The 72,089-nt window shown below is 34.4% G+C and overlaps 7 protein-coding genes across 7 annotated transcripts; 5 read left to right on the top strand and 2 right to left on the bottom strand.

Annotated features, from left to right (window-relative positions):
• Positions 1 to 8,266: 8,266 nt before the first annotated feature.
• Positions 8,267 to 8,728, top strand: LOC149422391 (cuticle protein CP14.6-like). The gene is made up of 2 exons (XM_089633572.1): positions 8,267 to 8,275; positions 8,408 to 8,728. The coding sequence occupies exons 1-2, from the start codon at positions 8,267 to 8,269 to the stop codon at positions 8,726 to 8,728; spliced, it is 330 nt and encodes a 109-aa protein (XP_089489698.1).
• Positions 8,729 to 23,241: 14,513 nt separating this feature from the next.
• Positions 23,242 to 23,544, top strand: LOC149422390 (endocuticle structural glycoprotein ABD-5-like). Its single transcript, XM_089633774.1, has one exon. It carries the CDS (start codon positions 23,242 to 23,244, stop codon positions 23,542 to 23,544), a length of 303 nt encoding a protein of 100 aa, XP_089489900.1.
• Positions 23,545 to 34,853: 11,309 nt separating this feature from the next.
• On the top strand, positions 34,854 to 35,736 carry LOC149422389 (cuticle protein CP14.6-like). Its single transcript, XM_089633773.1, has 2 exons — positions 34,854 to 35,283; positions 35,416 to 35,736. Exons 1-2 carry the CDS (start codon positions 35,275 to 35,277, stop codon positions 35,734 to 35,736), a joined length of 330 nt encoding a protein of 109 aa, XP_089489899.1. The 5' UTR covers positions 34,854 to 35,274.
• An 8,712-nt stretch (positions 35,737 to 44,448) lies between these two features.
• Positions 44,449 to 48,209, bottom strand: LOC149422387 (larval cuticle protein 65Ag1-like). The gene is made up of 2 exons (XM_089633772.1): positions 48,138 to 48,209; positions 44,449 to 44,769 (listed from the first exon to the last, which is right to left on the bottom strand). The coding sequence occupies exon 2, from the start codon at positions 44,749 to 44,751 to the stop codon at positions 44,449 to 44,451; it is 303 nt and encodes a 100-aa protein (XP_089489898.1). The 5' UTR covers positions 44,752 to 44,769; positions 48,138 to 48,209.
• Positions 45,430 to 45,869, top strand: LOC149422388 (cuticle protein CP14.6-like). Its single transcript, XM_089633570.1, has 2 exons — positions 45,430 to 45,438; positions 45,549 to 45,869. The coding sequence occupies exons 1-2, from the start codon at positions 45,430 to 45,432 to the stop codon at positions 45,867 to 45,869; spliced, it is 330 nt and encodes a 109-aa protein (XP_089489696.1).
• On the top strand, positions 47,570 to 49,372 carry LOC149422386 (glucose-fructose oxidoreductase domain-containing protein 1). The gene has a single exon (XM_089633771.1). It carries the CDS (start codon positions 47,643 to 47,645, stop codon positions 48,858 to 48,860), a length of 1,218 nt encoding a protein of 405 aa, XP_089489897.1. The 5' UTR covers positions 47,570 to 47,642; the 3' UTR covers positions 48,861 to 49,372.
• A 13,489-nt stretch (positions 49,373 to 62,861) lies between these two features.
• LOC149422385 (10 kDa heat shock protein, mitochondrial-like) lies at positions 62,862 to 63,457 on the bottom strand. The gene has a single exon (XM_089633768.1). The coding sequence runs from the start codon at positions 63,302 to 63,304 to the stop codon at positions 62,999 to 63,001; it is 306 nt and encodes a 101-aa protein (XP_089489894.1). The 5' UTR covers positions 63,305 to 63,457; the 3' UTR covers positions 62,862 to 62,998.
• Positions 63,458 to 72,089: the final 8,632 nt, after the last annotated feature.

Genomic DNA, 72,089 nt, shown 5'->3' with positions numbered 1-72,089 from the left:
AATACAACGTATTTATACTATACTGTAAAAGATAACGGTAAAGATTATCTAGAGATGGGAATGCATAACAGATATCTGGGACGGTAAAAACGAACACACTGATGTAAAGTTTCTGCACTCCAAATATTAACATTGTCTCAATCGCCGAAGCATTAGAACTTCTAAGAATGCTATGAAGGAGTAAGCAATAGGTCCCAGGGAAAAAAAGCTATGAACTCGAGAACTTGATTTTGCATTTTATGTCCCATAGACGGGACCAATAGGTCCCATACGCTGTGATGGACTGGTAATTTGAATTGGACTGACACAGTGGAAATTATTGTGAAGTATGGTGTATGAATATGAGGACTGGAGATAAAAAATTAGAAAATGTGGCTGAGGATGTGGAGGTGGTGATACTGACTGTATGGAGCCGTGACTATGATGAAGCGTGAGACAATAGAACAAAAAAGGGATAGGTTTAGACAAAAATCTCAATATACACAAACACATTGACTGAACGGGATTTTTTTTTCAGGCAGTGAGCTTCAAAGAGTTATTATAGCGAATGGACTTTCAAAAAATACTATTCTTCTGCGATATTTACTTACGATTTGCATTTTGAGGTAATTGCTGTCCTGTTGCTGTTACAAACTGAACTATGCCATTGTTTTAAAAATACAATGTATTTATATGAATTCACGATAAATTACCAAATAATTAATTAGCGAAAATGATGTTACTAATTATTGCTCAGTTGCAACTAGAGTTTTTCCCCGGGGCTAAAGGCACACATAACAAATACTTGTACATCATTAGTGGACAGGAGAACCTGTTGATAATGCTAGACTACTTTACTTCCCGGTTTGGAGAGATTTGTATAGTTTGGATGGATAAGAGTAATTTTGTAACCAAACAATGTTACCTGAGTATAATAATTAAAAAGACATGAAAGAGACATAAATTTAGTAGTATACACCTACCTAGCACATAACAATAAGTTTAAGACGAAGCTTAATGCTAAATCACTATTTTGTCTTTATAACTTTGATTAATCTTTATAACGAATTGGTGTACATTATGAATACAAAAAATATACTTTAGATAAATTGAGGGTTACACTATCGCTTGAGTAGAATACAAATAATAAAATAAATTACAAAAAAAAATGTAAATGTAAACTACAAAAAAAAACATTTTTCAATATAAATGAATGAACGCCTAAAGGAAACAATTGAAAATACAGCTGATATTATTTGTAGCAGTTTCACTTAATTAACTTTTTTGATTTCTTATAAAATTATTTACAAAATAAATCAAATCAGTTTTTGGCTTGAAATTGAACTTTTCTAGACTCAGTTTGTCAAGCGATTTTAATTTCTATTACCTACAATATAAGGTATACCAAGAATTTACACATTTTTGGCTTGTAGCTTCCTCTTAAACATATTAATGATTGAATTGTTGAAGAAAATAATTAATAAAAATATTAAGAATGGTAGAAAGTAGAAAATTCGAGCAATCAATCCAATAAATTGTAAAAAATAACCAAATATTTACAACAATTTTTTTATTTAAATTTATTTACTTTTTAATTCAACTCGACCATTTGACATTTGTCTCTCTGTAAATATGTTTGTAACGTTCCGTTTCAAGATGGTGGCCATGTTGCGTACTACTTTTTTTATCCCGCCATAGTTCGTAAGATCGTGGTTCCTACTACGAGCTTTCAAATCGGAATAATCAATATCATGGTACCTACCGACCTGAAAAAGATTTGTTAATTGAGATGGTGACATTTCTTTGGACGACTTGTATAATTCATTTGTGGTTAAAATTAAATAGGTAGCATTTAAGTGCTTACTTACAATATTACTTATTTTACTCGGTTACTCTATAATAGACAGAGATGTGCAAAATGGGTACCCAAAACCATTTGAAATGCAAAATGGAAATGGGTCAAAACTTTTCCATTTGAAAATGCAAAATGGTTTTTAGAAAAGCATTTCAAATGCAAAATGCAAAATACCTATTTTCAAAATGCATTGAAAATTCAAAATGGTTTCTCAGGTCAAACAATCAAAATAATTATAGAGTTTTTAAACAATTTGGTCATTTAATAATGGACATCAATGTAGAACAAACATATTACATGATGGTAAATCCAAAAACACTACGACTACAGATTATGAAACCAAAAAATTTGCGCGGGACTAATGTTGCCAACGTAAAAACATAGAAACTGCTATCTAACATTTAATATTACAGCGTCATGGCCCCATGTTCAGTATTTGAATCAGTATTTTTTGTAATGGTATCACTCAATTGCCAGGGCTCCTACCAGGGAGCAACTTGACAAATGTAAATTATCTCTCATATCGAGGTTGAGGACCGACTGATATTTGGGGCTTATGAAAAAAAGATGAGTGGAGATAGTGGGAAGAATGTTGCAAAAAAGTATTTAAAATGGAAAATGCATTGAGAAAAGCATTTAAAATTCGAAATGCAAAATAGTTTTTAAAAAAGCATTTAAAATGGATTTATTTGAAATAAAGCACATCTCTGATAATAGAAAATAATAATATGTTATATAAACCATTCGTAGAAATCCTGTAAACGCAAACCAATTATAAGATGACAAATCTATAAAAATAATCCCTTGGCTTAACAGTTCCTTGACGGTATCCGGTTTCAGACAGATTACTGCTATTTATTTAGTTTCTTCTTACTCCGGTTGACACCTCGCCGATTGGCGCTAATCGTTCTGTGACAAATGACTCAAGTGCTTTATAATTTGCACATGTAGGGACAGTTACAAGATTTCATTGGTAAAATACTGATTATAGATGTTTTCAAACCATATTTTTGTAAATACGAAGAAAGATTTATAAAAATAAAGGAAAGGTTGGTCAGTAAAAAACCAAAACAAATTCTCATTACATTTAGAAAATTCCATCTAAGTGATGTGATTACTTTAATTTTGATTCAATATTTATGTGGTCCTTTGTATGTGAGTGACAAATCGATTAGATGTGGGTCGTAAAAGTCAACGTTTTTAAACTGATAAACGTATTAGACAAATATATAAATATGTTGGTAGCTAGAGATATTTGACGAACTGTTCATCCACCTCTCAAAGATCTGTGAGATTAATCAGAATGTGGGTAACAAATTACGCTGATGATAGCTAACGTCCGATAGGAGAAGACACCAAAAGAAGCCAAAAAATTAACCTAAACTAACAATCCTCATAGAAAACATCACAGAGAGTGCGTTTTGGATATTGAAATGCTGTGTGTGTAACTCAACCCTCAACTAAGTCATAGTCATCAGAGAGATCGAGTCTAAGCACAGATTGTTTCGGAGAATTTGAACAATCCTTCAAATTTAAAAGTTAATTTTTAAGTTCTGTGAAAGATTTTTTCAAGTTTTGTTATTATTTCAGTTCAGTTCTGTTGTGATATAATAACAGAACTTGAAAAGGACTTTCACAGAACCCTAAAATCAACGTTGTAAGAGTTCTAATCGCACAGAGGGTAGATACTAGAGACGCAACGAATAATTATTTGGCTGAATACCGTATACCGAATATTCGGCAGCGCTGTCGGCCGAAATGCCGAATATTAATATAATTTGTCATATTTCTGAAATACCTGGAAAAGGAAGAGACTAAGGACGGGTTGTTTCGGAGAATCTGAACAATTCATCAAATTTCAACGTTCATTTTCAAGTTCTGTGAAAGACTTTTTCAAGTTCTGTTTTTATTTCAGTTTTGTCAAACAACTAGCCTACAATGATATAAAAACAGAACTTGAATAAGTCTTTCACAGAACCCGAAAATGAACGTTGAAATTTGATGAATTGTTCAAATTTTCCGAAACAACCCGTCCTTAAAGTTAAGGACACCTGACTCATTGAGATCTTCCCTAAAAGCGGTTTGACTTGGATGAGAATAACAAATACTTCGTTCCCACTTTTCTTAACAAAGAGAAATACACAAACATGTTTAAGATGCTCTGAAAATTAGTTGTGATGAGCCTAGGAAATACTAATTCCGATAATGATTTTTCGCCACCTAGTAAGAAAAGAAACACTAACGAGAATGATTATTACAACGTTTTATGAAGTACACGTTTCTGAAACTGTTTAGATGATGTTGCTACTGCCAATATGCAAACTGAGGTGACAGAGAAAAGTGCAATTACCGTAAGGTAATCATAATTATTATCGTAAGGTAATCCTTACAACTGGTGGTCTACAAACGCAACACAATACCCGTCGGTTAAAATTTATCTGTCGTCAATTTATAGTAGTGTCTATGATAGACAATTTTCAGAAGCTGGTATAGTCTACGAAGAAAAATGCAATCTTCTGCTAGCAGCAAAAGCAGAAAAAACTGGTTTTTATTCACAACAATTTGCCTCTGATTGATTTCAAATTAAATAACGTAATACTACTCTCCTTAAATATATAATTTTTGATTGATATGCGTACATTATTTATTATTAGGTATTCGGTATCGAATATTCAATGCCGAATATTCAAAAGTAGCCGAATAAGCTGAATACTGAATAGTGGCCGAATATTCGTTGCATCTCTAGTACATAATCCCGTTACAGAACAAAAAAGTGAAAAAAATTCACTATAAAAATAGGGTCTGAAAAATTGCGTTTGCATGAAAATAACGTATTTATTTGAAACAAATATAATCAGCGATCAACTTTTTGTGGGTATTTGATGCCACTCTTCAACGATGTTATTGGCCATCGATTCAAAAGACAGGGAAGAAAAATGTGCTTGTTAAAAAATTCGAATAGACTTAAAAGTGAAATGGTGCGTTGAAAGACGCGGACGCAATAATACCACATAAAGCTTGATAGAGAAGAGTTATTTTCAATGTGACTATTTTATAATCTCGTTAACTAATAGTGAAATGACTCCTAGAAAAAATAATCTTATCTTTAACGCACATTACCAAGACTCACAGCATTGTCCAATCATCAAAAACATTAGTATATTTGAAGTGCATTCGAGTTGACATCAGCCTGAAAGTCATCGAAGTAATTACTCAATTGAACGAGCAGTCTGCACCGGAGATTTAACATAAAAAGCCGTCGAGCTTTTGGCACGAGGAGCTGACCCGAGTCTCTGCTTTGAACTGTAGAGACACGATCCACCTGGACCCTTATTCATCCGGGGCAGAGGCGAATCGGAAAAGATTTCTAAATCTTTTCTATTTATTTATTTCATATATGAAGTATTAAAGTACGACCTTTAAGAATTTCGCCAGAATGGAGGCAAATTTTTATAATATATTATTAAAAAAATTTGATAGAAAGCTACCAGTTTGTGGTTAAGGCGATGCCATACGTAGTAATGCAAAATCATGTATTTTTGGTTTGAAAATTTGGTCGCCTAGAAATGTTTCAGATGCTTTAATTAAATACTGTGAGTAGAATACATCTTGCCCTTTGAAATAATCGAGTATTTTTTAGATAAGTCGTTCTATAAGCCCAGAAAAAAATAATGTATAAGGCCTATGAAAACTGCTTTAAAGTTCAAAATCTCCTACTTACGAACCCGTTTTCGGTTATGATTTTATTGTATAATGTGGCAAATTAAGTTATTTATAAAATGATCAAAAACAATTAAATATTTATGCCTTAACATCCACAAAATAAAATAAAAGGCACTTTTTGGCCATGTTTCTTTCTTGCATAAATCAAAACAGGCGGATGGTGTTAAGCGGGAATTTAAACCTTATCGCCATCTACGTAAGGGTTGTTATGGATAGCGGCTCAATTTAAAATACTACACGACGTAGTGCATCGCCTTAACATATTAACGAAATAAAACAATAACAACGTTGTATAAAACAACGAATTTATTCATGTCTGACTCTATTTGTATGTATAAGCACAATATACGAGGCGTATCCAGAAAGTAAGTGTACTGAATTTTTGTAGGTTACAAATTTTTTTATTGAAACAAAAAAATTACATCTTTACCGTAGTAAATATGTAAGCTATTTTTCGACATAGTCGCCATTCCTCTCAATGCAGGTGGTGAAGCGGGGGATCAACTTTTTGATGCCTTCCTCGAAGTAGTTTCCCGCCAACCCCATCGTCCACTTTTCCACCTCCTCCTTTACCTTCTCGTCGGTTGAAAACCTTTTTCCACCCATGTACAGCTTCAGAGAGGTAAAGAGATAATAATCTGAAGGTGCTAGGTTAGGGGAATGCGCGGGGTGGTTCAGGATATCCCATTTAAACGAAGCAAGCAGTTCCTTCGTGGCGTTGGCCGTGTGTGGTCTGGCATTGTCGTGCAGCATGCTGACTCCCTTTGTCAGCATGCCTCTCCTCTTGTTTTGAATCGCCTTCCGCAATTTTTTTAGGGTCTCACAGTATCTTGCAGAGTTGATGGTCTCCCTTTGAGGCAGATATTCAATCAAAATTATGCCTTGACAGTCCCAAAACACGGATGCCACGATTTTCTTGGCTGAAATTGTGGTTTTGAACTTTTTGGCGGAGGGTGAAGAGGTGAGAACCGTTTTTAAACTCGCGATACCACTTGTGCACACTCGTACAATTCATAGTTTTATCACAATATGCAGTTTTAACCTCATTATAAACCTCAAACGGAGGTTTTTCCTTCTTAACGAGATAGCGGATGACGCCGCGTATTTCGCACTTGGCGGGAGATTGGATTGACATTTTTCACGAAACGTGTTGTCGCGTCGACACTTCTCAACGTACCGACCTTGAACAGGTCTCGTTTCGGAGGAGAAGAGTCAGGCTACACGTAAGTGTAGCTAACATATCGAAAATAAAATTCATTCGGTCGTGAAAGCCTCAGTACACTTACTTTCTGGATACGCCTCGTATATATATATAAAATGATATATTTTGTCTTACTCTGTGCATTTTTTTGAGCAGTTCAATTTTGTACCGTGACGATGTTTTGTTGATCTAAACGGGTATGTTGTGATAAATTAAGTAAATTCTTGGTTATACAGGGTATTAAGTTAGGACGTACTTGACTTACTTTAATTAGTAATTCCTGACATTATTTGGAGTAAAAATGTAAACGAAATTTACGTCTCCGGTGACTTTTGAGATGTTTTTTTTTCAACTAAAACATAAAATTTGTGTTATATCGTTCATCAGTTTTGAAAAATTTTAGGGACAAACTTATTGTCAATATTTTCGTAATTAATAAGATTATTGGCTAGGAAAAGTTTTGAAATTTTTTAAAACATTGGCTGTTTTTATTTCGCTGCCAGTTTGACTCTGTCCCCTGTTTAATCTATTCGGGTACCGTCTCGTGATGCTCATTCTGCCGAAAACACTTATTATACGTACTATTTACGTATATGGGTACCGTTATTCTTATTCACGTTGAATAAATATTTATATTTTACTCTAGGGTACTTAGAACCATCATACGATTAGTAATTATAAATCATAGATCTTTATGATTTCAAATATTGTGTTCTTACATAAAAAGGGTATTTATGATTAGTTTGAAGACAATGTTTTTACCGTTTTTTGACTATTGGGTAGCGTTCACAAAACAAATTCATGCGGTTTATTTTGAACTTGTTTATAGAGAACGTTTCGAATGTATTTATGTTAAGTTTGAAGACAGTGTTTTTACCTATTTTTGGCGCCGTCATTTCTTTTGCCGTTCTTATGTGCGACCGCGACGGTTAAAAAAAATAATGCTTTTGAGACTGGTGATTAGTGACGTCACGGGTCACGCCTATCATTTGATGTGTTTTCGGGAGATCCGAAAAATGGAAACTTTAAAGAAGAACTATTAAAACTAACTCTAACAATAATATAAATATACTGTTATTTAAGTAGGAAGGTGATAAATGAAAAGATATGAAAGAAATGAAGTTCCAAATTCTTTCTTCAGATAACTTCATCTGAAACCACTCAGATGATTTCACTAGTCGACCTAGGTCTTAGGAGAATCAATTGCATTTCTGGTGCAGAATATTTGCTGGGACTACCGACAACTATATTTTATTCCACGAATTTCAGTAATTTAAAAAAACGTGTTTCAATGAACCAGGAAGAAGTTTCTAATTTTCACGAAAATATTAATTGCCAAGCTATTAATTATGCAAAAAATATCATTCCCTTAGGCACGAGTTCAGTGATTGCTATTAAATACGCACTCATACATATTTCCCGAAGATGTTTTCATATAAATACATCCAATTTGTTTGAAAATGGCATAGTTCAGTTTTAGCGACGAACAGTATCATTATTCTCTGAAAATGCAGCTCGTAAGTTAATCTTATTTTTATGTGTACACATTTGCCAATAGCATTACACCTAATTATTATGCTTACAATTGGTATCTCGAATTTATTCCTGATGTGCTCAAATAAATATATTTTTTAAAACTAATCTTCCAGATCTTCATCGTCGCTTTGATGGTTGTGGGAGCCCTGGCAGCCCCAGAAGCCCCCCGTGTGGTGATCCCAGTTCTAGAGAGGACCGAGACACACAACGACAATGGGGAATTCTCCCTGCTCTACCGCAGCGGCGATGGAACTGTACTCTCCGAGTCTGGAGTCCTGAAGCCGACCCTCGACGGCAAGGATAAAGTTCTGGTCAAGGAGGGCCAGTACTCCTTCATTTCTGATGATGGAAAGGTCTACCTCACCAAGTACGTAGCCGACGAGAAAGGATTCAGGGCCCAGGGAGAACATTTGCCCAAATCTGTTGTTGCTTAAATCATACTGACCAAAGACATCGAAAATAAATAAATTTAAAACAAAGCAAATTTTTTTTTTCTTCTGTGTTAAAATGATATTTATTTACTTCTTTAAACATAGCTCACAAAAAGTGCAAAATTTTGTCAAGTAGTATCAAAATTCTGCTTAAAGGGATGGGAAAAGGAGATGGGGCTTGTTTTTCGCAATCTCATGTAGACAGTTACCTTCCTCTTATTTTGAAGGTTGAGTGTGCAAAATTTCATCAATCTCGGAATAAAATTTACGATTCGTTTAAAAAACAAATGTATACGGTAATCTTCAGGAGCACAGATTCGTCAAGAAGTATCAGAATTCTATTGGGATGCACGGAGAAAAATGAGTACTGCTGATTTATTTAAAATCCGGTTAAAAACGGGATCGTAGGCCGTTTCCTATTATACTTTTATTAAATTCCTATTTTATTGGAAAACCTGGCATTTGTCCTGATAATATACGAATATTAGAATTTTAAAGAACACGTGTTCTGACACCGCGATAACACATGTTTTATTGAAAGTTAATTAGGAAACCGATCAATTCATAAGATAAAGGTCTGTTTTTTATTTAAATTTATTTTATTTTAAAAAATATTTGAGGCTGAAGAATTTTTATTTATTTTTTTATTTAGTAAAAGATTATACATTTCTTAAATAATGTAAATAAATACATTATTTAAGAAATGTTTTGACTGCCCAACTAGGAGGATTCCCGTTTAAGGATAATCAAATTAGGATGAGTATAACATTTTGATAAGTTGTTTGATAAGTATCGTATTAAAATAATAATGAAATAATAGGTATATGTACTTTTAACTGGTGCCTTAGCCTACTAAGGACAGTCAAATTAGGATGAGTATTAACATTTTGATAAGTTGTTTGATAAGTAAAGTATTAAAATAATAATGAAATAATAGGTATATGTACTTTCAACTGGTGCCTTAGCCTACTAACATATTTTTTATAAATATGAATAACAAAGAGAAAAAATAGAATAAAATAAAATATACAATTAAACATAAGATTAACTGCTGCTTGGGTAGCATTCTAATTTAAAATTACTAGGTAGGTACATATATACACATAATGATAAAGATTAGAACATAAAGGTATCTCTTACATGTTTTTTTTTGTTGGAGTTTTTGTTGTTGTTGTTGTTTTTGGTTTGTGTTTGATTTCATTTTTTGTGTAGTAAAAGTTCACTCTCCTTTCTACCTAATTGATGAAACCAATTAGTGGTCAATTTATGAAGAATAGCTGTGTTTTCCTTTTTCCAAGCATCAGGCATGAAATTGTATAGTTTTGGACCTAAGAATGAGAAGTGTCTTTGAGCGAGAGATGTTTTAGTTGTGAGTGGTACAATTGGATTTCTCTGTGAGTGGCGGGTGTCGTGAGAGTGGTTAATAGATGGGTAGAGGTGGCGTTGTTGATGGGTGTTTAAAATTATTTTTCTCATGTATAGTTGTCTAACATCCACAACTCGGAACTCTTCAAATAGTGCATCGCTATGATATCTAAATGGTTTTTTGAGGATTACCCTTAGTAGTGATTTTTGAGTTTTTGCTAATTTGTCCAAAACAGTTTTTGCACACCCACCCCAACCTAAGGATGCATAGTCTAGAAGTGACCCACACATAGCATCATAGATGAGTTTCAATTCTTTTTTACGTAAGATATTTCTGATTGTCATAAACATGTACGTAAGCTTTCTAACCTTTGTGGCAACTCGATCTATGTGTCCATCCTATCTAAGATATTTGTCTAATATAACACCAAGGTATTTTATACTGTCTACGCATTCCAATTTATAGCAATTACAGGTAGTGGAGTCAATGCATTTATGTATAAAAATATTAAATGCTTCCTTGGGTTGGCCCGCTTCTGTCGCACTAAATCGTGTAAATTTAATTTAAAATTAAACAGTAACTTTGTAAACATCACTTATGGGTAAATACTTAATGCCGACCGGGTTGTTTTTTCCGAATTGAGTGTCAACAGATTATAGTCCAACCAAAGTTTTAGCTGTTTTATTCCACTTTCTGCTTTGCAGTGTAACATCGTTCCATGTTTTTCCTTCAAATATTAAGACAGTATCATTTGCAAATGTTATAATATGATTAAAAAAATTGCTGTTACACAGATCATTGATATAAATACTGAACAAAATAGGTCCTAAGGTACTCCCTTGGGGTACACCAAATTCTGCAAGGGCCGGATCGCTAACAGTATCATTAATTTTAACTTTTTGGTATCTGTTAGTTAAGTAACTATCCATCCATTTGTATAGCAGTCCCTCAATACCTATAGCCTTTAGTTTTTTTAGAAGTATTTTATGCGAGATGGTATCAAAAGCTTTGGCAAGATCTAAAAAGAGAGCGATGGATTTATTACCCCGGTCAATATTATTGGAAATAGTATCCGCCAGCTTAGCAATAGCATTTTCTGTTCCTAGACCTGGTCGAAAGCCGAACTGGTTATTAGATAAGATTTTATGTCTTTCAAGATAGAGGGTGAGACGATTTTTTACGATTTTCTCGATAATTTTTGAGAATGAGTTGAATAGAGATATTGGCCGATAATTATGTATATCCGATTTGTTTCCATTTTTATGAATCAATATAACAACTGATTATTTTAAGTGGTTTGGGAATGTGCCTGTCTTGAAACTAAGATTACAAATGTACTCGGTACTCGTTATAAGTGGTTTCAATACTTTCAGCAGATTTGAGGAAATTTTGTATGGCCCACAGGCATTCGATGACTTCAGCTCATCTATCATTTTCATGACTTCATTAATCGTTGTTTGAATCTCGTCTGTTTTAAGATTAAGATCAGTTGTAGGTATGTTGGCTAGTTCAGATTCAGTTTTCTTACATTTTTCACGGATTTTATTTGCGAGAGAGGCTCCTGCTGAAGTGAAATAGTGATTAGCAAAATTAGCCATCAATTTGGGGTTAGTAGTACATGTGTTTTTAATATCCAATAATTGTATGAAAGACGATTTGCTGTTTTTTGTTTTGGTAATTTTAAGAAATATTTCCCAGAAACGTTTTGGAGTTATGGTGTTTTCGTATATATGTTTTTGATAGAAAATTTCTTTGGTGGAAATAATTAGTTTTTTTTTACATAAGTTTCTATATTTCTTATATTGTTCTTGAACTAGAATATTATCTGGTTGTCTTTTAGCATTTTTATGTATTTGATTACGTCTGTGGATGGATTTGACTAGGCAGGGGTGATCCATGGCATGAGTTTAAATTGTTTGTTCGGTATAACTTTGTTAATAGTGTGATTAGATATGAAGTATTGTAATTTAGTGATAAATTGCTGCATTGCTTGCTCAGTGTCCGTCTGGTTTATTACGTTTGGCCACTTTTCTTCAATTTCTTTCTTTTTTCAGCTCCTCAATTAGTGCGCGATAATTTATTTTAGAAATATATTTACTTTTAGGAGGAGAGGAAGGTTTATTTCTTAGGCCGAGCTCTGTGGTATAATAATCTGAAATTGTTGTGTGTATAACAAATGAGTCTGTAAAATCAATGTTTTTAACGTTGATGTGATCCAAGCACGATTTACTTGCGCATTGTACTCGAATGGGTGTGTTAATTATCGGAGTAAAAGCGTTTTCAGTGAGAAAACATAAATAACCATCGGATTGGCGATGATTGTCAATAATAGTATTAATATTCAAGTCTCTAATGTTTATTTGGTGTTCTGGGTTTTCTGTGTTGTTAATGATAGAGTGGAGTGAATTAAGAAACGAATCGACATTGTGAAATGATGGTGATCTATAGATTGTAAAAATTCATAGGTTTTTGTAAAGCACAATTTTTAGACAATTTGCTTGTGATAAAATGAGTTCATCAACTTGCGTCTGTATACCGTCCCTGACATAGATTACAATGCCACTAGATTTATTTATTATACTGGTTGTGTGGTACTCAGTATAATTTTGTATCTTTTTGGCAATGAAGTATTTATTAATCCAGCACTCAGTTAGAACTAGCAAATCGAATGTGAAATTAAGTTGGTCAAGAAATACGAGAAAGTCATCAATATTGGTAATACTTCTAATGTTCTGGTGAATAATTTTCAGACCGTACGATTCCCAACAATATTTATTCATGTCTTCGGGATTATCAATTACATTTTTGTTACATGTGAGTATGGTTTCTTCGGGGATATAAAATGATACTTGAATCATTTATATTTTCTTTTTTAAAGTTATTTAAGTATACCCACAATGATAAGATTTGGGAACGTACAGATGTGTGTGTGGTGTTTGAGTAAAATAATGAGTGTATGCTTGTATTAGTGAGTCATAGTGTGAGAAGAATATTTTCCGAGGTAATGTGGATAGCTCGTGATTCTGTTGTTTGGCGTACGTAGACCCGTCCCACTTTCACCCATACGTAAGCTAGCTTTTTTTCCGTAGCCGTCTTCTTCGCCAGGTAAAGTAAACGATTATTTGTTGTTGTTAAGTGTTCCGATATATAGACTGGTGTACGTTGTTCGGAGAGGCCTATGGAGCTCGTGTTAAGTTTGTCTTCCTTCGTGGTGGCGTTCAAATTGTTTCTTTTGACACAACTTAAGAATTCAACTCTTAAGACGTAACCGGGCGTTGATTTTTCCATACAAACGTAGTCCCCATTTATCTTTCTGGATTTTAACCCTAGAGCAAATATTTTTTTAACATAAATTAAATATCGGCGATTTGCGTGTCGGTACGTTTTGTTTTTTTTGGTAAATTGCTTCTAATAGAAGTTATGACCTTCCAAAAATCAATAAAATTGCCTGATTTAAACGCAGTCAAAAGACGTTCAGTCTACAAACTAGACAATATATTTTGAAAAAAAGCAAAACGGTCCGACATAGAATAGTTTCTTTTTATGTAGTTGGTAAAAAAAAAAATAAATAGGTTAATTTTTGAAGGAGAAAAATGGGGAATACAAAACCTCGATTTTGAAGATTTCATTTAGGTATTCGTAGAGCGAGCTGCATGTCCCTTTCGCTCAGTATTCGGGAGGTAAGGGTCGGGGGGACATGGTTTAGATAAATACTTATACATGTATTTGTGCGAAGTGATGTCACGTAGTCATAAATCGATATTCGATATTCTAGTGTTGTGTTGTCCCGAGTAATCGATGTTTTTTTTATTATTTTTTCCGTTTGGTCACTTTTGTGTTTGTTTGGTGAAGTATTCCGATATTCTTACTTTAATTTCATTTGTTTAAGTAAAATAATATCTGTAAAAAAAACATCCGTTACGGCCAGACCGACTCCGAGGTGTTTTAAAAAATAACTTTTGGGTAACTAGCATAATATTATAATTCTTCAATAACCTATAATGTATATTGTTATTTTATTTATTTAACTTCTATTTCGACAAATAAATATACAGCAAAGTGATGTAGCGTAGTATATCGAATTGTGTCGGTGCACTAGTGTTGTCTTTTCCCGAGATATTGATATGTTTTATTAGTTTTTTTTTGGTTTAGTGACTTATTTCGAGTATGCCATACTTGCCGATCTTATTAAAATTGGACCAAATTCAATTTTTATAATTTTTATAATTTTTATCTATAATAATTATCAATTTGGGAGGTGGTTATGGGTACCGCCGCCCCGGGAACCATTTATTGGATAACCTCTGTCATAGGTCACCCCAAGTGGTTCGCTACGTTTGGTGACTTGAGCAGGGGTGTCCGGGTTCATGGGGGTGAGGATTGTCCGGGTCTTGGCGATATATGCATCGGTCCGCCAGTTGCGTGGCAGGCCGGATCGGGAGACCAGTCTAAACGCACGCTCAAGTCGCGACGCGACTGAAGATGAGTTAGCAGCAAGAAGCCACCTGACTATTGTATGTGCGCGCTCAAGTTGAGACGCGACTTATTTGGACGAGTATTATAACAAAACCCTGTAGAAACCCGATACAGAATTTGGTCGTAACACGGACATGTACCTAGCATGAAAGTAAAAAAATCCTCAACTTACAATGAATAAAGAATTTTTTTTGAAATATATATTTTTAAAAAGATGCCATTTACGTGGTGATCTGTTATAACAAAACACAGTAGGAAAAGTTGCGCCGTTTAGTCATGACATTTTCTATTATTTTCGAGTTACATGGATATTTAAATACTAGTTCATTTTTACTCATGATCCGATTTTCAGAACCCCGACATGTCTGGAGGTAGAGTGGAAAAAAATGGAGGTTTCCTCCACACCATCCGATTTGCAGTGTGGTGATTGGCAAGGGTGTTATGGCTTTCATGTCATTTTCAAAATTTCAACGAATGGCATTGGCGTTGGCTCTATTAATAAAACACAATAATAAGATTCGTAAAACAAAATAGTGAACAAAAAATTGCAATATTATATCGAAAATTGGTCACTTGCGATGTTTATGTGGTAAAAATTGGTCATTTTGGCCAAATAAACATCGCAAGGGAATTAAAACCTGTTGATTTCAGGAATTTTACTAAAATAAAAAATAAATATTATATTTTAATACTTTTCCCTGTCTCAAACAACTTGAATGGTTTAGTTAAGTTTTGATAAACAAAAAAGATAACTATCTGTCCACACAAGTATTTTATATTATTTTTAATTAATTAATTTAGCAAAACGACACAAATTAATTTAATAAAATTTACTTGCGCACGCCGCGACCTGCGGATTCGTAGCCAAGAGCCTTACCCTTCAACCACGGAGGCAGTTCAAATGTACGCACCTACATATTTTAGTAGGTGTACCTATATGGGTAGTAAGATTTTTTTAATTTTTAAAAGAAAGACAAACATTCCCTGGTTACGAATAACCTAACATTTGAAAAACTCCTACTACCACCACACTAAGCGGAAGGTATTGCTTGTGTTGTGGTGGAGAACTTAGCCAGCCGAGGAATCGAACATGGGACGCCCGGGTGGGACCCAAACGCGATGCCCACTCAGCCACTGACCGGTCAAGTAAGTAATAGCAATACAATTAATTAGTAGTACATTATTTTGACGTATCTCACAAGGTTTGGCCAGCGTTAGCAATTTAAGCGCCCGAAAAAATATTTTAAATCACTTGATTACACAATGACTTTCCTCTACTTTTTATAAACATAATACATATTTATAAATTACGTGTGTAAACCTTTCGGAAGAAAATCTTTAAATGATAGTGAAAATCCTATCAAAATCCATTTCTTATACTTTGTTCGATACTATTTAGAGATTTTAGTAAGACCCAGTAAGTGCCCAGTAACAAAAACATTATATGCCGAGACAAAAGGAGAAATAAGTCGGAAAAATAACCACAAACACCAGGGACCCAATTGTCATTTCAGTAGACAACTGTTATAGTCGACCGTGTCCACATCCCATTATGGGATGTGGACACGGTCGACTTCGGTACACGGTCAAAATGCTTGACACAAAGTGCCATAGACAATAAACTACGTGCTTGCGATCAAGCCGCTTGACCGTGTCCACATCCCATTATGGGATGTGGACACGGTCTACTTCGGTACACGGTCAAAATGCTTGACACAAAGTGCCATAGACAATAAACTACGTGCTTGCGATCAAGCCGCTTGACCGTGTCCACATCCCATTAGCATGCGATAATTATCTACGTTGTCTATGGTTTTTCTATCATCGAGTAATTATCTACTAATTTTCGATAGAAAGCGTATTTTGGAATTCCTAATAGATAATTATCTATTACAAAGCAGTAGATAATTGGACTATTGGTTTTAGTAGTAGGTAGTTCAACTGTCAAAAAGTGTTACTTGTACGGTTTGCGTGTGTCGTATTTTTGTTAATTATTATAAAAATGGTGAGTTTTGAAGATTTGACGCACATACAAGCGACCGAAGACATGGAACAGGCCGAATATTTAACTGAAATGCCACCAAGAAATTTTTTTTCAAGAAATGATGCATTTAGTCTGAGTAATGAACTGTTCATAAAAAATTTTCGACTATCTAAACAATTGGTGCTCAAATTAATTGATCTATTGTCGCCTTTGATGAAAGAACCATATAAAATCAAGTCTGTAGATGTTAAAACGAAGGTAAGAACGATTAATGATCCCCGTTATATGCAAAAAAATCATTTTTTTTACTCAAATCAGTGATATGATGATAAAACATTGTTTTTTTTCAGATTTTAATTGCGTTGAATTTTTTTGGCACAGGATCTTACCAACATCCTGTTGGGTCAAATTACTACTTCTTCAACGAACAACAAAGTGAATTGAAAATTGACAGTCGTAAACAGATGTATATAGAAAAATGTATCAAATCTATGGAGTTAAATACACGGGTAAAATATTAAAAAAAAAAATTGGTACATTTTTATGTTGGTATTAATATCGGTTGTTTTACATTATCTACGACGGTCGAAAATACGCATTTATCGAAACAGTAGATAATTTATCGTGCGCGATCCTCGCATGCGAGCAATTGTCTACTGAAATGAAAACGGGAGATGCGGAGCGGGAGTCGAGTCACACACTCTTAGTTGGGTGGGTACCAAAGATATTAGAAGAACGAGATATGCTATGTTGGCCGCCGGACCGTAGCCGGAGTACTACCTAATTAGGGTACTTTGAACGGCATCGGGACGTGTACGCACAGAAATCTGTTCTATGTATTAGTGCGGATACCTTAGCGCAAGCGAAGGTGTGCAGTAGTATTGGTGAACAAAACTGGCGACACTCGGCAAAACAATTCCACTCAGTACGAACTGCGCATAGCACATCTCGTTCTTCTAATATCTTTGGTGGGTACCTACACATCGATAGCGCGCGCGATGAGCAGAGTGAAATAGCAAGTGATTTTTAAAATACCTATTGTTCAAAGTTCTCAGCGCCCGCGTTTCCTCTTAAGTGAATGTATTTGAATCGCACAATTATAGGCCGGGGTTTTGTTGGGGTTGTCCTACCAGGAGCTCTAAAGGTTCTCTCGATATCATTTTTAGTGGTGGTTGTGCGTATTTCTTGGCTTTATTGTGTATTTTTAAACTTCCGATTTTATGTCCGGGTTAAATCTTCCCTATAGGAAAAACTAAACCCTTCCACACACTTTTCCACCAATGATCATCTAGTCAATCAACATTATGTAAGTGCATTATATAAGCAAAATAAATACAAAACAATACAAGAACAACACGTCAAATCACCAGAGATCAAATGGGAAAATAATTCACCGTCTCCAGATATTTTCATATCAGAGGGTTCGGCTCGGTAGAACTTCTAACAGGGCCTATAAATCCTACTGATCCCTCAACATAAATATTTAAAAAATCTTTTGTTATCCTACATGTATTCAAAATGACCGACTTTTGCATCTTTATATATAATTTTTTTGATAGATCTAATACGCCTAAATTTTTAATTAGAGAGCTAGGTATAATGCCAGTAGCCGAAATAACGAATGGTAATATTTTTATAGTCTGAGAATGCCAAATTCTTTTTATTTCATTTCCTAAATCTGTGTATTTTCTTATTTTTTCACTAACAGATTTTTGAATATTACAGGAATTTGGAATAGCGACATCAATGATATAAGTTATTTTTTTAATTTTGTCATGTAAAACTATATCGGGTCTATTATGACTAATCGCTCGGTCTGTTAGTATAGTTTTATCATAATATATTTTATAAAATTCGTTTTCTAAAAATGAATTTGGTTCGTATTCATAATATGGTACTACATTACGGCAGTCAATCAAGTTATGTTTAATTACCAAATTTTGGTGAATTATTTTTAAAACTTGATTGTGCCTAAATGTATACTCGGACGGTGCTAATATAGAACATCCCGATATAATATGTTCTATAGTTTCCGGAAAAACCAAACATTTTCTACACAAATCATCAATTTGATTTGTATCTTTGATTATATGCTTTCTATAATTTTTAGTATTAATGACTCTATCCTGAATGGCAAGCATAAATCCTTCTATTTCTGCGCTCAACTCTCCAATACTCAACCATTTGTTTGACGAAATTTTGTCAACATACGTTTGGTTGAGATAATTGAAGTGTTTTGCGTGTAAAATTTTATTTGACCAGGAATCTAATAATTTCTGGTTGGGATTTATAAAAATGTTGGCATTCTCATCGTATAAATTTAAAGGTGTAATATTTCTATCTGCCTTGCAAATTATTTTGTGCATTTCTGAGCTATGAGCTTTCCTATGGAAAAAAGTTCTTAGCATTTCTACCTGATTATGTTTCAAAGAAGTTATTTTGACTATACCTCTACCTCCTAAATTTCTAGGTAAATTAACTCGTTCTATAGCTGAATTTGGATGATGGCAATTAAACTTTGTTAGCGTTGTTCTAATTAATCTTTCTAAGTTATCTAAATCTGTATTAGACCATTTAATTATGCCATTTAATATTATTATTATTATTATTATTATTGTGGTTGTGCGTATTTCTTGAATTTAATACAATACGAAAAATACAAAAACAAATATTAATAAAAACTACAATATTAATCGATGATAACACAGGTTTGTCTTCATCATTACTTTTTTTTTTTTTTTAAACTTCCGATTTAGTTGTCCGGGTTAAATCTTCCCCAAAGGAAAAACTTAACCCTTCCACTCACTTTTCCACAAATGATCATCTAGTCAATCAACATTATGTAAGTGCATTATATAAGCAAAATAAATACAAAACAATACAAGAACAACAACACGTCAACTCATCAGAGATCAAATGGGAAAAAAAAATTCACCGTCTCCAGATATTTTCATATCAGAGGGTTCGGCTCGGTAGTACTTCTAACAGGGCCTATAAATCCTACTGATCCCTCAACATAAATATTTAAAAAATCTTTCGTTATCCTACATGTATTCAAAATGACCGACTTTTGCATCTTTATATATAAATTTTTTGATAGATCTAATACGCCTAAATTTTTAATGAGAGAGCTAGGTATAATGCCAGTAGCCGAAATAACGAATGGTAATATTTTTATAGTCTGAGAATGCCAAATTCTTTTTATTTCGTTTCCTAAATCTGTGTATTTTCTAATTTTTTCATTAACAGATTTTTGAATGTTACAGGAATTTGGAATAGCGACATCAATGATATAAGTTATTTTTTTTAATTTTGTCATGTAAAACTATATCGGGTCTATTATGACTAATCGCTCGGTCTGTTAGTATAGTTTTATCATAATATATTTTATAAAATTCGTTTTCTAAAAATGAATTTGGTTCGTATTCATAGTATGGTACTATATTACGGCAGTCAATCAAGTTATGTTTAATCACCAAATTTTGGTGAATTATTTTTAAAACTTGATTGTGCCTAAATGTATACTCGGACGGTGCTAATATAGAACATCCAGATATAATATGTTCTATAGTTTCCGGAAAAGCCAAACATTTTCTACACAAATCATCAATTTGATTTGTATCTTTGATTATATGCTTTCTATAATTTTTAGTATTAATGACTCTATCCTGAATGGCAAGCATAAATCCTTCTATTTCTGCGCTCAACTCTCCAATACTCAACCATTTGTTTGACGAAATTTTGTCAACATACGTTTGGTTGAGATAATTGAAGTGTTTTGCGTGTAAAATTTTATTTGACCAGGAATCTAATAATTCCTGGTTGGGATTTATAAAAATGTTGGCATTCTCATCGTATAAATTTAAAGGTGTAATATTTCTATCTGCCTTGCAAATTATTTTGTGCATTTCTGAGCTATGAGCTTTCCTATGGAAAAAAGTTCTTAGCATTTCTACCTGATTATGTTTCAAAGAAGTTATTTTGACTATACCTCTACCTCCTAAATTTCTAGGTAAATTAACTCGTTCTATAGCTGAATTTGGATGATGGCAATTAAACTTTGTTAGCGTAGTTCTAATTAATCTTTCTAAGTTATCTAAATCTGTATCAGACCATTTAATTATGCCAAATGAGTACGTTAATAGAGGTATTGCCCAAGTATTTATTGCTTTTACTAAATTTTTAGCAGATAGATTGCATTTTAAAATTTTCCTGATCCTATTGTGAAATTTAATCCTAATATCATTTTAATACTACTATGGTCTAATCTATTTGATTGTGGGTATCCTAAATACTTATAAACCTCATCCCTTTTCATACTAGTAATTTGGAAATTTCTAAATATACTCTCGTCCCCATCTACAATTTTGCCTTTCTCTATATGGATCGTTCTACATTTATCTAAACCAAAAGTCATTTTGATATCATATTATATATATAATTAATATATATATACATATTATATTAATTGCCAGTAAAAATAATATTATTGTGCCCAAAGACAAACACAAATAAAAATATGTATATTTTAGGCAAATTGGTAGTCCGCAACAAACTGGGAATAAAATTCCATGCCTCCTTCTAGCAAATATTTTTTTTTTATTTATCAAAATTTGGTTTACATTAAACAAATTGTTATTTCGTGAAAATACTGAAATCTAAAATACGTATAAAATAACAATTATTTCTCATTGAAGAGGAAGATAATAGAAATAAATCTAAATGATGGGAAATTTGGGAAAAAGTTATTGTCGATATTTTCCTAGTTAAAAAGATTTTTGGCTAGGAAAAACCATTTGAAATTTTTTGAAAACACTGGATATTTTCATTTCTCTGCCAGTTTGACTCTGTCCCCTGTTTAATCTATTCAGGTACCGTCTCGTGATGCTCATTCTGCCGAAAACACTCATTATACTGACTATTTATATATATATATATATATTTTTTTTAATATTTAATTTTTATTTAATATTAAATTTACAATTACATGTTATTACATTACATTAAGTTTATTTTCTTTTTATTACAGTACATCGTGATACACCTTTTTTTAGAGCAAATGCTCGTGTTAAAAAGGCGGAGAAACGCGTGTAAATAGTAATTTAACATATTTTTTCAGAGAGTGTAATGATAATGAAAAGAATTTTTATTTTTTAATATAACAAAATAAAATTTTGGCTAGGAAAAACCATTTGAAATTTTTTGAAAACACTGGATATTTTCATTTCTCTGCCAGTTTGACTCTGTCCCCTGTTTAATCTATTCAGGTACCGTCTCGTGATGCTCATTCTGCCGAAAACACTCATTATACTGACTATTTATATATATATATATATATTTTTTTTTTAATATTTAATTTTTATTTAATATTAAATTTACAATTACATGTTATTACATTACATTAAGTTTATTTTCTTTTTATTACAGTACATCGTGATACACCTTTTTTTAGAGCAAATGCTCGTGTTAAAAAGGCGGAGAAACGCGTGTAAATAGTAATTTAACATATTTTTTCAGAGAGTGTAATGATAATGAAAAGAATTTTTATTTTTTAATATAACAAAATAAAAATTTTATATTTAACAAAATTTTATCAAATAGAAAAGAGAAAAGGATGTAAAAGAAAGAAAGAGATAAGAATAAGAAATAAGAGAAAAGGATTTCAATATAATAATAATTGAGAGATTATATTGTCTTTTTTAAACATAAACGATTTTAATATGCTATTGATATAGTGCTTTTATTGAGCTTTTGAATTTTTTATAATTCATTTCCAATCTTAAGTTAAGAGGTAATTGATTAAACCATTTGACACCAAAATATTTATAAAATTGTTGGGCTGTGGTGGTGTTACAGCGCGGAGTAGTTATAGAGCCAAGAATACTTTGTCTATTGCTGTTCGAAAAAGTTATTGAGTTGTCAATGTTGAAACAATCTTTATGTATTTGAAAAAGAGTTATTTTTTTATAAATAATTAGGTACCGTTATTCTTATTCACGTTCAATAAATACTTATATTTTATTCTAGGGTACTTAGAACCATCAGATACGATGTGTGATTATAAATCATAAAACTCAAACAATAATATAATTAATATACTGTTGTTTAAGTAATTGACTAAAAAAGATGTGAAAGAAATGGAGTTCCAAATTCTTTCTTCAGATAACTTCATCTGAAACCACTGAGATGATTTCACTAGTCGACCTAGGTCTTAGGAGAATCAATTGCATTTCTGGTGCAAAATATTTGCTGGTACTACCGACAAATATATTTTATTCGGCGAATTTCAGTAATTTAATAAAATCGTGTTTCAATGAACCAGGAAGAAGTTTATAATTTTCACGAAAATATTAATTGCCAAGCTATTAATTAAGCAAAACATACCATTCCCTTAGGCACGAGTTCACTGATTGCTATTAAATACGCACTCATACATATTTCCCGAAGATGTTTTCATATAAATACATCCAATTTGTTCGAAAATGGCATAGTTCAGTTTTAGCGACGGAACAGTATCATTATTCTCTGAAAATGCAGCTCGTAAGTTAATCTTATGTTTATGTGTACACTTTTGACAATAGCATAAAACCTAATTATTGTGCTTACAATTGGTATCTCGAATTTATTCCTGATGTGTTCAAATAAATATATTTTTTAAAACTAATATTCCAGATCTTCATCGTCGCTTTGATGGTTGTGGGAGCCCTGGCCGCCCCAGAAACCCCCCGTGTGGTGATCCCAGTTCTAGAGAGGACCGAGACACACAACGACAATGGGGAATTCTCCCTGCTCTACCGCAGCGGCGATGGAACTGTACTCTCCGAGTCTGGGGTCCTGAAGCCAACCCTCGACGGCAAGGACAAAGTTCTGGTAAAGGAGGGCCAGTATTCCTTCAAATCTGATGATGGAAAGGTCTACCTTACCAAGTACGTAGCCGACGAGAAAGGATTCAGGGCCCAGGGAGAACATTTGCCCAAATCTGTTGTTGCTTAATCATACTGACCAAAGACATCGAAAATAAATAAGTTTAAAACAAAGCAACCTTTTTTTCTTCTTTTCTGTGTTAAAATGATATTGATTTACTTCTTTAAACAAAGGTGACTAAAATATTTTCCTTTATATATTTATTATATTTTCCTCTTATTTTGAAGGTTGAGTGTGCAAAATTTCATCAATCTCGGAATAACACTTACGATTTGTTTAAAAAACAAACTCACAACGGAACACACTTCTTTATGTATAACTAGCTGGAGTCCCCGGCGTTGTCCGGGCTTTACGCAGATTTTTATCAGATGTATACAATAATTTTCAAATTAAAAAAAAAACGAATACACAAAACCCAACCAACATAAAATATTCACAAAAAAAAATAATTAACTACTCAAACTCGAAAGAAAAACTCAAAAAATAGACTGGAGTACAATATACCAAATAGAGAACGTGGAAGAGGCCTGGGATAAATTTAATAACATGTTAGCACAAGAAATAAATAATAACGCTATTATAAAACAAGTAAAACTCACACACAAAGCAAAAAAAATTAAACTATGGATAACACAGGGAATATTAAACTGTATTCGTAAACGAGACCAAATTCACAAACAAATTAAAAATACACCCTACGACATGGAACAACTTAACTACTGTAAAAGATATAGAAACATCTGCACAAAAATTATTAGAGTGGCTAAAGAATTGTACTACAGAGAAAAACTTAAAAAAGAAAAAATAACCCAAAGGAAATATAGAAAATATTAAAAGTAGTTACATACACACAAAAATACAAACAGAAAAATACTATTGAAAATCTAAATATTAACTCAAAAAAATTAGATGTCAATACATATACAGAAACTATAGCAAATCATGTCAATAACTTCTTCGCAAATATAGGAAAAGTTTAAGCAAATTGCATAACACAAACACACTACCACAAACAAATAGATCAAATATCAATAAAAACCCGACACAACACAGATTTACAATAAAAACAACCTCGGAAGAGGAAATTGACAAAATAATAAACACATTGAAAGACCGAATTGCTCCTGGATTAGATAAGATAACAACGGATTGCATTAAGATATTAAAAAATGAAATTTTAAAACCTATAACACACTTAATCAACCTTAGTATAACACACTCCTGCTTTCCCAGTACTCAAAGAGTATTAAAAAACCAAATTATAAAATACCTAGAAGAAAACAAATTAATTTCGGATAACCAATATGGATTTAGAGACAAAATAGGCACAAAAGAAGCTTTGGCATGTACAATAGATTATATACATAGCAACTTAGATCAAGGGTACAAATGCATAGCGATATATCTAGATTTAGCTAAAGCCTTTGACTCAATCTGCCACAATTCACTTTTAAAAAAATTAGAAAACATGGGTATCAAAGGCAAGGAACTTCAACTAATAAAAAGTTATATGAGTAACAGAACACAACAAGTCAAAATTAACAACCATACTAGTAAACCACTGCCGATTACATATGGAGTTCCACAAGGAAGCATACTAGGGCCCGTTCTTTTTACTATTTACATAAATGAACTTTGCATGAAAATAGACGGTGAAATAGTTAGCTATGCTGATGACACAGTTTTACTCTTCAAATCTAAGGATTGGAATAATGTATATAACATAGCGAGTTTGGGAATCTCGCAAGTGAAAACATGGCTAGTTTTACTCTTCAAATCTAAGGATTGGAATAATGTATATAACATAGCGAATTTGGGAATCTCGCAAGTGAAAACATGGCTAGACTCAAACATACTTATACTTAACATATCAAAGACAAAATTCACAACATACAGTATAAATAGCACGGGACAGCCAAAAAACAACACAAACACCATAAAAATACACGAATGTTTAAACACCAACATCTGCGATTGCCCTCCTCTAGAAAAAACAGAACAAATAAAGTATCTAGGAATCGTAATTGACCATAACCTTAGATGGATACCTCACATCAAACAAATCACAAATAAACTTCTCAAAACAATACACATTTTCTTACATAAGAAACATATATAAAATAAAACAATTGAAAACAATATATTTTGCACTTTGCCAATCAATAATAGAATATGGAATTATTGCTTGGGGAGGAGCAACAAACTCGGCTATCAATTACATAGAAACCGCACAGAAAACGATCTTAAAAATAATACTAAAAAAACATAGACTGACTGATACAGACCAAATATTCAACAGCTGTGACGTACTAGATATACGCCAATTACACATTAAAACACTACTAAACTACATTTTTGACAAAAAAATAAATTTCAACATTCACAAAATAACACTAACAGACCAGTTAGACAAGCGTACAAAGAAAACATAAAAACTCCAACAGAAAATTCAAGCTTTGGACAAAGACACTACCAATACCATGCAATAAAAGCTTTCAACAGTTTAAAACTTGAAATTTAAATTGAGGAAAATAAAAATAAATTCACACACAAAATTAAAAAATGGACTAAAGAAAAAAAAGACAGTATTACCAAAATTTCATAGCATAAAATAAAAATAAAACCTACACGTAGCACACAAAACCAATATAAACACAAATCACTCACAAACACACAAGATTATTTATATATATACTATTTTTTTTTTAATTTTAAATATATTATTATGTATTTTTAATTTTAAATTTATAATTTTTCTCATAAAATGTATTATGTAGTTTATATTTCAGATTATAAAATGAAGGCCTCAGCACGGGCAAGCCACCCAGTGAGGCCTACATTACTGGAAAACTTAAATTGTAAAAAATATTGTACCTAATAAAATAAATAAAATAAATTTATAAGATAAAGGTCTTTTTTTATTTAACTTTATTTTAATTTAAAAAATAGCTGAGGTTGAAGAATTTAATACAATACAAAAAATACAAAAATAAATATTAGTATAAACTACAAAATTAATCGATGATAACACAGGTTTATCTCCATCATTACTTATATTATATGCATTGCCAGTAAACATAATATAAAATAATATTATTGTACCCAAAGACAAACACAAATAAAAATATGTATATTTTAGGCAAATTTTTAGTCCGCAACAACCAGGAAATAAAATTCCATGCCTTCTTCTAGCAAAGATATTTTTTATTTATCAAAATTTGGGAAATCAACCGATGAATTTAATTTTTTTACATTAAACAAATTGTTATTTCGTGAAAATACTCAAATTTAAAATAAGTATCTGATAGTATATATATTGTCCCAGAGTCTGGACGATGTAGGCCCTCTGATTGGTCAAATTAAAATTGTGTGATTCTGATAAATTCTGCATAGGGGGTCTGCAGGCAAAAAATACCAATCTGCCCCTCAATTTTAAGCAACCGTAAAGTTCATTTCGGTTTGCAGGCGACTGGATACAAAAAAAAATAAGACATTAAAAATTAAGACACGATTTCACACTGAAAAAGAATCGCCACATGTAATACGATATTTCTTCAAAAATATCGTTTCTGCTCATACAATTTTTGGATAATATCGAAGAAAATATGTTTTAGAAAGTTCATAATCCATTGGATTAATTACATTACAGTGAAAATTATACACAATTACGTGATTACGTTTGACGAAAAAAGCACGCGTTCATTCAAAATGGCCGATACGCACCGCGGCAATGGCTGGCCGACAGAGCGCACCTCTGGCGGTGTAAGAACGAACCAAATAACTGGCGCGAATATTTAAATATGCAAAATCACTTGACCATTAAGCGTTTCATAAGAAGATTTCTTCTGGAAGTTTATTTAAACTTTGCAATGGCATTTTTCATTATTATTTGTAATTTTTTTTGCTTATTAATTATATCTGATTTTATATTGACATGTTTTCTAATTTCTAAAATTTAAAAATTATTTATTTGCGATGCTTTAATCCTGATTGTTTATTTATATCTTAAGAAATAGGGTAAAAATACCGTTTGAAGAGAATATGTTTAATTTTTTTATTTAGTATTTCAACTATCAATTTATTAGAATAACCGTTATTAAATGTTATTTGTCTTATGAATATATTGTTTTATGGTTACATGCTTTTTTTTTCAGGTCTTAAAATACTTCACACAGGATATAAAGCATCGCAAATAAATAATTTAGAAATTTTAGAAATAAGAGAACATGTTAATAAAAGCAGATATAATTAACAAGAATTTTTTTTATAAACTATCTTTTAAATATTTTCCCACTTAACTGGTCTTTCATATTGTAATTCCTAATTCTTATAAACCCAGCCTACTCTTACCCCTCCCCCCCTCCTTCCACTTCTTTTTTCTAACTGTAATCTATATTTAATTTTTGACTTCGGTGTATACTTCGTTCATGAAACATGTATTGGTTGTATATAATAAAGTGATTTTAAAAAAGTTTTTTTTTTTTTTTTAATAAAATAAAGTTTAATCGGATAACTTTATTTTATCTATTTCCGTTGTATATCAATGCATTCGTACATAATAAAATGTAAACATTATATTTATATTTATTAATTGGACAATTTGCATAGCGCCGCTTTTGTGAGATATCACCTCAGGGGCGCTATATTGTAATAATCTACCTTTATATATAGATTTTTACTCTCCTGATGAAGGTGTATAAATATATAATCTAACTTTAAACTTTATTAGATACAGTTACAGTTTTAGGTAAATAATTACCACCAGTTGGAGTAAAATTAACACCTTTTAATTAAACCGACTGCTAATCTCATCGCACAATTACCCTCCTTTTATTCATAAACACGGGTACAATTAATCAATATGTAATAATCTATTATTTAAGTCAACTTTGTTATAACTATATTTAATTGTGACAAACTATACGATATTGATTCAACTTATAGACATTGACGGTTGTAACACATATTTAAGCACTGCAAGTCTCCTATGAGCTAATTATATTAGGTACGGTAACAGTTAATATCAGTTGTAGACAATAATAGTAGTCAATAATAGTGTATCATTTGAAATAATCCATCACAAATACGTAAAATTTCATTTATTTAAACAACTGTCATTCTTTTTATGCGTAAATTAAGCATGTTATTATACATTAACTCCTTCCTGTTCCGTGTTTTAACTATATATACTGACCCCCTCTCTGTGAATGACCTGATATCTATCTATTATGTAACTGTTGTTAATATCACTTAAAATGGGTGAATTCCAAGAAAGTGCCGCCCGCAGGGCCTAGCAGAAAAAAGCGGGTTTTTAACTGCTAGTGAAATAATAATTATTCATCATTGAAGAAGAAGATAACACAAATAAATCTAAATGATGGGAAAAAGTTATTGTCGATATTTTCGTAATTAAAAAGATTTTTGGCTAGGAAAAACGTTTTGTATTTTTTGAAAACACTGGATATTTTCATTTCTCTGCCAGTTTGACTCTGTCCCCTGTTTAATCTATTCGGTTACCGTCTCGTGATGCTCATTCTGCCGAAAACACTTATTATTCTTATTATTTATATAGGTACCGTTATTCTTATTCACGTTGAATAAATATTTATATTTTATTCTGGGTACTTAGAACCATCAGATACGATTTGTGATTATAAATCATAGATAATATTTCAAATATTGTGTTCTTACATAAAAGGGTATTTATGATTAGTTTGAAGACAATGTTTTCACCATTTTTGACTTTTGGGTAGCGTTCACAAAATAAATTCATGCGGTTCATTTTGTACTTGTTTATAGAGAACGTTTCGAATGTATTTATGTTTAGTTTGAAGACAGTGTTTTTACCTATTTTTGGCGCCGTAATTTCTTTGGCCGTTCTTATGAGACTGGTGATTAGTGACGTCACTGGTCATGCCTATCATTTGATGCGTTTCCGGGAGATCCGAAAACTTAAAGCTTTAAAGAAGAACTATTAAAATTAACTCTAACAATAATATAAATATACTGTTATTCAAGTAGGAAGGTCATAATTGACTAAAAAAGAAGTGAAAGAAATGGAGTACCAAATTCTTTCTTCAGATGACTTCATCTGAAACCACTAAGATGATTTCACTAGTCGACTTAGGTCTTAGGAGAATCAATTGCATTTCTGGTGCAGAATATTTGCTGGGACTACCGACAAATATATTTTATTCGGCGAGTTTCAGTAATTATCTGTAAGTGACTAGCTAACTAACTAACCATCACGCCGTTTCACCGCAGGGGTAGGCAGAGAGGACGGTCCGCTAAACAACTCGGTCTTGGCACACACTCCTTGCCTCATTCACATTCATACATCGTCTCATACATACTCTTCTATTGTTCTGACTCTTGACATGGCCCGACTCAAGTATCTGATTCACTTGGTCGTGCCATGTCTTCCTCGGGCGTCCCCGACTCTGCTACCATTCACATTTGCACCGTCTATTCTCCTTACACTCCTTTCTTCGCTCATTCGCTCTACATGCCCAAACCATCTAAGCGTCCCTTTCTTGATCTTACTCACTACACTTACATCAGCCTTGCACTCTTTGCGGATCTCCACATTTATCACACGATCATGCATAATTTTACCACATATACGCCTCAGGTATCTCATTTCAACAGCATTCAATCTACTTTCATCCTTTCTTTGCCAGTTCCATGCCTCATTCCAGACATCAGGGTAGGTACCAGCACTCCATTGTGGACTGCTAACTTCGCTTCTTTGGATATTTTTTGTTAGCGCCAACTGCGTTCAGTCCTCCATTAATAGAGTTACCTGCATTTACTCTTCTTTCAATATCTCTGTCAGCCTTGCCATCTCTCGTAAACATGCTTCCTAAATACACAAACTCATCCACCTGCTCCAAGTATTCCTCATTCACACCTATATTGCACACTGTTTTCGTACTCTCTCTTTCAAACACCATTACTTCAAACATACTTACATTCATCATTAACTCATTCTTCATGCATACTTCGTTCATCCTAGACACGAGAGACTGCAGATCATCCATACTATTAGCAATCAGCACCGCATCATCAGCATACAACAGACAACATACTTTCAGATTACACAAATTCGCGCCCAATCCCACCTCTTTCAATTCTTGCATACAATTATCCATGTTTAGATTGAATAACCACGGTGACATTACGCAGCCTTGTTTAACACCTTTTGTGATATCAAACCACCCCGTAAAACCACCGTTCACCCTAACACGTGCAACGCTTCGCTCATTCGTATTCACTCCATACTTGGACAACACCTTCCATAGCTTTTTCCTGTCGACTCGGTCGTATGCTTTTTATCTGTAAGTGATTTAATAAAATCGTGTTTCAATGAACCAGGAAGAAGTTTCTAATTTTTACGAAAATATTAATTGCCAAACTATTAATTATGCAAGAATAATACCATTCCCTTAGGCACAAGTTCACTGATTGATATTAAATACTCGCTCATAAATATTTCAGGAAAATGTTTTCATATAATAATAATAATAATAATAATAAATAATAATAATAAATTCTTTATTCCAGGATGTGGGGAGGTTAGTGCAATCCCACACATCCCATAGAGGATATAAGTACAGATAATATGTACATATAGTAAAATAAATAAAAAGGGATTAAAAATTAAATTAAAGATGAAATTAAACCAGAGAGACACGGGAATCCATCGGATCTAAGATTGTGGGAGCAAGTATCTTTCTCCAATCGTCTTCAATGCTCGATCCTGAAGTCAGACGGGATTCTATGATAAGAATGTTTCTGGAATGGTTTATCCTTCCCCTCAGTCCTGCAATCCTGGTTCTTAACAGAGCTGCAAATCCTGGAACTCGCCCTTCTGTAAACATAAAGGAGGCACTGCAGTGCCTGGGGAGTCCGAACATCAATCGGTAAGCGTTGTTATATTGCACCCGAAGCCTTTCCATTGTTCTTTTCTTGAAATTAGCCCAGAGCTCGCATGTGTACAGGGTGGTGCAAAATGCTATGAAGAGCGTCCTTTTCACTCGTGGACTACAGAGCCCAAATCTTCTACTGAGCATGTTACATTTTATACTCAGTACACGCCTCTGCCTGTCAATATCTTCATCATCCGTTAACTTGTTGTTGATGACATGTCCTAGATATTTTGTGGTTTCTACTGTTTTCAGAATCTCACCATTCAAAAAGACAGGGGGAATGTTTTTTGGGCCTTCTCCGTGTTTTATGACCAACAGTGCTGTTTTTTTCGCATTATAGATCATGTTGGTTTCGTGAGCAAATTCTTCACAGATTTTCAGGAGAATTCTCAATCCCCGTATTGACGGTGCCATCAGAACCATATCATCTGCGTAGCTCATATTATTAACACATAGACCTCCGATGTGGCAGCCCACTCCAGCATTGTTTAATCTGTGGGTTAATTCGTCCATGTATAGGTTAAACAGTACTGGGGACATACATCCTCCCTGTCTGACCCCGCTTTTCAAGAAATAGGGTTCTGAGAATCCGTCTTTCCACTTTACAAGGTTTTCTTGCTGACGGTGCCATGATTCGAGAATTTTTACCACTTTCCATGGTATCCCTCTTTCCTTTAGTTTTTTCCATAATAAGGGGTGGGAAACTCTGTCGAATGCCTTACTAAGGTCCAGAAAGCATGCGTAAGTTGTTGTTTTCTTCTTCCTGTAGTATTCTAACGTTCTTTTTACGCAAAATATAGCTGAGTCAGTAGAGCATTCTCTCTTGAAACCCATCTGATTATCTTTCGTTGTCATATGGTATCCGACTTGATCTAAGAGAACTCGTTCAAATATTCTAGCGATGGCCGTGGCGATGGATATCGGTCTGTAGTTTTCCTGTAAAGTTATGTCTGCCAGTTTGGATTTTATTATCGGTATAATAATTGTCTTCGTCATGTCTTTGGGTAGATAGCCACTCTTTATGATGTCGGTGAACAGTGTTGCCAGAAGTCCCATAATCGTTGACCCTGCATGTTTGACGTGTTCGGTGCTTAAACCATCATGTCCTGCAGACGTTCCAGATTTCATGTTACTAATGGCCGATTTTATCATGTTAGTTGTGATGGTGAGATCGATATCATCATAAGCAGTTAAATGTGATTCACTTTTTTTTTTTTTTTTTTTACAGTATTACCGCACAAGAGTCCCAACTGCTCCCGTCTGGAGCCAGTGAGACTATGGCATCCCCAATTGGGGTATGTTGTGAGGCTGAGGGTATTGGGGAGGGGAGGGAGATGGGGAAGAGGAAGGTGGGGAAGTACCTGGCTATTCAGATCTGGTCACCAAACACGGCTAAAGCCATTTCAAGCAACGTTTCAATTCTGAATGGTGGTCTTACACCAGGGCGATACTGAGAGTATCTTCCACTCTGGAACGTGCCGCAAATATACTATATATTATTTTTAATTAATTAATTGTGAAATAACACAAATTAATCAAATAAAATTTATTTGCGCACGCCGGGTTCGAACCCGCGACCTTCGGATCTGTAGTCAAAAGCGTATACCACTAGACCACGCCGGCCGACTTGAGTCGATAGTCGGTGTAGTAGTTGCAAAATGTTCTTTAAAAATGTTTGCAATTACTTCTGGATTTGTCTCTCCGTGTATGTTGCACGAGATTTTAGAACGCATGTTTAACAGTTTATTTGAATTGTTCCAAAATTTTTTGAAGTCACGATTATCTAGATCCCCTGCTATTTTGTCCATCTGGAGTTGAGTCGAGTTATTTTGGCATTGTTTTAGTGCTGTTTTAAAGGCAGCACGCTTTGCCCTTCTATCCTCTGCGACAGGACCCTCGCCTGGTCTCCCGTTAGTTATCCAAGTGAGCATCGCTTGTCTGGATTCATCGTATTTATCCGCTACAAATTCATTCCACCCACATACTTGCTTATGTTTTTGGATAGTACGCTTAGTAAACACAGAAATGGCACTGCTACGCAGAGCATTTACTATACTGCCGTATAGGTATTTTATTTTGGCGTGTGTAGGGTTGCCACCATCCTCAGCAAATGTTTTATTTGACTTGATTTTGACGAGATAGGTTTGCGAGTAAGAGTTATATTTTCCGATATCGAGTATATTATTCGGATTCCATAGTGCTGGATCCCTCAACTCAGATGTAAACACTTCCGTTGTTGCTATTCCATCTGTTTGTAAGATCAGCTCGAGAGGCCGGTGATCTGTCCAGTCAATATCGTAATATATTTTCATATCAACAATTTGCTTCAAAATATTTTTCGTTACCAGACAATGGTCTAACCACCTGGTAGAGCTGTGTGCGTCACTGATATAGGTGTAAGAATCCGCAGGTAATAATTCGATGTCGGCACATACGTATTCAAATTCTTGACAGAAAGAGATTAGCTCCAATCCAAAGAGTGAGTCGGGATTAGCGTTGAAATCTCCAATAATAATTGTGTTAATGTAATCTTTATCGTCAATTATTGCTTGTAGGGAGGCAAGGCAGTTAGAATATTCCTCAAAGTTGTCAGTTGAACAAGTTGGCATGTAGATTGTAAAAATACTTAATGTTTCAGAAATCAAACTAACCTCGAGTCCGGCCATCCGACAGTTATGCATTGGGATTGCGGTAACCCTTAAATTTTGTCTGTAGATTATCCCCACTCCACCGTACGGTCTTCCTAGGAGTGGCCCATCGGCGATATTAACGGCAGAGGTTCCCAAGCTGTTGAAATCCGGGTGTATATGCGATAAGAAGTCAATATCTGTAGGGAGTAACCACGTTTCTTGAACTAATATAATATCGTGTGATTCGCAAAGATCATGTATAAATTTTACAGAACTGCGAACTGATCTGCAGTTCACGGATATAATTCTTAAATTGTTATTTGTCATTTTGATGTTTGGTTGATATGCGCGATTCTATAAATCTTCGGAATACAATTCCCTCCGGCCAGAGTTCTTCTGCCAGGAATCTCTTTACTTGGATCGCTTTGACAGAAAGTTTAAAGCTGTTAAAAGGCGTAGGGCGGAAAGGTTTGATTTTTTCAATCTTAGTACCTTCCAAACCCTTTTCTGCTAGGTAGGCATTGATGTCTTCCTCGGTGGTTTCCACGGTAAACCGCGAAATGTAAACCGTTGAGATTAAGTCGGCCGACTTTAATATTGTTGACGTTGCCTTACCTCTCAAGTTTCGGTTAGCTTTCCGCGTTACTAATGTATATCCGTTTTCGCCCGTCGCGGAAGGCCGGGGTTCGGGCCGCGGGCCGTGCTCGCGCGTTCTCTGTTTGTTGTTTTCGGGCCGTTCGAAGTGCAAACTCGGTCGATCACAGCGATCACTGTTTCTACGCTCGGTGCGTTCTTGAGTATTTTTCTTGTGTGTGTTAGTTGCATTGTTGTATGCGTTCTTGGTCACAACCGTTGAGTAGGATTCTTCTGTCGGTATTTGTTTACTTTTGAGATGAGGATTACCTACATTTTCGACACTATTTTGTTGCGAGTTCTCGGCCAAATCGCTTTGTTTATTTGGAGCGTGAATTTTAGTAATTTGTTCTTTTATTAAAGCCAGTTCTTGTTTTAACTCATCATTTCTTGTGGCCGAAGAATCTTTTAATTCGGTTTTAATGTGTGTTATTTCCATTTTCATAGCGTTTAGTTCCTTTAGAAGTTTGGATACGTCCACACTATCAAAGTTGACGGGAGGCAATTTATGTAGCTGTCTGGCAACGAATACATATAAATACATCCAATTTGTTTGAAAATGGCATAGTTCAGTTTGAGCGACGGAACAGTATCATTATTCTCTGAAAATGCAGCTTGTAAGATAATCTTATTTTTATGTGTACACTTTTGCCAATAGCATAAAGCCTAATTATTATGCTTACAGTTGGTATTTCGAATTTATTACTGATGTGCTCAAATAAATATATTTTTTAAAACTAATCTTCCAGTTCTTCATCGTCGCTTTGATGGTTGTGGGAGCCCTGGCCGCCCCAGAAACCCCCCGTGTGGTGATCCCAGTTCTAGAGAGGACCGAGACACACAACGACAATGGGGAATTCTCCCTGCTCTACCGCAGCGGCGATGGAACTGTACTCTCCGAGTCTGGAGTCCTGAAGCCGACCCTCGACGGCAAGGATAAAGTTCTGGTCAAGGAGGGCCAGTACTCCTTCATTTCTGATGATGGAAAGGTCTACCTCACCAAGTACGTAGCCGACGAGAAAGGATTCAGGGCCCAGGGAGAACATTTGCCCAAATCTGTTGTTGCCTAAATCATACTGACCAAAGACATCGAAAATAAATACATTTAAAACTAAGCTAACTTTTATTTTTTTCTCTTCTGTGTTAAAATGATATTTATTTACTTCTTTAAACAAAGCTCAAAAAAAGTTTTTCGATTTCAAATGATGACAGTAATGTTCGTTTTATTTTAAACGTAAAACGTGCAAATTTTATCAAGTAGTATCATAATTCTGCTTTAAGGGATGAGAAAAGGGTATGGGGCTGGTTTTTCGCAATCTAATGTAGACAGTCACCTTCCTCTTATTTTGAAGGTTGAGTATGAAAAATTTTATCAATCTCGGAATAAAACTTACGATTTGTTTAAAAAACAAACCCACAACGGAACACACTTCATTAACTCCCCGGCTGTATACAGTAATTTTCAGGTGCAAAGATTCGTCATGAAGTATCAGAATTCTATTGGGATGCACGGAGAAAAATGAGTATTGCTGATTTATTAAAAACCAGTTAAAAACGAGATTGCGGGCCGTTTCCTATTAAACTTTTAGTACATTTCTAATATATTGGAAAACCTGGCATTTATCCTGATAATGTGAAATGACGAAATACGAAAATATTAGAATTTTTCTGAACACGTGTTCTGACATAACATATGTTTTACTGAAAGTTTATTAGGAAACCTATTCATTAGATAAAGGTCTGCGATACCATTTTTAACCGAATTACGAATAATTTGAAGAGATTCTTAATAAAACAAGGAATATTTATGTGAGTAAGTTTTCTCCGTTTGAAAAAAGAATGGGGTGGTTTTTAGAAATCTCATGTTCTTCGCCTTCCTTTTGTTTTGAAGGTTATGCGTGCAAAATTTCTTCAATTCCGGAATTAAACTGTATATTTTCATAAAAAACGAGGCATTGCCGCCACAGACAAATTACATTTTAATTTGATTGTAGATAGATGATTAATTTCTTTTTCTTAAACTAAAAGATACTTAGTTTTGAACGACTTCATTCGAATTTATTCATTTCGTCAACTAGTTTCGGTTAGCACAAAAAGTGTTTTTATCACACGCCGCCACTGATCACACTGCTGCAAGCGCGACGGGATCACGTGATACGAGCTCTCTCTCCTCTGTTACCGTGCTGCTGGAACGAGACGGAGTGCCTATCACGTGACCTGTGCTGTCTGCACCCAACTCCTCAGTTGTGCGATGTAATTTTTTTATTGAAAAAAAAATCATTGGACAGAAAAATGATATTTACATTTACATTTTTTACTCCAGATATGCTTTGGAATCATTGATAATTCTACGGGTACGTCCTGTTACATCTGTATGGTGATTTCTTCTATTTTATTATTTTTTTTAACGATTAAAATTTATCATTTTAAGTACAATGGTCAAAGCATTGAATCAAGGTGAATAATTTTGCAAGTAATATATCGTAAGCTCTTCGTTGACACGAACACTTGGGAAAATTTACAGCTTACAATCAGTAACATTATGTCATATTGCACTACGTACTTATGTGTAAAGCTACACTTTATAAACAATGGTCTTCGGGCCAGATAAAAGGAAAATATTTCATACCTAGTTCTTTTTCTCTGTTTACCTTCACATAAAAATATGCTTGGAAAGGCCAGAAGATCGTCGTACAGTTGCAATTTCCTTAGTCGAGTTTTGCAAAAATGTCGACAAAATGATTTTTCATTACTTGCGTTTGAAACTGGTGTTGATTTTACCGTAGTAAGTGACTTACAGTGGTTTGTTTCTCACCTTTTTTCATAGAGTATAGAGTGTATAAGAAAAAATACAAATTACTTTAATTTGAAGGCCACAGGCTAATAATGATGAATGTCACATTTTTTAAGTTTTGAGAAAACGGCTAATGTTCATTTTACAGGTACAAAAATGTTTAAAAAATGCGAATAAGAAAGTCATAATAATAAATATGATTTCACAATAATTTGAAAAATAATCTTTACTGAACAATTAAAATGGCCACTATCTTGAAACGGAAACGGAACGTATAAACAAATTTACAGACAGACTAAATACAAAACGGTTGAGTTAAAAGAGGACTTCGCTACGCTCAGTATTTTTTTTCTGAATACAAACCCGCAGCTCTAAGAATCAAAGTAAAGTCACACACTTCAAATAAATTAAAGCTGAAAATGACTATGAATTGCTTTTCTGATTGTTATTGTTCTTGATTTTTGTGCTCAAGAACAAATGAAAACATGGATATTTCACAAACAATTTAAATAATACTTTCTCTAAATTTTCAAAGAACTAACTAACTAAATATCACGCAGTTTTCCCGCAGGGGTAGGAAGAGAGGACGGACCTCCAAACAACTCGGTATTGGCACGTAATATTTGCCTCATTCACATTCATACATCAGACTCAAGAGTCAAGTCAAGTAAAGTCAAGACATGACTCGACTCAAGTATCTGATTCACTTTTACCATTCAAATTTGGGTCATATATTCTCCTTACATTCCTTTCTTCTACATGCCCAAACCATCTAAGCGTCTCTTTCTTAATCTTACTCATTACGCTTACATCAGCATTACATTCGTTGCAGATCTCCGCATTTCTCACATGATCAAACATCGTTTTACCACAAATACGCCTCAGGGATATCATTTCTACAGCATTCAGTCTAAACAATATTCATGTTTAGAAAACGTGAAAAAAACGCTCTAAAAACGTCTGAACTTCAACAGCCATTGCCATATAAAGTGAATTCATAGAAGACTTTTGAAAAATGTTATGTTGTGAAAATTAAAAATGCTAAATGATAAAATTGTTCAAGGAACATTGCATCAGGTACTGGCAGAGGCGGATTTGCAGTCTTGGCCGCCCTAGGCCCCAGACCATGTAGCCGCCCCTTTCTCAGTACCCATCATATTGACCGGGAGTATCCAAACTTTTCAGTAAGTTCCTAGGGTCAAAACCATGTTTTAATTTTCCTGCCATTATCATTCATGGTTCATGGGGTGAGATTTGTCCAGGTCTTGGCGGCGGATACGTCTGCCCACCTGCTGCGTGGCGGGCCGGATCGAGATAGACTGGGTGAGGGAGGCCTTGCACCGCAGTTGGAGGGATGTATTCATATGTATGTCACTCCTGGACACACTAATCCCCAGATTCCTACCCACCCCTCATACATTTTCCTTTTCAGAACTTCCTATCCTTCCCTTCCTTAAAAAGACCCTCCACACAGCATCACCTAAGATGACATAGGTCGTGAGGGAAAATATTTTCCTCAAAGCCTCCTGTGTGGAATTAATGTAAAAAATACGCTTGCTAAATTCGCTAGTTCAATTACTGTATAGTTGTCGATTGTCGCAGGCCGGATTGATGACATTGGCGGGCCGTTGTTTGGAGACCCCTGATATAGACTATAGACTACATAAGGAATTTACTTTATTGACAACTTTTATCGAAATCGATTCAGAAATTTAGTTAACCATAATAGCTGCTAGTTTGTAATACTTTCTAAGGTTTCAAGGATTTGAAAAAAACATTTAAAACAGTTTTAGGTTTAATTTATTTAACTAGTTTCAGGTTTATTCTCATACAATAATATATAAGTGTTTCACAGTTACAATTAGGGTTGCCAGATACGGGCTGGATAAAAAGTTATTATTAAGAGGAAACCCGGGCGCTGAGAAATTTGAACAATAGGTATTTTAAAAATCACTTGCTATTTCACTCTGCTCAGCGAGCGCGCTATCGATGTGTAGGTACCCACCCAACTAAGAGTGTGTGTGTGCATCTTACGCTCGACTCCCGCCTCTCCCGCATCCCGCCTCCTCCGCCTCCCGCATCTCCCGTCTTCCATCCTTCGTCATGTATCTGGTTATCTTTCCAACTTATTTCTCCGTTACTGATTTTGTCTCGGCGTATAATCTCGGCGAAATGGATTTTGATAGGATTTTCACTATCATTTAAAGATTTTCTTCCGAAAGGTTTACATACGTAATTTATAAATATGTATTATATTTATAAAAAGTAGAGGAAAGTCATTGTGTAATCAAGTGATTTAAAATATATTTTCGGGCGCTTAAATTGCTAACGCTGGCTAAACCTTGTGAGATACATCAAAATAATGTACTACTAATTAATTGTATTGCTCTTACTTACTTGACTGGTCAGTGGCTGAGTGGGCATCGCGTTTGGGTCCCACCCGGGCGTCCCATATTCGATTCCTCGGCTGGCTAAGTTCGCCATCACAACACAAGCAATACCTTCCGCTTAGTGTGGTGGTAGTAGAAGTTTTTCAAATGTTAGGTTATTCGTAACCAGGGAATGTTTGTGTTTCTTTTAAAAATTAAAAAAAAAATCTTACTACCCATATAGGTACACCTACTAAAATATGTAGGTGCGTACATTTGAACTGCCTCCGTGGTTGAAGGATAAGGCTCTTGGCTACGAATCCGCAGGTCGCGACGTGCTCAAGTAAATTTTATTAAATTAATTTGTGTCGTTTTGCTAAATTAATCAATTAAAAATAATATAAAATACTGGTTTGGACAGATAGTTATCTTTTTTGTTTATCAAAACTTAACTAAACCATTCAAGTTGTTTGAGACAGGGAAAAGTATTAAAATAAAATATTTATTTTTTATTTTAGTAAAATTCCTGAAATCAACAGGTTTTAATTCCCTTGCGATGTTTATTTGGCCAAAATGACCAATTTTTACCACATAAACATCGTAAGTGACCAATTTTCGATATAATATTGTAATTTTTTGTTCACTATTTTGTTTTACGAATCTTATTATTGTGTTTTTTTTAATAGAGCCAACGCCAATGCCATTCGTTGAAATTTTGAAAATGACATGAAAGCCATAACACCCTTGCCAATCACCACACTGCAAATCGGATGGTGTGGAGGAAACCTCCATTTTTTTCCACTCTACCTCCAGACATGTCGGGGTTCTGAAAATCGGATCACGAGTAAAAATGAACTAGTATTTAAATATCCATGTAACTCGAAAATAATAGAAAATATCATGACTAAACGGCGCAACTTTTCCTACTGTGTTTTGTTATAACAGATCACCACGCAAATGGCATCTTTTTAAAAATATATATTTAAAAAAAAATTCTTTATTCATTGTAAGTTGAGGATTTTTGACTTTCATGCTAGGTACATGTCCGTGTTACGACCAAATTCTGTATCGGGTTGCTACAGGGTTTTGTTATAATACTCGTCCAAATAAGTCGCGTCTCAACTTGAGCGCGCACATACAATAGTCAGCAGTGTTGCCAACTCAACAACTTCAAAATATGCTAGAGTGATGGAAAAATATGCCAGAAAAATGCTAAATTACTTAAAAAAATGCCAAAAGAAAAGCTAACATAAATTTAACTTAGAAATAAAATCAGTGAAATAAAATATCAATTTCTTCATCTTCATCTTCTTCTTCTTCATTAACAGCAGCTGATGTGGAAGGCTGAGAGACGGAGTCGTAACTTTCTTTGGTCCCAATGCAGCGTAGTACTTCGTCAGGAACAGTGTAAAAACAACAGCACTTTCCTGCTCTCTTTAGGCCAAATCTCACGTACAAAATGGCATTCAAGGTTCTCACCGCCAAACGATTTCGGAGTTTTGTTTTGACCAGACCCATTTGGCTAAATACACGTTCAATGTCCGCATTTGAATGCGGCAATGTTAAAATAGACATTGCAAACTGACATAAATCACCGAAAGGGTTATTATTAGCTGCATCTTTATATTGCATGACTTCATTCCAAAACTCTACAGTGGAATCAAGGATTCCCATTTAATGTGAACTATGTTTCTCCATTGAGACACCAATTTTTCAATCGTAGGTTCATTTAGTCGGAACTCTTGGGCTATTTTTACAATGGATGGTTTTACTACTTTTAAAGAATCTTTATCTTTATCGCCCGAAAAAGTGTTGTCCATAGTGCAAGTGAGGTGGGGAGACCGACAAAGTTATCGATATCATTTTTGTTAGTTAAAAAATTGGTTTTTATTATTTTCATGTTTCTGTAAAAATAAGCCAAATAAATATGCTATATGCTGAAAGCATAATAGTTATGCTAAACATGGAGTAATTATGCCAAATTTAGCATATAATATGCTAACTTGGCAACACTGATAGTCAGGTGGCTTCTTGCTGCTAACTCATCTTCAGTCGCGTTGCGACTTGAGCGTGCGTTTAGACTGGTCTCCCGATCCGGCCTGCCACGCAACTGGCGGACCGATGCATATATCGCCAAGACCCGGACAATCCTCACCCCCATGAACCCGGGCACCCCTGCTCAAGTCACCAAACGTAGCGAACCACTTGGGGTGACCTATGACAGAGGTTATCCAATAAATGGTTCCCGGGGCGGCGGTACCCATAACCACCCCCCAAATTGAAAATTATTATAGTACTCGACGTATACAAATTGAATTTGGTCCAATTTTAGTAAGATCGGCAAGTATAGTATACTCGAAATAAGTCACTAAACCAAAAAAAACTAATAAAATATATCAATAACTCGGGAAAAGACAACACTAGTGCACCGACACAATTCGATATACTACGCTACATCACTTTGCTGTATATTTATTTGTCGAAATAGAAGTTAAATAAATAAAATAACAATATACATTATAGGTTATTGAAGAATTATAATATTATGCTAGTTACCCAAAAGTTATTTTTAAAAAAATTATCCATTTGAGTGTTTTGTATCCATATTGGCAATACGGAACGAAATCACCTCGGAGTTGGTCTGGCCGTAACGGATGTTTTTTTTACAGATATTATTTTACGTAAACATATGAAATTAAAGTAAGAATATCGGAATACTTCACCAAACAAACACAAAAGTGACCAAACGGAAAAAATAATAAAAAAAAAACATCGATTACTCGGGACAACACAACACTAGAATATCGAATTTCGATTTATGACTACGTGACATCACTTCGCACAAATACACACGTATTTATCTAAACCCTGTCCCCCGACCCTTACCTCCCGAATACTGAGCGAAAGGGACACATGCAGCTCGGGCTACAAATACCTAAATGAAATCTTCAAAATCGAGGTTTTGTATTCCCCATTTTTCTCCTCCAAAAGTTAACCAATTTTCAATTTTTTTTTACCAACTATATAAGAAGAAACTATTCTATGTCAGACCGTTTTGCTTTTTTTCAAAATATATTGTCTAGTTTGTAGACTGAACGTCTTTTGACTGCGTTTAAATCAGGCAATTTTATTGATTTTTGAAAGGTCATAACTTCTATAAGAAGCAATTTATCAAAAAAAAACAAAACGTACCGACACGAAAATCGCCGATATCTATTTTATGTTAAAAAAATATTTGCTCTAGGGTTAAAATCCAGAAAGATAAATGGGGACTACGTTTGTATGGAAAAATCAACGCCCGGTTACGTCTTAAGTCTCCAAACAAATAAAAGAAATCAGCACCTCTTTTAAATAAAAATCAACTTAAGGTACATATTTGAATATAATAACTAAACTTAAAATACAAATTAAAACGATGGTAAAAAAATTTACGTAAAGCATTATCTAACATAAAAAAACAGAACTCAAAACAAAAATCTGGCAGTTACAATTCTCGTCTGCACTTAAGTGCGGCAAAATCATTAATTAGATCTTCGCAATCCAATTTCCTTAAAAGATCTGCTTCTATTTAAGCCAAGCAAGATTGTTCAGCCTTTGCTCCGCCATTGTTGTGCGTAAATAATTTTTTACACGTCGTAAACAAGAAAATGATCGTTCTCCAGAACAGTTACTGGCGGGAGTACACACACACATTCGAAGAGCAATATCCACGTTTGGATAAATGGTTTGAAGATCTTCAGTTCGTAACCATTTTAACAAACTGACAGCATTGTTTCGATCCTTATTCCAAATTGGAAAGTATGGCGAGCGATATGCTGAAATACGCCATCCCACGCATATTATAGCTCTGTGTGTGAACACGCTATTATGCATAACAATACCTAATGCGGTTCAGTCAATAGCGCAACTGAATCACGGTAGGGATTGGAAATACGCGAGCGGGGGAGCGACGGAGCATGATAGGTGTGGCGAGGGCCGCTGCGGGGCGTGGGGGCGCGCTGTGTGCTGTGTGTGAACACGCTCTTGCATATCGCTATTTCGTACGCAGAATATTTAGGTACTTAGGAAGTAATTTCTTGTTATCCTCTGTGACTTTTTTGTCACGATTGGCCGCCTCTAATATCTGGCCGCCCTAGGCCCGGGCCTACATAGGCCTAAGGGCAAATCCGCCTCTGGGTACTGGGTATCTAGCATCGTGCCCCAGCACGACTGCAGATCGTTAACAAACAAACAACAGTACAGAAAATGAATTAACACCACTTAGTAGTTGTGAAGTGTTGTTTGTTTGTTGGCGTCCTGCAGTCAAGCTCAGAAACGACGACAAGTTACCGACATTATCGATAAAAACCGATATCAGTCGACCGTGCTACCTACCCAGGAGTCCTTTTACCTACACGAAATCATCGAGCTTGCGTATATTGCTTACATTATGATGTGAAAATCTTTATTAAACCAATTTAATAATGCCAGTCTTTGACTTTGTTTTAAATTCTTACTTACGTCGATGTTCAATGTCATACATAAGCTTTAAGGTTATTTTTATCAATTAAAATAAATTTAAAAAAATACTTGTTCAATATTTTTTTATTCAGTCAATAGAAATCTTTAGTTGGGATGATTTAGGCAACAACGGACTTGGGCAAATGTTCTCCCTGAGCCCTGAATCCCTTCTCGTCGGCCACGTACTTGGTGAGGTAGACCTTTCCATCATCAGCGATGAAGGAGTACTGGCCCTCCTTGACCAGAACTTTGTCCTTGCCGTCGAGGGTCGGTTTCAGGGCCCCAGACTCGGAGAGTACAGTTCCATCGCCGCTGCGGTAGAGCAGGGAGAATTCTCCATTGTCGTTGTGTGTCTCGGTCCTCTCTAGAACTGGGATAACCACACGGGGGGCTTCTGGGGCGGCCAGGGCTCCCACAACCATCAGAGAAACGATGAAGAACTGGAACAGATAAAACAATTCAATTGATAAGTAGTAAAATAATATTGAATGTGGGTTGAATACTCCCACATTACAAAGAGAAGTACTTTTTCCAATTCCGCAAAATACTTACGAAATGCATATTGATTGTATGAATGTTCTCTTGTTGCAAGAAGTTGAATACTATGCCAGTATTATATAATACAACGTATTTATACTATATTCTCATTAGACAGGTAGTTAATAACCAGATCGGCAAATTTATCAATTAATGCCACAGTAGATTTATGCCCTGAAGGAAATTTAACTAATTGATATTTTAGAAACATTGAGAGAACGTGAGTTATAGTATACATATTTGTACTGATACTATTTCTTCCGTGAGGTGATTCCGTATAAAAATTTACTTCGAGTAATAACGATAAATCTAACACATAAGCAAAATGACATAACACAAATAATGGCCTCTTTTAGAAAATCAATCAGTATGTACTTGATCATGAAGAATAGAATATTTAGTATCACAAGCTAAAATCATTGCGAACAACGGCCCCAGGGGTAACAGTAATTAGCTAATATGTTCAATTATTTATTTTAAACATCTTTTGAATGTATAAAAGCAGGGATTTTTTTTGCAATGGCACAGTTCAGTTCCATCAGCTTTTCAGTTAATTCTCTAAAATGCAGCTCGTAAGTAGAAACATTAAAATATTATTTAACATTTATCAAGTGGAGAACCGTTTATATGTATATTCCTGAGAGGTATGGGTATATTAACTTTTTTTCTATTTTTCTTACAGTTCTTCATTGTCTCCTTGATGGTGGTGGCAGCCCTGGCAGCCCCAGAAGCTCCCCGTGTGGTTATCCCAGTTCTAGAGAGGACTGAGACACACAACGACAATGGGGAATTCTCCCTTCTCTACCGCAGCGGCGATGGAACTGTACTCTCCGAGTCTGGAGCCCTGAAACCGACCCTCGACGGCAAGGACAAAGTTCTGGTAAAGGAGGGCCAGTACTCCTTCATCGCTGATGATGGAAAGGTCTACCTCACCAAGTACGTGGCCGACGAGAAGGGATTCAGGGCTCAGGGAGAACATTTGCCCAAATCCGTTGTTGCCTAAGAAATGATCACATTGATCATAGTTGAATCAACACGTCAAAACGGACTCCATCAAATTGATGAAAAAATAAATGTTTTTCATAAAATTTGCGTATTTTATTTTATTCCTAAAATGTCTTTGGCAAATTAAAGACACTAATAGCTTACATTATTAAATGCCGTCACGTATTCCTAAAGGGTGAAACAGATAAGATAGAGCTGGGACAAAAGTCACCACACTTTGCAGCAAATTACCTACCTACATAAACGTACGATGTTGTTTTTAAATTTTCTTTTGCTTGAGCAACGTCTATGATATTTTAATCGTTGGAGTTTATGTAAAAAATGGCCGTCGTTGCTTAAATAATCACAACTATATACAGGGTGTCCGGAAACTCGTAGTACAAGCGGGAAACTGGTGAATCTACATCACATTTGGAGTCGATTTTGTAATATATTTTTTTTTATTTGAGCTTTCGTTATCGAGTAAATCGAGTTTGAAGTTGATTTTTTTTTTTTTTTTTTTTAATCAAATTCTTATAAATTATTACTGAAGATCAAAGTACCCAACTAATTAAAACTATTTGAAAGTAAAACAAATGAAGAAACTCGGATTTGAAGCATTATTTTGAAATCACCCTTCATTTAACCCGGTGTAATCATAAAATATTTCTGCTCTGCAGGGTTAAAACATCTGTTATTCAACCCTAAACACCAGAAAAAACTTTAACTCTAAAATAGCCGAAAAATATTTTTTTTTGGTTTTTTTTTTTTTTTTTTGAAAATGCTCAAATCTAAAAAAATTATGTTTTTTTGGGTTCCCCATGTGGTGTAGATTCTCCAGTTTCCCGCTTGTACTACGAGTTTCCGGACACCGTGTATATCCATTGATTGAATAAAAAAAATATTTTACAACCATCTTTTCAAATTTATTTTGATTGAACACTCTCTAAGTCAGTCGTTGCATGAATAATTATTATCATATTGATCATAATGAGTTTGACAACACTAGACAAGTTTCCATGAAAATGAGTAAAAATCATATGTTTCGTATCAATAGAATGTTTATTTGATTCATAAGTTAATTTAAAATAAATTAATAACAATACCAGCAGTATTTATGCAAGGCGATGGCAAAGATAATGTATAATATTTAGTAACTCCTGACAAGCAGGTACTCAGATTCGGGGCCGGGAAAGAATATTCATGTTTCAGTAAATTGTTTTTGCACAGATCATCATTACGAGTATATTGCTTACTTGTCGATAAAGACATTTGCAAATCGTTGAATAAAATACTTCACAATTTATTTATTTATTACTAGCTGTACCACGGAACGCGTCGCTGTGGCTCAGTCTCTCTGTGCAGATAGATAAACAATATTACGTCTATCAGATGGCGCTGTTTAAAAAAACACATTTTTACCTGTCACAGGTGACATCTATATAATATCGTATTTAAAAACACGCGTATTCGAATGCAGCGTTGTGTCAAAATTTCAAAGCAATCGGTGAAGATCTTTCAGAGATTTTAGATTTTGAACAAACGAAAATTTATTTTTTTATTTATATAGATTTCTAAAAGCTTTCACCTAGATACGACCGAGCAAGAAAGTAGGTACCTACCAACTTCAAGTCAGTAGCCATTCAACACTATATTTAAAAATACAACTGTCAAATTTGGCTTCTCGGTAAGGTGACAGTTCGTAGTTGTGTGTGGCTTGTTTACTTTATAGTGATTCAGTGAATTTTGTATTTAAGCACTTATTTATGAGAAGTTGAAGTTGTTTCATAAAATGTTGCCCGGAATCGGGGTGTTTGGCACCGGGGCGGTGGCAAAAGTGTTGGTGCCGTTCTTGCGTGAAAAGGGATTTAAAATTGAGGCTATCTGGGGTATGACTCTCCAGGAAGCGGAACACGTAGCTAGAGAACTTCAAATACCGTTTCATACAAATAAAATAGACGACGTATTGTTGAGGAAAGATGTAAATCTCGTTTTCATCATTTGTGCCCCTAATTTACACGCTCAAATTTCTGTCAAAGCGTTGGGGATTGGTAAACATGTAGTTTGCGACAAACCCGCTGGTTTAAATCAGGCAGAAGCTCTTAAGATGGTCAGAGCCTGCCAGTACTACCCGACATTGATATCGATAGTCAATCATTCTTTAAGATTCTTACCAGCATTTTCCTGCATGAGAAAGGCGATTAATGATGGATTTATCGGAAAACAAGAAGAACTTTCAATGATGGACATAAAGGTACAGATGAGTTCGCTTTTGAATAATACTTACAATTGGTTGTGTGATGACACCATGGGTGGAGGAACCCTCACGCTCTTAGGGAGTCATGTCATAGACTTAGTTACATTCTTGACTGGCCAAAAAGCATTGAGGGTTCACGGAGTTCTGCGTACTTTCACTAAGACCACAGACAAAGTGAATGGCATAAGACAGATAACTGCTCCAGATTTTTGCACTTTCCAAATGGAGATGGACAAAGGCCTGCTAGTGACAGCCACATTGAACAACTGCATGGTGGGTCCGTGCTTCCACCAAGAAGTTATAGTCTGTGGAAAACTCGGCCAGCTAGTTGTGAAAGGAGGGGATTTACACGGCAGGTTATATAAATCTTCCACGATGAAGAACACAACGGAAGCTCAAGTGAAGCATCACAATGATATGGGAGATGATGTTATTTATTTAGACGTGGAAGACTTGGAGTGTCCGATGCAGGACAGCATAGTTCCTAGGCCATATATTAAAGGGTTGAGTAAAATGATAAGTGCTTTGAAGGAAGCATTCTTGCCAGTGAAGGAACAGATGGGGTGGGTGAAGGAGCCAGTGCAGCTAGCGGCGACATTCGAGGACGGACAGTATGTTCAGGCAGTCATGGAGGCCATCAGAATATCTAGTTCAGAGAGAGAATGGGTCGATGTTACCCTATTGACTGAACAACCGGACCCTAATCCAATGTTATCGGCTGCAGTGAGAAGAACAAATATCTCTTTACAGTGAACGAAACAAAGACTCGTAGGTTATTTATATTGTAAAGAAATTTTATTTCAACTTATGTATAATAAAATACAGTTGAATCTTACTAATCTGGCTCTAAATGAAACCTGATGGTGCCGGATTACTGGAATGTATGGCTAACTGAAAAATAATTTAAACATGTTTAAATATTTGTGCTTCTATTAAAAATAATAGAAGTCTAGAATATTGATTGTGAAACTTTACATTTTCTATTGTTTACCAAAGTAATCTGTTATCGATGATTGTTTTCTCTCACACACAATCTAGTTTAAAATCTCTGACTCCAACTCAGATAGTGTCAGATAACTGAAGGTGATGGACCTCTAAGATAAGTGAGATTCGACTGCAGCACTGGGAACGTGCTGTCCATTTTTTACAATTTTTAGTTTATATTATGATACAAAACTATTAATAATTGTTTCTATGTATGAATTTAATGTTACATACATAATTTCATTATGACGATGCACTCTGTTAAGTTTTAATTTATACCATTGCTTTTGTTTTACACATAACAGAGGTGTGGCTTGTGTATTATTGCTGTGGTTAAATCCACATAATGATTAATTTAGCTTTTGTGCGTTTATTGTTTTTACATGTACTGCTAATTATGCATTTATTTATTTAAAATACTCAAACATGCACAAATGATACTTTTATTGTCAGATAAAACGTTCTGGGTTTGTTTTGATATAACATGGCATTCAAATTTATTATTAAAATTTGGCATAAATATAATGACATATTATTTATAATTTGTGATCTCTTCACAAGTTTTTGTTTACTAATTTGTTTGATTACATTTAATTTTACGGACTGGTTTCTGGATTGACATGCAACACAATTTGAATAATCAATAACTTTTTTTAGTTTTTTTTTTTTTGAATTTTTATTAAGATATTCCTATTGATTATCAAATTTATCAGTTTCTTTGTTTCCCACATAAAAATCATTCCTTTAATATAATAAGATTTTTTAACTAGAAGTGCTTATTGTGTTACTAAATTTATATTTTTTCCATTATAAAAATCCTTTATTAAACACTCGTTGACTGCAAATTTTCTTTCAAAAGTAGACTTGATATTGCCATGGTTGTGATATTGCAGTTTTTGCAATATTTTTATGGAACAAATTTTTTTAGTTTAAATTTTGACCATATAAAATGTACCAATAATGATGAAATAATCAATGTAAATGATCAATTTTATGTAAGTAAATATTATGTTTGTACTAAATTTTTAAAAGTGAATGAATCTAAAATTACTATCTAAAGTTACTCTTTGAAATATTGCAGTAGTTTTTAAACAAAATTATAAAATGCAATTTTGTTCGCTCTTGTAAATTGCAGCAGGCAGGCTTTAGGGCACAATATTCTTGCACTTTTTACTATGTAGTGTAATATGGGGTGACTTTTGAATCGGGGGGCAAGTTTGATCATCGCGGATATGATTCTCGCTACCACGCAGAAGTTACTCGCTTCTTTTTAGTTTAGATTTTTTTTTTCAGGCAATTTTGATACGATGATGCTTCGAAAATAAGTGTCGAAATAGTATATTCATCAACATATTGATGAATTATTGTGAAGCTGTTTATTTTTTAGATGTTTTCGGACAGAGAAAAATAATATATATCTTTATTTAACCTGTAAACCGGGAAATTCCGTTTTGAATTACGCAGCATATAACGGGCCCGAACTCCTTCACTAGGACGTATCAGTACGTCACGCCCGGAGGACGTAATTTCATATTATCATTTTTTTCATTTATGCATTATAAAAATGAAAACATCGAATTAAAAAATAGAAACTTTACAGACAATAAAGATTACAAAAAATATAAGAAAGGTTATAATTACAGATACTTTCTAGAAAGTATCTTCCGCAAACTAGATTGGGAAAAATATGGTATCAACGTGCAAGGTGCAAAACTGAACCACCTAAGATTTGCAGACGATATAGTCCTATTCGAGGAAAACCCAACGCACCTAAATAAAATGATAGAATCACTAAACGAGGAAAGTGTGAAAGTCGGCTTATGCATGAACAAAGACAAAACAAAATTACTTACAAACTCTGATCCAGTAACTATAAAAATTGACAACCAACCACTCGAATATGTGTCAGAGTACATCTATCTTGGACAAATAATATCACACAAAGATCAAACCACTAAAGAAATCGAGCGAAGAGTAGCAAATGGATGGAAGAAATACTGGTCTTTGAAAGAAGTCTTGAAATCCAAGGAACTAAGTATGCAAATAAAAAGGAAAGTCTTCAACACGTGTATAATTCCAGTCATCACCTATGGATGCGAAACTTGGGCACTCACCAAACGCCACAGAGAAAAGTTGGAACGCTGCCAGAGAGCCATGGAGAGAAGTTTGACAGGAATAAGAAAACAGGACAGAGTGAGATGTAGCAAAATAAGGGAGATAACTAATGTTGCCGAAATAGTTACCCGAATAGACCAACAAAAATGGAGATGGACAGGTCATATGATCCGAGACCCACAAGAGAAATGGTGTAAAAATGTCACTGACTGGTATCCCAGAGATGGCAAGAGAAGTAGAGGACGTCAACACATGAGATGGGAAGACGACCTAAAACTCACGGCTGGACATCAATGGAGAAGAGTAGCGCGTGACAGGTCCCAATGGAAATTGTTAGAGGAGGCCTATGCCAAGAGGCAAACTGAGCTTCGGGATATATTATAACAAACAAAATATTTCTAATATTAATGTACCTAACAGAAGTTCAGAATAAAAGGCTTATTATTATTATTATAATTACAGAACAATAAACAAAAGCACAGAGATAAAAGAGAAACATTGAGTTTAAAAAATTAAAATATGTAAAAATTAAAAACTCAATTTCCATGCGATATGCTCGGAAATAGACGTCCCGCTCGTTCCAGGGCGCAACATATATTTCATGGACATATTCATACGTCCTACCTGTACCCAATACTGTTTACGTTTGACGTATTTATACGTCCCACCCGGTTAACAGGTTAAGAAAGTTTGGACATTACAACTAAAAAATGCATATTATGATGTATTATTGTACATTGATTTGTAACTTTTTTTTAAGGTTATAAAATTAACAGAAAAATACAAAAATAATATGATGAAGGTAAAAAAAGAAGATAAAATTACAGTTAGTTGAGGTTTCTCAAATATCGCCTCACTAGGCTAGCCTGTGTTGAGGCAGAATTTTTCAAGTTACTTCCTAATACCTTTGAACATACCTATACTTGTATTAGGATGTATTCGCTCAATAATGTGGTTATTTCAATAACTGCGAATTTGGGTGAATGCACCGGTAAAGGCCCTATTCTTTTTTTGATCCAAGTTTTTACATTGTCTTTGAAATTTTTTTGTGAATCACATTATTTATATTGTATGGAAGAATGTTGTAGAGTCTTGTCGCAAAGTATTTAAGTTTCGTTGACCAAAAGTACTATGCGTTATTGGTATTTGTAGTAAGTTTTTGTTGTTGCTTCAAGTACATTGTGTATTTGAACTTTTTCCGTACTAATTATGTATATTTGTGTACAGATGAGTTAGGATAGTTTTTGCAAATAGCTGCCGAACATCAAACACATTCATAATATTGAAGATTAGGTTCGAGTCTGTAATTATAGGTAGCCTAAGAATTATTTTTAAATTCGTTTTCTGAGCCTTTATGATTGGGTCTAGTGCAGATAAAGTGCTGCCTCCCCATGATATGATACCATACTCAATAATAGATTGAGTAGTAGATAGAGACTGCAAAATAAATCATTTTCTGGTGTTGTAAGCCGAGAAAGTTTCGTATGATTCAGAAAAAGTGTATGGTTTTTCTTATTTTGTTAGCAATTATTTGGGTATTAAGATTCCATTTGAGATATGGATCAATGGTGAGGCCGAGGTACTTCATCTGAGTAGAGCGCTCAATGTAGGGGCACTGACAACATTCATCGGAATTCAAACATGAGTGTATTCTAATGGAGGCATCGTCAAGAGGTATATTAAGGATTGATGTGACATATTTAGTTTTCTCGGTGTTCAGTGTGAGCGTATTTATATCCTACCACTTTTTTACCATGCTTATGTACGTTTCAGCTTTTTTATAGACAGCTAGCCAGGTGTCAGCTTCAAACAGTAAGACGGTATCATCGGCAAAACTAACAAAATTTTGCCCTGAATATTAATGTTGCATAAGTTGTTAATATACAGCAGGAACAGAGACGGACCTAATATGCTTCCTTGTGGTATACCGTAGTTAGATGTACAAGTGTTGCTAAGTATGTCATTTATTTTAACTTGTTGCTTGCGTCCATTAAGGTAGCTTTTAAAAAAGTTAAGTTTGTTTCCCGTAATACCGATTTTTTCAAGTTTGTTTATTAATTTACTGTGTGATATTGTATCAAAGGCTTTGGAAAGGTCTAAGAAGATTGAAATACATTTTTTCCTTTTATCGAGGCTTTTAACAATGAAATCTGTGACAGCGGCAATATCGGCCGAGGTACTATTGTTTTCTTGAAACCCGTGTTGATTTGCTGAGATCAGTTTATGGCTCACAAGGAATCTTACCAGCTGTGAGTTGGTGACTTTTTCAAATACTTTCGATAGGCTTGTTAGTAGGGTTATTGGTCGGTAATTATTTATGTCTGTCTTGTTTCCTGTTTTATGTATAGGAATAACGATAAATGTGTTTAAGGTTTGAGGGGAAGTGGCCCTGAGTGATACTGAGGTTTATTAAATGTTCTAGGGGCAGTGCAATTTCCGTAGACAGCGTTTTCAAGATCTTGGTTGTTACACCATCAACCCCGGCTGCAGAAGTGATTTTTGGGGAATTGATTATTTTTTAGAATCTCTTCTCCCGACACCGTTTGGAAATTGAGTCTTCTGTTAGAGTATTGAAGTCCTGCTTCCGTAGTTGAACATTCCCATAATTTGGTAGAAGAGAAGCAAGATTTGAACCAATATTAATAAAGAAATTATTGATGTGATCCTCAACGAGCTTAGGATTTTTTGAGGTGTCAATAATTTTTCCATCAATGCAGAGTTTTCGTATGTCCTGTTTGTCTTTGGTATTTTGAGTATTTGTGGCTTCTCTTAGAATTTGCCATATTTTTTGGGATCATTATTGCTTCCTTTGATTTTGTCTCCATAGTAGATTTCTTTTGCCTTTCTAATGACTTCACCGCACTTATTTCTGTATCTTTTATAGATGTTCAATGAGATTATGTCGTAAGGATTGTCTTTCACTTTTTTGTGTGCTTTTCTTCTGCGAATACAGTTGATGATTGAATGACTTATCCATGATTTCAAGGGTTTAATTTTGTTTGGAATTTTTTTTGACAAAATTGTTGTATTATTACTTAATTAATTTTTCAAAAAGTCAACAAAATATCTCCATGCATCATCTGAGTTTTTTTATTTGGAAGAGCTCTTGCTCTTATTTATTATTTAGATATTTATTTGTAATTGAGGTTTTTAAATTTTGAAAGTTAATAGTATTGTATATAATTGACTGGTCTCTTCTATTTTTTGTGGTGTCGGATTGCAATGTGAAGATTGTTGTGTAATGATCTGTAATTGTTCATTTGTAAACGATGCTTTTGTTTTGTTTATTAGTTTTGACCATTATGTGATCAATACATGAAGTTGATTCATTGACTATTCTTGTTGGTGTATTGATGGTACTAATTAATCCATGGAATTCTAACATGTTTAGGTAGTTGTCACATTGGCAATGTGGATTGTTTAGGAGTATATTGATATTTAAATCTCCCATAATTATCAAATTTTTAGTTTAGGAAAGATTAGATAATATGCTATTAAGACTATTTAGAAATGGTGTAATATTACGAAACGAAGGAGAGCGGTATATTGCTAGAATGCACGTATCATTATTGTATGTTATTTGCATGCAGTTCGCGTCAATAATGTCTATTTCTGTTACAATGGAGTTCAGATAATTTGTTGTCACGACTCCATCATTCTGGCTATCATGTTTTGTCGAAATGAAGGAAGAGTAGTGAATTATTAATTTTGGAGTATAAATATTTGACGACCAACATTTCGTGAGAATAATTATATCAAAGTCTATATTTAGGTGGTTAAGCTGTATCTGGAGTTCATTAAAGTTTTTATCAATTGACCTTATATTTTGGTGCATAATAGTAGTATTTTGTACCTCTGCTATAAATATTTGTAAATTTTGGCATCTGATGTTGTAAAAGGGTTGATTTGATCACCTTGTTCTTCATATACATATGTTAATAGCCATTTTATACTACACAGAAAAAAAATTTGTTTAATTCCCTTGAATGAGAGCTCCACTAATCGGTGGCCATTACTGGGGGTTTCAACCTTTTATTGAAAGTGTAGGAGGTGATTATTGTTACAGTGCGAAAATAAGCATATAAGATATGAATCACCAATATTGGGGGAATGGACCCAGTGACTGACCGGTAAGAGTGGGGCTCTCAATCAAAGAAACTATTAAATTTTTTTAAGATCAACCGAATGTTTAATGTAGTGTATTTGCCTATCACCTTCGTTTTTCCTAATCATTATTTTACAGTCTTGGTACCAGACATATTTGAAGCCCATTTCTTTTGCCTTTGTTTTAGACCTCCACAGAAGATCTTTGAAATAGGGACCAAGGATTTTACTAACAAAAATCTTCTGGAATCAGTTTCCTTGTGTTGTGATTGTGTTTAGTTGTTTTTTGTTCAGTAGAATCTGTCGTCTTTTTTGGGGGTTAGTAAATCTGACGTGGAGTTTTGGGGGACTCCAGGTCGTCGGTCCGGAATTTTCTTGATGTCGAGAATATCATCGCCTTTTAATTAGACACCTGTGACTGTGGGGTGTCTTCACTTGTAATTTGCTCCACTTCTGCCAATCTGACTTCCAGGCTCTTTATTATTCTATCTTTTTCCGTTAGTTCCTTTCACATGATCCACATGTTCCTTGATTCAACTTCAGAAACCAGTTTGATAATGGTCTCCATCTTTAGATGGATGTCATCGTACTGACGGTTGATGAAGTCTCTTGTGCTTCTGCTTTCTTGATTTTCGTCATCCATTTTTTTTATTATTGCTTGTTTACAATTTTTTTCCATCTTCATCTCCATTTTCTCCAGCAGATTGTCAATGTTTAAAGCGTAGGGCTCAGATGTAAGTTTAGTTGCTGTCGTTTGCCCATTGCTTCTCAGATTTTTTTCTGAACTGCCATTTTGGTAGACTCTGTGGGTCAAAAACTGCCTCTATTACCCTTTTAGTTGACTTGCGATGTACTGTTAATTTATCGTTCTTAAAGTACTGATAATTATTTATTCACTGGTCAATCACTGACGAATCAAACACTAACATAGTAAAACTAACAATTCTCATCAGATCTAACACATCTACGGGAAATTTTCTCGCTATACCAAATTATCAACTATTTATTTCGGGAGCAGATCAAAACACAGCTGTCACTCGATTATAGGTATTGTTGTATTCCAAATTTAAATACATGTTGTAAATTTTCAAATCTAAAACGATTTCATGTCATTTATATTATAAAGTCAGTCAGTTTCTATGGATATATAATATATTCATTACTAAATATATTAATACTCAATCTTTCTTTTTTTTTTTACAAAATTTTTCGGGATTGGTCTATTTAAAGTCACCCCACTTTTAAAGGTGTCTTTGATCACCATGTTTTTTTTTACTCCAAAAACAAATATATTTTTTTAAAACATCTATTTGGATAGTAAAGATGTGCAATGTGCAATAAATATGATGTAAAATTTTCCAACAAATGATTTTATGAAAAGTTTATATAAGTTTCAAAGTTGAAAATTGATCAAAGTTACGGTAATTGTTTTTGCAAGAGTTTTTTTTTGATAATCCTCTGTGTAATACAAACATTTCATAAAGAATCTCTACAAATTTCCCCATATTTAAAGATTGTCCAATTCAGCAGGTTGATTTTTAATTTGTATTTTTATTTTGGCAAACTCTCAGTTTTACGTACAAAGGAATACATTTAACTTTGTTATCATCATTATTTTACACAAAATATCAATTAAAAATTTGGCCAAATCTCCCTTAAAGTTCTTTAATCAAAATGCCAAAAAAGCTCAGAAAATATGTACACTGTAAGTTCGTTAACAATAATAATATAATACATTAAATGTTTGTTTTGCGTGGTTGAATATGGCAGCCACCTTTGATCTGGAGCCCCAAAATACCTGAAAAAAAACCGTTGACTCTGTGCAGAAATGGGCCGTCACAGATCCTCCTTTTTTATCAAACGGATTGAAATCTTTAGAGCATAAATGTCGGGTGGGAATGCTGTTCTTATTTTACAGATATTTCAACGGAAGATGCTCTTAGGAACTTTTTTTTAAACGCTATATCCGCACAGGAGGCCCTGAGGAAAATAATTTCCCTCAGGGCATATGTCTTTTTTGGGAATTTTGTGTGGAGGGTGTTTTTAAGGAAAGACAGGAGATGAAGTTCGGGGAAGGAAAAAGGTATGAGGCTTGGGTAGTAATCTGGGGGTCAGTATGTCAACGAGTGATGGACGTATGAAACCACCCCTCCCAGTGTGCAAGGCGATAGGTCGAGAGAGTCTGGCTAGAGTGGTCAGAAGGTCTCCCTCAACACAGCATACCCAAAAATGACATAGACCATGGGTGAAATTATTTTTCAAAGGGCCTCCTCTGTGGAGTTGTAAAAAAATGCCAATGAACAGTTCTAGAACAGTGGCGGTTTTCTATAAAGTGCGTTGGTGCAATGAACCCCGCATTAAAGAGATGAGATATGAGACAAACTCGCATTATAATAATATTAGCTCATTTTAAACAGAGTGCCATTAAAAATCTGCTTTTAAAATCGACACGAGCGAAAAATATGTTGAAGAGGAACCCGATTTTCCCATGCTGTGTCTTATAGAATCAGCAAAAAATACTTGATACAAAAAAAAACTAAACAACACAATCCCTCTGATGGTGAAATCTTATAACCTACGCCAAAACAAGCCGCGATAGAGAATGTTTGATGCCACATGACCTGAGTGTCACCGAGGTTGGCTGAGCCACCACCGCCCGCACCGGCAGCTGAACTTTGCACTAAAAGCAAGCTAAATGTTAGTTTTATTTAGTAGTTGTTTGTTATTTTATTAAATTTCCTGCATTTATTCAAACCATATAATGGCATTTTATAAATCTACCAGCAAAACAGATCATTACTCTAAGGTTATACTTAATATTGTAAAAGTGTTGTTATCGGCGCTATAGAAATAATCCGAACATTATTATTATTGTGTTTGGTATCTCTTGGATTCCCATCACCAATAAATACTCTGCTACTAACTTAACATCAGCGCACTGTTGGAACTTATTTTAGTAGATAGACAAAAACAAAACAAAAATACAATTGCATCCTGATCCATGAGCAATGTAAACAAAATGTATATTGATTTGGTTGTGCTTTTTCTTTGTGTGGCAACTTTTATCCCTCCACTGTCTAGACAGAACTATCCATGTAAGATTTTTGTGTTAGGTTGTTTTAATTTTGTATACCTAACTTATTTACTATGATTTACTGAACAAATATATTATACTGTTTATTTATTAAAATTATTTGTGTTTACTTTTTTTTACAATATATTAACTCAATACTTCCCAAATGAACTTCAATAGTGTAAAATTCTATAAAAAAGATTGTTTCTTTGTATTGTGACATAACTGATACATATTCCATTATTGCTCGACATTTTAACTACTGCTCAACGATTCTTTTCTAATGTAATGACAGAGAACAAAATAATTTGTAAATTCTCCAGAGAAAGTAGAGCAATGAATATAATACTTAGGCGAAATACACTTTCAAAAGTAACTTAACTGTTAAAGGAACTAAATTGACCAAGAGTGAAATAGATGCTGACTTTGAATGTGAAGATACTTATACATAAAATAATAAACAACCTATTACCACAATACTTTTCAAAGCAAATTGTATCCAATTAGGACATTCACAGACAAAACAAGAACGTGCTATGAAATCAGGCTACCAAAAAAGGACAAAGTCGATACACAAAATTGTTTACTATGCAAAGGTATGCAATATTATAACGCGCTGACAGAAACTTGAAAGTCTGCGCCAATTGATAGATTCAAGCTGAATTCTAGGCGCCATATTAATAAAAAGAAGTTGTAATATTTTATGTACATAATTAATAATAAGTTAGACATTTGTAAAATTGGATGTATAAATGGCTGAATCAAAAATTAATAAATAAATAATCTAGGTCTGAATTCTGATAGTTTTCCACATTCATATTCAGGGCCCGCCCTGAGCCTAACCGTCTAAAACCAGCAGATGCTTAGGTAGGTGATAACTGTAATCAATAATATTTAGATGATTTGTATTTTTATGTATCGCCATTTTTATGAAAAATAATCTCAATGGCGATGTGTTAGGTGTTAGCTATTATCAGCGCTTTGGCGCCTTGACAATTCAGCACCCAGAGCGGACTGCTCTAATTGCACCCGCATAAGGTTTATGTTATCGTTTTTATGCTATTCATATTCGTCATATTGAGTCCGTTCAACATCGGTTCCTAAAAGGGATCGCTAGGAGACTAGGCTTAGAAAGAGGCAATTACTCGTATTATGAAATTGAACAAATTCTAAACCTTTCTCCTTTAGAAAGAAGACTGTCGGAAAAAATCTGATCTCATTTGTTTCTTTAAAATTATCAACAATTTGATTGACTCACCTACATTACTAGAACTCATCACATTCAATATACCTTCTCGTAGACTCAGAAATAAAGAACTGCTCTTCCTCAATCAACACTTGACTAATTATGCTTATAATTCACCATTGTCCAGAATATGTAGAATGGTCAACTCACGTCAAGACCTTGATTTTTTTGGTATAAGTCAGAATGTTTTTTGTCGCTCACTATGCAATTGAGGATATTTTGTATCACTTTAGTTTTAGCAAGGTCTTGACTTGACTTGACACTTTCTATTTTCTTATGTTTTCCCTGTTTTTTCTCTGCTTTTATATATGTACCATCCTTTACTCTTGCATTGTACATTGTCCTAAATCTCATGTCGCTTTGTTATTTATTGGACAAAGTCCGTTAATTAATTAATAAATAAATAAGGCCGGCCCTGTTCATATTCCTATGTTGCATTTGAAAGAATCAATATTTGTAAAGTAGCCAAATTCCACCACACACAAGGACGGGTTGTTTCAGAGAATTTTTAAAATTTCAAAGTTAATTTTCAAGTTCTGTTATTATTTCAGTTCTGTCAAGTAACTGACCTATAATGATATAATAGCAGAACTTGAATAGGACATTCACAGAACTCGCAAATGATCATTGAGACTTGATGAATTGCTCAAATTCTATGCAACAACCTATCCTATACAAAAATTTAAAAAATGACGCTTGGTTTCAACCTTATTACTACAAGAAAGTTTAATTTTTTCTCCATCTAAGTCAATTTTAGGAAATACGCATTTATAATTTTAATAACCCACACCTAGATCCTATTTTGTGCTGTTTTATATCTCCCCTGACAAATACTTGTTTTCAAAAAAATTTCTGCAGAATTCTGCATCTTTACCTGAATATTTTATTATCTTTATATAATGTCACTTTTGCACTTTTCAATTTATATATGGACGACCTCAGTAATCAGTTGAAAGGTGGGTTTGTCGGAGGAATAAGCACCAACATATTGTGCTTTGCTGACGGGATGATCCTGCTCCCACTATTTTAAACAGGCAAGAGCAGTATGCTGAATCTCGTGATAATATGATTTATGATGAAACCAAGTCTGTAGTGATGGTCTTTCGCTTTAATAAAAGCCCATCAGTCATACCTCTAATACAACTCCTGTCCTGAAATTCCTGAGTCATATCATCACCGTGTATCTCAACGACGGACTCGACACTGACCGCCAAAGGCAGTCCCATCAGCATAAGATCAAGAATGCTATCGAGAACTTTCAACAGATGCACCAGCCTTGTGAAGAGAACGCTATTCAATGCATTCTGTATAAAACTCTACAATTCAATACAACAACGCAAATAGACAATAATTGTTTCAGTTACTGAGGTCCTGCGAAATGCTTACATTAGGCAGAGTAAATTTCTTTTGTGCTACGATGAGGCATAAAGCGGTCAACTCCCGAAATGCTCTAATAAAAGTTGCAATCGATTGGTTAACCAGTTCAGTGTTCAGGTTAATCACTCCCATGGGTAGACCAATCATATATAATTTTAATGGTAACAAAAGCTATTGGCAGTAAATGTGTTTGGTTCAACACTCCAATACAAAAAAATGGATATAAAAACCTAGGAGAAACTCACCAAGTAATGTTGTTTTTTTATTCACTATTCAATGTACCTATCCTTCTTAACCTTCCAGCGGACGCGTCGAGAAATTTCCCTTGAGTGGGCGCTTGTCGTAAATTTTACGTCATCAAGTTTTCTCCATGTAAGTGGTGTTTTCTTTATACAAACGTTAGGGAATTTCTTTAAGGATATGAAAAATCATAATAGGCAGTACTTAAAAAAAAAATTTGACTTTCTTAAAAAAAACGAAGCAACACTCTCAACATGTTAATATTTCAAAACAAAATATTGTATCGACCTATTTAGTCAGAATCAATATTCTCATCCTTACAATTGTTACAAACCACCTCAACTGAAGAATGGTTTCTTGCATGTAAAGGACTGGCAACGGCAACACTTCATTGATGCTGAGGATCTTTTCTTATCCAGTGCACATAACCGACAAACACCGCATTTTGGAAAGCTTCTGTTTTCTTCTTCTGTTATCGGTTCAACTGCCCTACCATAATTCACTTTGAGAAAAGCATTTATATCTTGCGGTAAATGTTTGACATTTGATTTGACTCTAGCATAGCTCGAAGCTCGATGCTTACAACTAAGTCGCAAGAGTTGGGGAAGCGATAAAGCGCGTTTGTCGTAAATTTTACGACAGCGCGCCCGCTGGAAGGTTAATTCGTTGTATAATGTTAAGTTATTTGCTTCCTTTCTTATTTTTTGAGTGTATGCAAATTTAGATTACACAACCCTATATGTGCCCGAAATAAAATAATTATCAATAACAAAAATTATGATTCACATCAAAAGGAATAATACATTTTTTAATTTTTAGTACCTTTATTACTAAATAAACTCCTATTTTCACCAAAGGAGAAGAATCAGTGTAACGAAGAAAATAGTGCACTTTATGAAAAATGTTTGTCAAATAGGTTGAAAGTATGACATAATTTTTTTTAAAGAGAATGACAAACATTAACCTGAAAATATTAGAAAATCTCCTACTACCTCCACAATAAGTGGAAAATATTGCTCGTCATGGTGAAGGACTTAGCCATGCCTTGGGTGAGACCCGGACGTGATGCCAACACCGTCACTGACCGGTCTCAGTAAAACGTGCCGTTATCAGAGGTTCTCTATGTGTGGATTCACAATGATAGGCCTACCTCTCGGTACCTCCTGGAATCGATTTTTTTACATTAGTTTTATGAGGAATTATTTGTAGTGCAGGACCAAATTTACATAATGTCCTAAGCTCCTTGTCAAACAAGAGCTATCACAATGTTCTTTTCTTATATGGACCATAAATAAACCGCCCATGGAATGGTCAATTGTATTTTGTCTATAATAATTCTTAGTAGCAGAACGCCTGATATAATCAACAGCATAGGTCACATAAGTCAAAAACAGTTAATTTATGTAGGTATTTATATATTTAAAATGTCAGTTAAATCTGATTTGTGTATTATTTGTTTATGAGGAATTTCAATTGATAAATTTTATTCTATTGGTTTCCGGTTAGGAAACAACTCTGTGAATGATGCAATAATAAACAGTGCAAAATCATATTAACCAAAAAATAGATGTATTACCCAGATCTAAGATGTGTAAGGATGGTAGGAAAAGAAACGTAAATGTATAGAAAATTTAATTTCTTTGGAGCCTTAAAAGTAAGATAACAGTAACATCGAGAACCACAGTAAAATTAAATGCACAACTAACCTAAGAAACACATAATCGAATGGCGGCAGTTATTAGTCTAATTTGTTCAATCTAGTTTGGCGAGGATATCGGCTTCACGGAAGAGCTGGTATTCTTCGGTTTCGTCCTGGAGTTTCACTTTGGTTCCGCCGTATTCGGGAAGGAGCACCTTATCTCCAACGGAGACTGCAGGTTTGATATGTTCTCCCATCTTATTCCTAAGTCCTGGGCCTACAGCGACCACGAGTCCCTGAAGAATCTTGGACTGCGCCTGCTCAGGGATGACGATTCCACCGGCGGTCTTGGTCAAAGCCTCGGCTTTCTTGATGAGTACTCGGTCCAACAAGGGAATAAGACGCTTGATTCCTGACATTCTGGAGTTTGTTTCGCACTGCTTTTTATTCAACTTTTGAAGAAAAACGAAGCTCCCAGAATCTTGGTAGATCGTTCGAACTAGACTTTGGATTATTCGAGAAGTTCTGCCGGTTCTGTGGCGCAGTCGGTAAGTCGGTAACCCCCACGTGCGAAAGCTAGGTTATCATGCGAGATAAAGATGAGCGGTCGGCAATATTGAGACCTACTATTGAGTAGGCTATGTTCATTGCGGCGCGTGCTGCCATCTTGTGGGGAATAGTGAAAAGCCTCTCAGAAAATTAAATAGTTCTGCCATCAATTCATAGATGTCATTTTTTTTTTTTTTTAATTATTGAAGGAAAATCTCGTACATTAGATGAGCCAGATTATCAATATTTTATTATATCATTTTAGCAAACGTATTTTTTTTTTTAATATTTACTGAAAAAATCAAATTAAATTAAATTTAAAAAAGTTTTAATTTTTATTGTTTTTCTGATTCCGGTTCCTATTAATTTCTAGACTATATTCTAGCCGGCTTCGTCTTATTTTATTTTCCTTCCAACTTCCCATGAATAATGTTCTGTATGTTCACATTACTGATCTCAGAAAAAAGGTCACCAAACAAAAATTTATTGAGGACAATATTAGCGATTCTTAAACGAAAACATGAAACAGAAAAGATATGGTCGCATCTAAAACTTGAACCCAGGACCCTCACCTTGCCTTGAATGACTTCATTGTTTTCAAAAATTAAATATTACAAAAATTATTGGGGTTTTGCTAGTTAAGTTATTACAAAAAGATAAAATATTTTTTGCAAATTTTTAATTGCCAGCGATTCTACAGTTGCATGTTTCTATCGGCTATGTATTCCAAATGAGACAGTAAAGATCTAAAAAAAGCGCAAAGGAAAAAGGAATTATCTGAGATCCTTTATCGGATAAAGCCGCAGACGGTCGCAGCGGGAGCTGGCGCCGAAGGATGAGAGGATGAACGAACAATGGTCACTACTTTTTGTGTATGCCATTCATCTCTTATTACCTGGGAATATCCTAGCTGAGATAGCCACGCGCAAGGACCGGAGCGAGTCTATAAAGGGAAGCTAAAATAACTAACTAGGTACCTACCATATTTAAATCTTTTTCTAATACTGAATATTGCCAAAATACTTATTTACATGGACCCAAAAAGCCCCAGACGGAGCAATTCGAGAATAATTTAAAGCCGCGCAGTGAGGGGGAAGATTTAGGAAAATGCCAAAACCTACTTCATTTTTTTAATGACGTATCCCATTCCTTGTCTCATCAAATACCCCCAAAACAAAATAATCCGTTGTAACTGATTTAACAAAACAAAAATAAAATAATAACAGTTCATTATGCACCACTTTGCATACAAATCAGTTCAAAAGTTAGTCACACAAGATGGCTGCCAGGCAATTTCCTCTCACTCTAGACGTGGCTTCAATGCTATTCATACCAAATCGCGGCCATAAACAATGACACTAGTTTTTCTTCTTCTTCTTTTTCTTCGAAGTTCTGTTTTGGGCATAGATCTTTCTTAAAATGTTTCCAATTGTGTTGATTCTTGTGGGCTTTTACTTACTTATTTGAAGCTGGCAGGTCTCCTTAGGTTGTCAGACTATTTCTCTTGTGAGCGACTTGTTTACTGCCGACTGCCTACTTCGAATTGTGCCTAACCTAAAATGATTCCAGATAATATTTTTGTAACTACATAAGAATCTTCCGGAATACACCGGATGAAATTAACCATTTAGGTACCCGATCATTCACTATTACCTAATAATAATAAATAACGTAATCTTTTTTAAAGCCACTAATCCGTCCGCTACACCTGTGCGTTACCTGTCCGGCTAAACGGGATCCCTCGTCCATTTTTCTCCACCAAATACTCAGGTGTTCACACAATCCCCGGTACCTACTAACACCAACACACCCCACCCCACCACCGGCACCACCCGCCCTACCCAGTCCATGGGCCACCATTAGCGGCCGGTCCCATCCACCTCGATCCAGCTAAAGTCCAAAGCCACCCACACACGGCGAGTTCACATTCTTCAAAATCACGGAGTCATCGGGTAAAAAATAGAGATACATTTTACGATAAAGATTATAATCGACTCTTTTTTGACGTTGTGAACACTTTTGTTTAGAGATGGTGCAATCATAGAATTCTCGAATAAATTTAGTTATAGGCTGGTAGGTACTTATCTCTAATTGGGTATTTTGTGTCGTTACGCAGAAAATAAGACGGGTAGGTACAATAATAGGCTTTGGGAATAAGATTATTACATAGTCATCCGAGAGGTAAAAAATACGTTTATTTTATTATGATTACAATCAACTCTTCTTTGACGGTGTGATTATTCGTTTGCAGTTGCGCATATGTTTATGATAATGTTTCAATTTTGGAGTCAAGCATCGATCAGTAGTCAGCAGTAATCAGTTTTTATCTACGTATGTATGTATATTGAAAAAAAAGGTACCTTTGTTATTTTTTAAAAACGTTAGACATTATTGAGCGCAAATTTTGGTTCATTTTGTGTCGTTCGTTTTATACGGAAAAAAAGTACGTTTATTCGGCAGTATTTATCTCTTATTTAGTGTTTACAGAGGACCGCGCGGAGAAAACTTGCTGATAAAAAATATTCTTTTTCCTGTTAAAAACGGGACTGGACGCCTATAACGAATGAATTAATAAATTTCAACATGGTATCTTTAGTAGTTACGAATACGTTATGAGGAAGTCGGAAGACGTGTTCTTAAATATTATAATATTTTTGCATATATTGTTCATTATATTTATTCGGATAAGGTCACCTGCGTAAAAACGTGTTCCGATATATTTTGAATGACTAATATTTTACTAGGAAATTGTCACGTAGTCATATTTTAACACTATTTAAGAGGTTTCCTAAAATTTTAATATGTGAACAAATGCGTTTCCGAAAAAACCAAAGATGACAGAAAACGGTGCATACTTCAATGTTAGAAAGCTTGAATAGTACATATTTATATTTCACCCTAGAAATCAACTACTTATGGATGCTGTTTTGTTCCATATTAAATACAATCAATCAACATTCCAAAGGTTAAATTATTGTTCGCGAATAGATAGGTACTTACTTATAATCTGCACCACATTGTTTTAACGCCAGAAAAATTCGAACGTAATCCAAAGTTCTATAATGTTTAAACATTCAACAACGAATTTAAATGACAACCGTGCATTGGGACGGTGTTTCCACGAGCAACCGTTGTCAATTCTGAATTCCTTCACGTTAAATTGAGTTGACACACTCGAATTGCCGAGTTGATTAGAACTATGATTAACTTCCAGAGTGTTGACAGCCACACTGCCGGGAGGTCAGGCTTGCAGAGAAATTTATATTATGGTCTATTAGGCGGGTCTTTTTACATGATGCACATCGTGCATTTTAGTCGACTTGGGAATGACCTACAGTAATACACAAATCTGCATCGTATTTTTTTACTAACTATAATTAACCCCCTGAAAATAAAGGCAAACCTGAAAGGTAAACAATACATTAATTTAATAAAAAAACAGTTATATCTGCATTTAGTATGCAGACTTGTGTGTTGGGAACCCTTGGTTCTTCTTAAAATTGTGTTTATTTACATTTCAATAAAAAGGTCTGGATTTAGCTACACTGTTCATTACCCGAGGGTTGGTAATTCTCTCCTTCGAGAAGCTTGTTCCCTGTCAATAAAATCTCACAAGTACCTGTTAGACTCTAGCGACATCTGACGGACTCTGGAGTAAGCTTTATGATTAGCGCCATCTATCGATTAAATACTCAACCTTATTACCATATATCACAAAAACCGACATGCACTAAGATCATATACATTTCACCCCGATAAAATATGACTATTTTAACTTGTTTTATAGACTTTGAACAATTAACTAAATAACTAACCATCACGCCGTTTCCTCGCAGGGGTAGGCAGAGAGGACGGACCGCCAAACAACTCGGTCTTGGCACACACTTTTGTCTCATTCTCATTCATACATCTCTCATACATACCTACTCTTCTGTTATTCTGACTCTTGACATGGCCTGACTCAAGTATCTGATTCACTTGATCGTGCCATGTCTTCCTCGGGTGTCTCCGACTTCTGCTACCATTCGCATTAATAATTCATAAAATTTCTAAGTTCATTTTTATGTTTTGAGAAAGTTACATTCAAGTTCTGTTATTATTTCAGTTCAGTGAAGCAACTGGCCCGTAATGATATAATAACAAAACATTAATAGAACTTTCACAGAACTATGAAATTTACGAATTGTTAAAATTCTGTGAAATAACTGGCCCTTAGGCTAAGGTATTATTCAGGAGAGCAGGTTAATGTTTTTTGTACCGCCGATTTGTATATACATACTTACATGAATAACTATAGAGCTTTTAAAGTTATTTTTTTTTTAATTTAGCGGCACTAAAATGTCCAATATTATTATTAGTATTACCCCTTTTCATCTGTACCATACAAACGTACACATCCCCTAATCTTAAATTCCAACGTAAAGGTATAATAAAGCCAATCAAAAAGGCTGTTAAATTCACTTCCCGCATAAAAAAGCACTGTATAAGTTGAGTGATTCCAGTAAAAGTACCTACCTATCATCAGAATAAAAGCGGACCCATTCATTCGGACTGTGTCACAGCAAAGCCATAAAGTGTGATGTTTGCCGCCGTTTTTTCTCCAGAACGGCCGTGACTAACTTCACGGCGCGGTGATTTTAGGCCACAGGTGTTCAGCGCGGCAGCTCGAGATTTTGTTGTCTCCTTGTTCCAAATTAGAATAGGTATTTTCGCCAATGTCGCCAGCGTTAAAAAAACAACAATGGAACCTATCTGCGTTTTAATTACAAGAATAAATCGAAATTCTTAAGCGATTACCAATCAGTTTAACCATTCGTGCCAGCCTTGTTCAGATTGACATTCTTATAGTCAGAGGACGCCGGGGGACGCTATGGTAAATTAAATGTAGACAAAAATACATAGTTTGGGTAACTGATTGATTGTGCTAGTTGCTTCCCTATTTACAGTGTTAATAAGTATGATTTATTACTGAAATCAAACAGTTGCGGGTATAATTTATTCAGCCAAGGCTTACAGCACGCCAGTGTACGATGATTTCGTGATACAACATGAGAAAAAATAGGTAATCTTAGAGATGTGTGAGAACAGATAAACATGCACTTTCTTAATTAGATATTTCAAATTAATATAATTTTTAAGGTAGGTAAGTATACCTACATTCCTACTGTCTAATATAAGCGTGAAAACATTTTTGTTGTTTTTGGACATAGGACCATTGACCTCTGAAAATTTAACGAAAATAAATTTACCACTATTTAATCAAAATAATCGACATACCTTCGTCAGGATAAACGAAAACTTAAAATTAATAAACACGAGTATCTACTGTTGCACGTTTTACTAATATTGTTTCATATTCAGCGTTATGTCATGCTTTAAAAACTTTGTGTATAATTTTCGATAGATCACTAAGTAGGTATATTCGGATCTTAAAACTAATAATTATAAAAAATAAATATGGTTATGACAAAATAATTATTGCATTTACCTACATACAAAAAACTTATTGATCACAGAAATTAACATCACAGAATCAAGGAGTAACTAAACTAAAAACAATATATTAGGCTATTAATAATATTTGTTTGACAATGACAATTTTTATGATTTCTAAAATTTCAAAGTTATCTAATTGTAAATCCATTGAATTTGTATGTTTTGATTTTTTAACACTTTTTATTTCTAAAGAATGATTTGTTTCCAAAGTGGGAAGGTTGGAAAATTCAAATTAATTAATATTATTAAAACATCTTTGGTGTTATTTAAATCTAGCATTAAAATTTTTAATCTTACCTAAATGAAAAAAATTACAATCGTTACAAATTAATTTATAAACCCCGGAATTAGTCTCAAATTATTAAATACGTTAATAAATTAATAAAAAACTTATAAGTACTGATAACATTGATAAACAATGTAGTTTAGTTACTACTCGTACGTATCGTGACGTGGTTCTTTCTCAAATAGGACTATTGGTCTAAAAAATATGAAAAATAGTACGATCTCTGTGGCTCCGTTCCTTCACGTAATTCAAGCTTTTAATAAAACCTTTTTGACATTTTCCAGTTTTTATTCCACATTTTAATCTGCACATAAACCGATGTGTAACGAACACAATCTTTGCCATAGGTATAAATAAGTACCATTTAATACAATATAATTTCCTTTGTGAGTAGGTACGTACGTACGTCCGTACGAAAATTAGAACTGGACAAACGGTTAAGTACCTAGGTAACATATATAATATTTTATCAGACGATTATTGTAATTCTATATTTAAAATTACTTACACGGAGAAAAACGATCATGTTAACAAAGGGATAGCATGCCAATTTCCTGATTAAATATTAGTCGTCCTCATTAAACACTCGCTTTTAAGTGATACTTTGTTATGAACTCTGTCAATTAATTCGTTAAAGGCCTACATTCCAGTTACTAACAGGAATACGATTAATATGACCAGATATTTAATAAATTAACAGTATTTTATATCACAATGTTTTCAGCGTGTAGGTACCTAAGTGTGCATATGACTTATTTGTGAGGCGGGTATGATTACCGCCACCCTGGAATTACCCATACCCGCCACCCTGGGAATCATCCATTGGATAACTAACACCACTGCCATAGGTCTCCCTAAGTGATTCGTTGCGTTCGGTGACTTAGCAGGGGTGCCCGGGTTTATGGGTTGACGTTTGTCCGGGTCTTGGCGGCGGATGCGTTTGCCCACATCTTGCGTGGCAGGCCGAATCGGAAGACATTGGCTGAGGAAGACCGTTTGACTTCTCCAGCTGGACTCTCTCGGAACATCGACTTGCACCGCAATGAGAGGGATGGATTCATATCCCCGGATACCTACCCACCCATCATACCTTTTCCCTTCCTTTCCTAAAAGCCCACAGCATCCCCACACAAGACATAGACAAAGATGACAGGCCTCAAGGACAATTATTTTCTTTAGGGCCTCCCGTGTAAGGCTAATGTAAAAAAAAAACATTTTGCCTGACTTTTTTAAATGTGGAATTATGCGAGTTTAGGACGAGTTCTTTCACATAATTTGATCAATTCATCAAATTTCAAACTTAATTTATGTTTTTTAAAAGTTCTATTCTAGTTCTCTTATAATATCATTATTAGCCACGTGATTTACACAACTGAAATAAAACATTTGCAGAATTTGATGAATTGTTTAAATTCCATGAAACAACCTGTCCTATGTCTCATGTCGTGATTTTCCACGGAAAACAACTATATTATTTCATAATACTTTTGTAGTTCATAATAAACATGTTCGTTTCCGTAAATACAGTGAAATAAAATACTTTCCTAACAAACCACAAATAGATTACGTTATTCATAATTATTCAAAGTGTTTGCGCAAATACTCTTCTTTGTAATCAAACATTTATTGCAATTTGTGTCTATCCATTACAAAGAAAGATATTAAAGACACAATGTATCGAAAATTATAGTTGCCAGACGAAGTTAAAATGTTCATTGAGTTTCTAATGAGAAAGGTTCACGTGTGAACAATAATTTTTATCACTTGTGGCGAGTATTTGCAGTAAAGTTCATACTGTAATTTTACGACTCACATCAATCTTGCAATCATAATTTAAAAGTCATTTCTTAGAAGTCATCCCGCCTTCATTTTTAAAATATTTTATGTAATCGTATTTTTTACAAGTGTATTGTACAGTCTTACACTACTGGGAAGTATTCAGTTTGATTTTAAGACACTTTCGTTGTTGTATATTTATTCTTGAATACAGTGTAAGTTATAACATAATTTTTTAAACTTATTTATTTGAATTTCACACGGGAGTCCCTACTACTCCCAACCTTCTGGAGCCAGTGAGACTATGGCATCCCCAATTGGGGTGCGACTGAAGGTAGTGGGCTGGGAAGGAGATGGGGAAGAGGAAGGTGGGAAAGCACCTGGCTATTCAGATCTGACCACCAAACACGCCCAAAGCCACTTCAAGCAACATTTCAGTTCTGAATGGTGGTCTTACACCACGGCGTTACTGAGAGTATCTTCTATAACTTGATGCATATTATTGAATCGTGATATTAAAAACAAGTTTTATTTCTAACAACTACTTTTTTCTTTATATAGTTATGCATATTGCATATTATTATACATACGTAGAAATATACATTTTTTCATGTTCTGCGGAGGTAGAAAGACTTGATTTTCGAAAAAGATATCTCTTTTTTTATGTCGTCTTATTCGAATCTTACACGCCGGCTTAGCGTTGGTACTGTTTACTAGTCTAGTTTAAGACCGTTTTAACCATATCTGATGCGCTATGGTTCTCAATAAATCAAGTTTATCACTATTTCATTATATACCATTCCTAAGAGAAAGTCCAGTTATATTCAATTTTCCAATTATGTCCTAAATCCTGTATCTAAATTTCGCTAATAAATAATTATATAATGTTAATTAAGTGTTAATCTCAAGTGACCTACCAGGTAAGTATTGTACTGTATATTATCTCCATAAATAGTTAAGGCGATGCCATACGTAGTAATGCAAAATCACGTCTTTTTGGTTTGAAAATTTGGTCGCCTAAAAATGTTTCAGATGCTTTAATTAAATACTGCGAGTAGAATACATCTTGGCCTTTGAAATAATCGAGTATTTTTTAG

Source organism: Hesperophylax consimilis, chromosome 7 (assembly GCF_061612785.1).
Source record: "Hesperophylax consimilis isolate HC1 chromosome 7, BYU_Hcon_1.0, whole genome shotgun sequence".
NCBI lineage: Eukaryota > Metazoa > Arthropoda > Insecta > Trichoptera > Limnephilidae > Hesperophylax > Hesperophylax consimilis.
This window is presented reverse-complemented; position numbering and strand designations above follow the sequence as displayed.

Bases quoted from the DNA above. Each gene is read 5' to 3' on its own strand.
- LOC149422390 (XM_089633774.1), top strand. From the start codon at position 23,242: ATGGTTGTGGGAGCCCTGGCCGCCCCAGAAACCCCCCGTGTGGTGATC.
- LOC149422387 (XM_089633772.1), bottom strand. From the start codon at position 44,751: ATGGTTGTGGGAGCCCTGGCCGCCCCAGAAGCCCCCCGTGTGGTTATC.
- LOC149422386 (XM_089633771.1), top strand. From the start codon at position 47,643: ATGTTGCCCGGAATCGGGGTGTTTGGCACCGGGGCGGTGGCAAAAGTG.
- LOC149422385 (XM_089633768.1), bottom strand. From the start codon at position 63,304: ATGTCAGGAATCAAGCGTCTTATTCCCTTGTTGGACCGAGTACTCATC.